Here is a 72089-nt window from a genome sequence, read left to right as displayed (position 1 = left end):
GAGGTATTGATTCACTTGGAGGACTTTGAGACTGCAATCTATTTAATGTGCCTCAGTCACCATTAACAAACACGGAGGATCTTCGTCCGGCTGGCATCGAACCCGTGACATATCGGTTGCGAGTCCGACGCCGTACCGATCACCACGGCATTCTTTGAAAGCATACCTAACCACTCAGCTTTTTCATTATAACGTCTCTTTTGTGCCCCCCCCCCCCCAGTAGAGGGGGTCTAATTTAGAGCTGCTGTGTGTATTTGAATAAAATGCGACATTAGTATTATAACTCACTTATAACATAATTCAAGTAGTTAAGCACAAAGTTTTTAAACAAATCACATCATTCATAAACCGATAATTAACTATCTTGAGACTACAAAAACAAAAGTGGTTATTAGCAAAAGTTAGAAAAAAAAGTTCTTTGTTTCAAAATATCCAAAACAGATTTTCATCAGGAAGTATATTAGTTTAATATTGTACATAAATTAGTCATCTGAGAACATTTTAAAGATATATGCATTTATTTTTAATGAACGCATAAAACCTACAAAAACTGAAAAAAAGTCGCAAAAAAATTAATTAACATTATATACTGACTTATTTCAATTTAAAAAAATGCATTTTCGCTACATTGTAATTAACTAAAAAATGAAAGGTTCTGTAATGTGATTACTTGTTCAAGCTGAGTATTAGAAGAAAGAAAGATAGAAAAATATGCATGATGAAAGTAATTATACTTTCATAAATTTAATTTAATAAAAAAATGTAAACGTTTGGAAATGACAACACTCTATTGTTGCGGTGAAAGAAAAATTAACAACTAAAAAAATTCTGAGAATACATGCAGCGAAACTCTATTTTTAAAAGCATTTTTAAACAGTATGTTGCCAAAAAAAAAGCAATAAACCACAACGATTATTTAGAAAACAGTAAGTTACTGTATTATATATATGTAAGCAGCAGTTTTTGAGCATTAAGGGTTTTTTTTTCTTCTAAAATCAGCGTTTTTTTAAATGAAAAGTCTTTACATAAAGTGCGAGAAAACTATAGTGTATGAAGAGCGTTAAACGAAGTGAATAACTATTACCGGATTCCCTTAGGATTGTATTAAGTCTTTTATTCTGATTTTTTTAATGCATCTGATTAAACCGTTATTTTATTAAAGTCTAGCTATTGTCTAACCGTTAGCATTCAGATGCTAGCTTTCATATCCGAATAAACATTTTGTAACTGCATGATTTAAAAAGTAATAAAAATAAACAAAATCTTGTTTCACATGCAAATGGCAGTTCCTGTTCTTTTATTTATTTTTTTTTTTTTATTATTTTTTTTATTTTTTTAAAGCTTAAAAATATGTGTGTAAATTTACAGTATTTGCCTACAAATTATACCCTACTTGACTTTAAAGAAACATTAAGGTAAATTATATTGAGCTTTATGAGATTTTCGGTCCTTCCTCTGGCATATGTAAAACAAAAACAAATGTTTACACCGTAAAAATGATTCAGAAACGTTCCTGGAAAATAATGGGCAGCTTGAATGCCTAATATCATATCCGTATAGATACATTTCATATCCGTATCGACACATTTTCTAACTGCTTGATTAAAAAAGTAATAAAAATAAATAAAATCTTGTTTCACATGTGCAAATGGCAGTTCCTGGTTTTTTTTTTTTTTTTTTTTTTTTTTTTTTTTTTTTTTTGAGCTTAAAAATATGTGTGTAAATTTACAGTATTTGCCTACAAATTATGCCTTACTTGACTTTTAAGAAACATTAAGATAAACTATACAGAGCTTTATGAGATTTTCGGTCCTTTCTTTGGCATATGTAAGACAAAAAAAATGTTTATACTGTAAAAACGATTCATAAACGTTCCTGGAAAATAATGAGCAGCTGACATGCCTACTATCTGCCAGTAACGTATCTTTCAAAAACCAGTAACGTTTTCCTCTTAATATCAGTAACCTTCCTGAAATTATCCTTGCATCTTTCTGAAGAATACGGAGATCTCACCTGTTAAAGCCAGTCTGGAGCCTTCAGGGGATAATTCAATAGGTTTAATACAATTTAATAGAGCCTTCCAGAGTTACTAAGAAAGCTCCAGACGCATCAATGCAACAATGGCGCATGTGCCAGGGCAGAATTGCAAGTAATATTCAATTGTCTAAGATCCCACTAGGCTTGACCTACCCTCATCGAGTTTCCAGAAAATGTTACCTTAGATGAAGAGTAAAAGCTGTAAATAAAACGCGAAAGTAAGAATTTCTACCTCTTTCACGTGAAATAATCAGGGTTGTCAGGTGAACCTAAAAATGAGCAGTTTACCCTCATCGAGTTTCTGAATTTTTTTTTCTCATAAATGAAGAGTAAAAGATAGAAATAAAACGCTTAAGTAAGGTCGCCTACCTTTTTCGGGTCCGTAATGAGGGTTGTCAAGGAAAAAAAGGTTTTCAAAGAGGGATATAATTTACCCCTCATCGAGTTTCCGGAAATTGTAGTCATGAATGAAGAGTAAAAGCTGTAAGGTTGTCATAATTTTTCCAGTCAATAAGCAGGGTTACCAGAGGCTAAAAGGGCCCAAAATGAGTAATTTACCCTGATCGAGTGTCCAAAAATTGTTGTTATAAATAAAGAGTAAAAGATGTAAAGAAAATGTTAAAATAAGGTTGCCTCTACCTGCTGCGTGTGGACACATCAGAGTTGCAAGGTGGCTAAAAGGAGCCCAAAAATGATTTACCCTGATCGAGTTTCCAAAAATTGCTGTCATAAATGAAGAGTGAAAGCTTTAAAGAAAACGTTAAAATAAGGTTGCCTACCTGTTGCGTGTAAACTAATCAGAGTTGCCAGAGGCTAAAAAGAGCACAAAAATAAGTAATTTACCCTCATAGAGTTTCCAAAAATTGTTGTCATAAAGAGTAAAAGCTTTAAAAAAACGGTAAAGAAAAGTTACCTACCTGTTGCGCGTGAACTATACAGTGTTTCTAGGGTCAAAAAAATTTATGTTTTTGATTTTCTTTTACTGCAACCGCAACATATGCGTCGATTATAAGTATCACAATTTCAAGCCTAAACCGTCAAACAACCACATCTGGAATTTTCATTGGGTTGGCCCAGCGAATAGCCTATAAACACAACATAAAAACGGAAACTCTCAGAAATATTGGGCTTACAGTTTCAATGTACTCCGTATGAACTTAGTGGTAATTTGTTAGTGTTGGGCGCTATACCCGGAACCTTTTGATTCCGAGCCCAATGCCTTTTTATAAAACGCTCCAAAAACCCCATGTCTTTTCCTATATAATGGATTGAAACTAATTTTAGATGTAGTACATGAATTGTTACTAACTCAATGTAGGAATATACTTGATCTCTCTATTTGTACTGTATTTTCATAGACTAACTTTAAAATGAATTTTTTTAGTGAAATTGGGGCTATCATTATGTTAATGTATACACATCTGAACATTATGGGGTGATAATTCACAACAACATAAATAAAAATGTTTTTGAAAATTCGACCGCAAATGCCATAATTAAGGTAATCTTTGTTGTAAAAAATAATAAGCTCTCTAACATCAAAAAACAAATTTATGTAATTATTCTCATAAGAGGATAAAACTTTGTCTATCATCAAATAGTTTGTGGAAATAAAAATTGTGCAAACATGAAGTAGATTGCATCAAAAAATATACAATGACTTGTTAACTAGAAATCGATCCTTAAGTCTCAAAGTTTTTAAAGTTGTTACGTAATCCCCATTTTGAATATTTATTCTTAATTATTAACTGATTCCTAACCCTTAATCCTAAAAACCAACCGAAAATAATGATGCAGAAGTAAAATACTCACTCGGTAGTTTTATAAGTTTGCAAACAATGTATGTTTTAATTACATTAAGTTACATTGTTTTAACAAGAACTTTTAAACTTCTGCAATCTTCTTCTCAGAGATAATTGCGTCGGTAAAATAAAAGAGTTAGTTAGGCCAAAAAGCTTTCATTTTCGAAAAACATTTTCCTCATTAAATCCAATTTTCAATTTCATTAAACTGACTTTTAATACGGTGCAAAGAATAATTAAATTTAAAGACAAAGCTTGTTCGCACTTGAGTCCTTGAAGATGCTATGCATTAAGAATTAAAACTTTTTTAATCAAAATATTTTTATGTCGTTGAAGATTGAATACAAATTTCATTAGTTATTCTTCTCAAACTATTAGTTCACAAAGTTTATACTATACTGAAATCTTCTCAGTAAGTAAGGAGTCAATAGTCATTTTTTTTTTATTATTTTGCTTATTCCAAGGCATTTTGAAGGATTAATCGAATATGAAGAAATAGACCGTGGTGCAAATCATTTCAATGAAAAAATGAGGCGATATTTTTGTTTTAGAATCTGAATATGGTAGTGGACGCAAAAGCGGATAATGTTCTTAAGGTAGATCCCCTCCCCAACGAAAAAAATAGTTTTTTTTTTTTTTTTCAAGAAAATGATCGTACTTTATTGCAAAGTATGTATCTGTTGTGAAAAATGGCGGAATTTGAAGATATTAGCTCGATCAGTCGCCATTGTACTACACAAATTTAGTAGTGGAACAGTTCAAATTTCCAGGTGAGAATACATTTTAATTAATATGTCATTCAATTCTTAGAAGTTTGGGGACGAGATTTATAAAAAAAATACTGTAAAAGAGACTGACAAAATGTAACGCAGAAACTTCAATAGTCATTCTCAAATAGACGCCGCTTTAACATGCAGTGGTAGACAAAAAAAAACTGCATTACTTGCAAAAATTCACATTTTGAAGAATTTCTAGAGACATAAAAGAACAATTGCTCAGTAACTTTCATCACACAAAAGGTGCGCTTCAGTGGACATGTTTCAATTAAAATTTAATCACCCATTACTTTAAGGGACCAGCACCAGATTGCAAAAATGAAACGTTTTTTGAGCATCCTTAATCCTAAGTAGCTGGGAATAAGCTGTAAATTTCAGCAATAGTTTTAGTTATTTTTTGCATCATTTTTACCAATTTTTGTGCAAGTATCACTTATGCTCTCGATTATAAGAGCATTTCTTTCAAAAATATCAATTTTGATGCCTTGTTTTTGGCTCATAACGCTCTGAGTTTTCCGTCCTGGTTTTTTAAACTTTAATAAGTTTGACTGTATACAAAAGATTCATTATACTAAAACTTTAAATAAGCATTTCAAAAATTTAATTAAATATGAATATTTAGATCAAGTATTGGAAAATAATTGTGACTCTGCTTCACTTCCATCTATCACATTTGATTCGTAGGCTTGAGTGGGAAATATAAAGTACGATTTTGCAGACGGCATCGATAACTAAGCTCCTGGCCATACAAGACAGAATGGGTGTAAATGCCGAAGATTTTTTACTCGTCGGCAAGGGCTGACCTTCAGATATCGAAGGCGCATCTCGTTGGTTTTGACCTCATTGAGAACCAAAAGCGTGGTCCCTGCCGTGTATATGAGTGTCTCTTTTGGTCCCAATATGCTGTCATGGGTTCTAGGATCTATGGGGAACCTCGCGTAGTGATCATTAACGCTATGTTGAACACATATATATTTTCACACACATGAGGAAGCAGACAGTGAGACAGAGGGCATATGGATAAACTAACTGTTGGAGCTGTCGTGGTATGATGTGTGTCAGAAGCTACTGAGATTGCGGTTCTTGCCCAATTATTGTCTCAAGAGTTGGCCCTTGAAGCGATTGTATGGAAAGTATATTGAGATCTGTCATGTCGCTAAGGGATCATAACGCAAGTTTCTACAGTCGGTCAGCATGAATTTGTATGTGTTTGGTATGATATGTTTCCCACGGATACGATTCATCACAGAACTGCCGTACATGTGTTTTGAGGTGCCTAGACTCTTTTTGTATTGAAAGATGCTCTAAAAGTCTTGTTACATCAGCGAAACTTGTATAGCAGCTGTTGTACTTGCATAGTTTGTCTGTTAAATGATTTAGAAAGAGACTGCAAATTAGGCAGGTAAGAGAGGGCTCTGTTAAAACCATCAGCACGAAACTTGTGTGGCTTTTAAAAAGTGTGAGTCCTGATGTGGTGTTGCAGATGAAACGGTTGGCTGTGTAAAGTTCCTATGTCAGATCTCTCTTGATACCCATTTGAATACGCACATGCTGAGAGTACGAGGAGTTGACGAACGCCTTCGAGCGTTGGAAGCACTTGTACGGTTTGGCCTCACGCATGTGGTTTTTATGTGTAACTGCAAGTCTTTGCCTTGGACCCAGAGATCAGAGTGCTCATTTTGCTGGGGTACTTTCTCCCAGTGCTATTGGTAGGCAACCCTGATGATTATCTAGAAGAACTAATGGGAATTAATTATCATTCTCTTGTCAATGTTTTTTCCAGCACTCCATTTTTTCATGATATTTGGAAGTAATTTCTATAATAGCCTTTTCGGTTTCTTCGTTGTCTCTCACTCTTTTTTGTCTCCTGACTTCTAATTGGTTGTCTGTCCCCCTTGCTCTGTGCCCGGGGTTGACGTATTCTGATTGGTTGTTTGTTGTCTTGCGTAATGAATTCCAGAATTCCTATTGGTTGCGCCTCTTTGGTAGAAAGACCGGTGTCCACGTTGGTTTTGTCAGTTCTCTCGCGACTTTCGGTTGGGTTAGTGAGCTTTTTGCACTGATGAAGAGGCTCCATTGTAGCCTTGAAATAGCTACATGCTGTATTTACTTTAAAGTTTGTGCTTTATTTCCTTTGGTTTTTCATTTTAATCATGCGAACTAATGGTTTGGCGTACCACAAAAATTGATTCGCTGGAGCTGGGGTTTGGTACAGTTGAGCTACAAATACTGGTGTTGTTCGCTCTGTTACCATTGTCAACCTCTGAGAGGCTGAACCTGGCCCCAAGGCAACACAGGTGACAGATGTAAAGTAGATGAGATTCTGGTGACCGCCTCTTACATATTTCTCAAAACTTTTGACAGCATACAGGAAAACATAATATTGAAATTTGAAATTAAAATATTGAACAGGTGATGAAATATGAACGTTTAATTAAATTTTCACTACGCTTACTAGAAAGCTATCCGTTTATAACCTTCATAACAAAAACCCCCAAGTAGATATCTCATTTCATTATCAAATTCCACTTCAATATCTTATAAATTCAAGATATCTGCGATTTTATGAGCCGATTGCTAGGAGTTGTTCACAAATTGGAAACTCTCTCCTAAGAAATCGCGCAGTGTAATGCAAGATAAAAACCGATTATTTGTTAACCTTCCGTTACGATTCGTCGCCTATCAAAGAATTATTGAAACTCGGCTAATTAGATTGCTAATATCTTTCTAACTTTTAAGATATTAAAATAGAATTTTATTATGAGTGGTGGGATTTACTTGGGCTTTAAAGTATGAAGGTTATAAATTGCTGTCTTTCGCGCATGCAATGTAAAAAATTCCAAAACGTTTTCCCCGTAAAATCAAGTATCTTTGCAAAAAAAGTTCCCGAAATGCTACAAGTTGCACGATTGCAGACTTTTCACTACTGTAAAAAATATGTTTAACTACCAAAGTAAAAATTGGCTGAGTGTGTTTTTCAAGTGTATCGGCTCCAGCTCGACTACGACCCGGCAAGATCGACTGCCTGAACATCCAATGAGAACGAGTAAATCACTGGATAGCTGCAGCTATACAAGGTAAGAGTTGTGGATGAGGGATTTCATTGGTTCTTACTTGCACTTCCGTCTTAGCTTTGGCCATAGTTCCTTCGATGCTTTTGGAGCTTTCTTTGTAAATCGGGAAAGTTCTAATCAATTTCAATAAATCTAAAGTTCTCTCGAAAGTTCCAGAGACATGACTGGCTATATTAAGGGGATTTCCCGATTTTTCAGAAAGTTTCAAGGATAATTTCAGAAAGGTTACTGACTTTTAGTGTATAACATTCCTGTTTTTCGCAAGATGCGTTAATGGCAGAAATTCGGCATATCAGATGCCTATTATTTTCCTACAACGTTTCTGAATCGTGTTTACTGTGTGCGCAGTAAAATTTAAATTGATTTGATTGTTTTATGATATTTCATCAAATTTGTACTATTTTAATTTTTAACAGTGGTAATATACCTCTCTTGTATGCTGTCAAGTGTTCCGGAAATTTTTTAAGGTTTAATGGAAAACTCTGCATAATATGAGCCAAAAACCTACCAGCGAAATTGGTATTTTAAAAAGAAATGCTTGCATCTTCATGAATATAATTGATGCTTTCACATAAATATTAAAACAAATTCTACATAGTTTGTTAATTTATTTCTGAAATTCATATATCATTTCCATCTATTTAACATTATTATAAAGGATGAACAAAAACCTTTTGTTGTTTTCATAATGTGTTGCTTGTCCCCTAAATGCACAATGGTTTACATTTTACTAAAAATTACCACTAGAGCAAACCTTTTACGTGCTTGTTGTATTTGATTTTAAATGCAGAAAAAAACTATAAAAACTTATTCCACGCGTTCTTTTTTCGAGGGTATTTCTAAGATGCAGTTAAAGTAGTAAAATAAAAATGAGCGATAAATTTGTTTTTCTTCAAGTATATACTTGTAAAGCTTTATTAGATTTAGTACTAGTTTCAGACTAAATCCGTCTTTAGGTGCGTCAATTTTCTTTGGTCTTAGTTTTGACTTATATAATCAAACCCGAACGCAGCCAAGTACCAGAACGCTCTAACTTCTCAAAGGCACAAGCATAAAACCTCTTCCATCGAATAAATTGCTGTCAAATCAAACAGATGCTGATAGGGCGGTTCTACATTACTCGAAGCATTGTTAATGCAAGACACTCTCATTCCATCAACACTGCTTTCCCTGATTTGATAACCGTGAAAGCCATGGATAACAGTGAAATATATTAACGGGTTTGATGTAATGTTTGGTTAGAAAGTGAATTACGCACTTGTAGGAGCAATATTCCTTATGGTGATTACGCAAATGGCACAGTGTCTTGAACTCAGTCTGATACTGGACTTGGAATAGTTTGTATATTTATTAGACATTAGCAAACGAGCTTGATTGACAATTTATATGCAGTGATTAGTAATATAACATTTAAACTGTCATTATAACATCAAATATAGGAGAGAGTATAATTATACTAACGAGAGATGATAGCGTATTTTAGAGTTGGATAATTGATATTAAAGCAGGGTTTGGGAATACAATTTTACTTTTTCAAAACACAATGAAACCCATTTTATAGTCAGAATTTCATTAATCAGAGTAATACTGATAGATGTACTGTAGATACAGATCTAAAGTTTTAGCATCAAGTAGGTGACATTCTTCACTGTCCGTGCACTGAATGAACCGATTTCGGGAGTTTTTCTAACCAGCAGGTATGTGGCAATTTTTTCCCGCATTGCGACTTTCAGGTTTTGTTGGGTCCTTAAAATCATCTTCGTAAACGAGGGATTTGAAAAAAAAATAACAAGAATCGCGAGGGGCCAAATCAGGAGATCAAGTTGAGCACTCCAAATTATTCCTTAATGAGTTAAATATTTCAAGGAATTGTTTTTCAAAACTGCCATTTATGTTTCTGAAATTTGAATCGTACTTCGTCCTGTTGGAGTTAATTCATTCATCGATTCGTAGTAAAAAAAGGGCTTTTTCAGAGTTTCTGTCGTGGGGGGGGGGGGTGCACCTCCTTTCTGATATGACTTTCAAAGCTGAAGAAGACAAAATTACTGCAGGGGAACGTGGAGCAAAGTGAAGTAGCGGGGCAAAATGAAATAGTGAAATATTTACTCTACTTTGAGCGCCAAATATCTGGTAATATTTTTACTATGTAGTAACACGTGTAGTCTATTTCAATGAGGAAGTAATTACCTCTGAAGATCAGAGCATATCAAATCACAAGCAATTTTCAAAAAAATGATACTCAAATTGTAATATTTTGTTGTAAGTTAAAAATTGTTTTTGGCGATATCAAATGATAAAGTGCTTGTTGATAACATTTTAAACATCAATTCAGATCTACTAATATTCGGTGCAATATTTATTTAGTTATTATTCTTTATTTGTATTTTTCATACTTTGTACAGTTAATCAAGAGCATGTGGGGCAACGTGATTTACAGTAGATCTTCGTTTTATGCGGGGGTTATGTTCTACGGAAATGCCACGTAAATCGAAACCGCGTAAATTGAGACCTAATACTAGTGTTAAAATAGGGGATTGGTTCCTTAGATAACGAAATACTTCATTCTAGTGATGACTAATTGTCTAATAAGTTTAATGTACTTATATCGACTTTTACGCACAACATGCATAAAGAAAACATATATTAATTTTGTGTCCTGTTTATAGAGAAGAGCTGGCTATGATGGTCTTTTGGCAGTTATTAAGAATTTTTTTCTGTAATTTTTTACAGATCATTAACGCATTCATGGTCACTTGCGACATTTCCAAGATAGAATCTTCCTTCACAAACAAATCAGAAAGATCATTTCGATTGGCTAGGGATGGCTCAAAATTTTCAGTGTGAACGCTTTTGGTTGTGCGTCACCAAGGTTGGTATCCTCGTTGGTTTTGGCCTCTTTTGTCACTCCTAAAAGCTTCTCTTCCTGTGAGTTCTGAATTGCATGAGTTTAATAACTTAACTTCTGGAAAGAGCTGTGGAACCAATCACATAAAATGTCTCCAGTAGCCCATGCTCGATTATTAGCACGCCAAAAGGCAGTTGATTACGCGTAATCTACATTCTTTAGGAGTTTAGATTTTGAAAGAGGGGAAATTTTATCTGTTTGCATTGCCGCATCCGCATGAAACTGAAACTCATCCGCGTAAAATAAAATAAAGGTGTCAAATCTTAAACCGCATATAATCGAAACCGCGAAAAGTAACCCGCGTAAAATGAGGGTCTACTGTATAGTTAATTTATTTTACTTATTCAGTCATTTACTAAATTAACTACGCGCATGTGTTTATTATTTAATTTATTTACATTCCGTCCATTAATAATTGACTTATTTATTCATTTATTCACTAAATTTCCTATTCATTAACATTTTTATTTTTACCTCATATTCTTATTTATTGATTGATTTATTCATTTGATTTATTGTTTCATTATCTCTTCATTCATTCATTCATCTTTTCATGTACTCATTTATTTGATCAAAATTATTTTTTACAATCGAATAGAAAAGACTTCATTGGAAAAATATTTCATTTTTCACATTGGCCCATGAAAAAAAAAGGAACATTTTTTTCCCTTTTTTTTTAAAAAAAAGTAATGTTTCAACGCAAGTTTTATTATAAAATAAGGTGTTCTTTCTTTAAGTACCGTAATTTTTAAAATAAAATTCCAATTTGTTCATTAATCTCGCAACTTCTGGTTGTGTTGGTGAGCTTTTTGCACTGAAGAAGAGGCTCCATTGTAGCCTTGAAATAGCTATATGCTTTATTTTCTTCACAATTTGTGCTTTATTTACGTTGCTTTTTCACTTTAATCATTTTGTAGCACAAAGCTTATATGATAATTTTTCATTTTACATATCAAGTAGTAAATGTGAAGGCAAACAATAAAAAATGATTTACTAGTTTTCGAATTATTGTAAGGTTTTGGTCTGACGGAACGGGACAAGCAAGTGACGGAAAGGGACAAGTCCGAAATGATAAGCCTTTCAGAAAACACCAAATTTTAAGTAAATATATCACTATATAAGTGCATTGAAGTTATTTGCTTATTTTAAACTGTTTACAAATCCAAGATAAAATAAATTATCAGGAAGATATGAAATAACTTTTGAAAAAGAAATGTCTTTCAAGAAAGTGAATGAAAGCAGTATTCGTTATCATTTCATATCTTTTCACACTAAGCATCAATTGTTGTGTCCTGTCATGCTACTTCTTATTTCCAATAAAATATTTAAAAAATAGGCTTCTCTGTCCCCTGATCATTTTGCTCGCCGATTCCCTTTTGCTCCTTGCGGTGTCTCAATGCCACCTGAGGCAGGCGATAATTGATAATTTTAACGATTTCCCGTGTATCAGGACATCCTCAAGACTGGATCCCTAGCCTCTTAAAGTCTAGAGGAGGGGTTCTCCAACGGTGGGTCGTGACCCCAAGGGAGGTCGTGGAATGTGTCCATAGGGGTCACAAGATGTTGAAGAAAAGTTTGGAGAAAATTAATTTAGTGCTATGTTTTTCATACTGCGTGCAATTATAGAACTGGAAGGAGCGCAAGGTCAATAACTGTCCTAATACTACTGCAAAAATCAGTACGGTCTACTGCTGTCTCTTGTTATAAAATTATTCAACAGTCAAAAATTCATGTTTATTTTACCAGATACTTGTGTTTCTAAGGATAAAACTTAACCATTTGTGTAGTTTTTAGTTATTGTTTTAGGGTTTAGACAGAGTCAAAACTTTCGGGGGGGTTGCCGAAATACTTAGTCTAAAAAGGGTGTCGCAATGTCTAAAAGTTTGAAAACCCCTGGTCTACGTATAGAGGATGAGACAGGGCGAAAGCGCTCCCACAGGATGTTCTGTATAGAAGGTACCAGTATTGACCTGATAGACATTGCTAGTCCGGAGGAGATAGGGTTGCAAACGAACAAACACGCACAGGCTTTAAAAAACTGCTAAAAATACATGTTAAATTGGAAATATAATTATTATATGCAAGAATTTTGAAAGTGCCGAAATATAAGTTAAAATTTCCTCTATCTTTTTTTCTGATTTCTACAGTCACGATGACTCTGCGGATGCTTTAATCATCCAAAAGAGATTGCGACGTTCAAAAGGTTGAAAAACACTGCTTTACAATTTAAATTTTCAAAAAAATGCTTGAATGGATGAATTTCGTTAGATCCATTCTTATATTTATGCATTTTTATTTTCATACATATAAGTTCTGGTAATTTTGAGCTATTTATTCAATCTTTACATCAATATAAATAAACGTAAAACTTTATGAGATATGTGCTCTTTTTGAAAATGTAATCATATTTCATTGTCACTGAGCAAACATGGACGTAGATTGCTGTTTGACTTTATTGAATTAGTGTTGTTAAATTTATTTCTTTTAATTTGGCTGTGTGAAATCAGCAGTAGAAAATTCAATCACAAACGCGACTGTTAAGCGGATTCTGTGTCAAATAACCCATAATATTTAAAGTAATTTCTAGTAATGGACTGAAGCAGATTAATTCATTATGCACAGTGTAAGATGCAGAGAAAAAATTGTTATTTACTCGCTCTTTTAATTATAACAGAAACGACACTTCGTGTTCTCGCTTTCATTCAAGTACGTTATACCAGATTCTCTATTTCAATAAGTCAGTTTATTTAAATCATAGTTGGAGGTAGGAAAACTTTGTGTGCAAAAAGATTGGAGGAAAAAATCATCCAATTTTCGAAATTACGTTTAACCATATTCCACTCCTTAATTTGTTGCTTTTGGGCTTTGCCTCAAAATTTCAAAGCGTGCAATTCCTATGTTAACAAGCTCTAATAATAATAAGTACTATTAATTTTACTATTATTATTCATACTTCTGTTATTATTATTGTTATTATTATTGTTATTATGATCATTATTATCATTATTATTATATTTATTACTATTACTATTATTATTATATTATTATTATCATTATTATTATTATTATTACTAATAGTATTATTACTATTATTACTACTGTTGTTTTAAACTAGTTAATGATTTTCATCTGGTTAGGAAAATACATATATATATATATATATATTTTTTTTTTAACTTCTTTTGCGACGGAAAACGTCAGAAGATGTTCATATTGTAGCCTTTAGTACAAAAGTTTTTTTTGTATTTTTACATAAGTTATACGTATTAATTTGTTTTTGATATTTTGATGTTGCTTAAAGCTTAGAAACAGATAGATTATGTGGTTCTTACTATACACTTTGAAAAATCAATTTCTGAATTATCGATTTTTCAATTCACTTTGCATTTGTGGGGAACTCGAGTCATACAAAATTAAATTTCATGCATTCAGTTACAGAAAGTAACGTAATACAATTAGCTGTTGATAAATTAGAAACATAATAAAAGCTTTTTGGAAACAAATTAAAACAATACATTAATGAAACTATTAGCTACAAAAGAAAATGGAAATAATGATATAGTTGTATTCTGTAAAAAGGTACTAAACTTATACGGAAATACGGAAATACACCGACGTGTACTTCCCCGAATTATAGAAGCGTTTTACCTGTCGGAGCATTACATCCCGACTTACTCTATATACTTGACGAAGTGCAACAACATCCACACGGTTTAAATAGATAATTTCGATATTGCTCTTGCATTTGATAAAGTTTTTTATTTATTTATTTTTTTTAAAGATGCATGTTTTTTGCCCAGAACTGTTTAAATGGTAAAAAAGTATTTTTCTGGAAAAAAATTGCAGCAGCCAAAGACAATGGAGAAAGATATTTAGCTAATGTTTGAAAACGAATGTTGGAGCACGGTAAAGTGGGTTCGTTTAGTTCAAGTGAAATCTTCTTGCTAAAACTTCTACCTTGTTCACATTCTCTTATTTTTAAAGTTCCTTGATTTCTTTTTCCTCCCTTTTCTTTATGCTGTCCTCCTGATTGACTTTAGTACGATTCTTTTGTCATTTTGTTTCTGACTAATACACGAGCTATGTTGGGTTAAAATTAAGTAAAAATAATTAAGCAGTCAACTTCAGTTAATGAAACTTGTCTCTCAACGTTTTGGAAAAGTAATTGGTTTTAAATTAGTTTTTATAAGCCTGTATTCCATTCCCATTTCGCATATTGAATTTAATGTTTTGCAACGTGTCTAGCCATTTTTAAGAATAACCAATTAAAAGTAAACTGATCAATGTTTTTTGAATTCACTTATTTTCTCCATACAGCTTCAGAACTCCAATTCAAAACATAGTCAAAAACATAACAACTAGTACAAGCGAATCATAGTTACTAAAACTATGAATATTTCTCCACCGCATTTTTTACTTCTGTTTTTCATTAAATTAATTAATGCTTAGTAACCAAGCATTACTTCATTGAATTATATGAATTAATCTCAGCGGAAATAGCAGCTCTTCCGAAAATTGGAATAGTTTTGTTTTCAGGAGAAAAGAAAGATAATTACTAATTACATCTACATTTTAACAAAATTATTAGTTTTACTAATTCTTCCAGCGATCAATACATAAAATCAATATCGAACCAAAGTCCATTAGATACAAGAAGAGAAAGTATTTCATCAGGTAAAAATTATCTTAACCAAGTAGCAAAGATAGTAAATGATTCTTTTCTTTTTTTGTGTGTGTGTTTATGTGTGTGTGTGCGTGTGTGTGTGTGTGTGTCTGTGTGTGAAAGTAGCAACGAGAGAAAAAGTTCTAAACAAAAGGACACAATTTCATGACAAAAATTACGGCTGAAGGTCATCCAGTAAAAATATATGAAAAATGGCATGTATTTCCATGTACAAGCATCGATCGGCATAAGTTTTATATATTTCTATCTCTACTCACTTACTTTCCAAATTACTTCAAATAGATTTATTTTTAATTGCTAAAATTATAATTTGTACACAAGAGTCAGTTATTTCATTAAAAAAGGGCCTTTTGAAAATGGAAAAGGAATAAAGTTATATCTCTACTATATGCACTCAGTAGAAATAATAGGCAAAAAAAAAAAAAAAAGACATGACAACACACAAAAATGCAGACTATTGAAGACACGTGTTTCGGCATTACAAAGAACTAATTTTTCAAGGCAAAACAAGTGAGCATTGCGAAGAAAGGACATCATACAGAAGCTTTTCCTTTTGTCGAATGTACTTTTTACAAGCCGATTTTTTCAGTTGGAAGTATGTAAAAATGGTTGCGAAAATAGAAGTCTTGCAAGGGAGGCGGGTTGCAAACAGGGACACGCTCAAAGTAAAAACAGTTTTAAAACGTTCGTGAAAAAAATGGACACCTAATGTGCCCAATTTCTGCAAGTAAAATATCTTGCAAAAAACAGGAATGTTTTACACTAAAATTCAGTAACCTTCCTGAAAATATCCAATATTTTTTCTGAAGAATTCAGAAACATCCCCGTTTAAACCCAGTCATGTCTCTGAAACCATTAGAAACAAAACTAAGGTAGGTTTTATACAATAGTTTACCAAGAAACTACAAAAGCATTATTACAAACATAGCCGAAGTTAAGCCAGAACTAATAGTAATACCAATAATCTAACTTGCGTGCAAATGAAGCAAAGCTGCTGAATCCATAGACGTATTCACCCTCATTGGAAGCAGACTTTTTCACTTTCATTGGAAGCATAGTCAATCTGGGTAGGCCGCGATCAACCTGAAGCTGATATACTTAATAAATACTCTTAGTCTTTAAACTGGTAGCTTAAAATATTTCTCACTCATTTTACAGTGCTGCACATACATACGCATATACATACATACTGCTTGTACTGAAACAGATTGACTGTTTTCAAAAATTTATGTCAGGAAAATGGTGAATGACAAAAATTAAATTCTTGAAAAAATTCATGAGATGGGCCATAATTTTTTCCCAAACGGAGTTCCAAATTTTAGTTCAAAAAGGAAATCAATAGATGGATATTACTGCAGATAGTAAGCCTGTAAGTAAAAAACGAAGAATTGAAATTCAGCGATTTTTCCTTCGATTGCGATATGTAATTGCAGTCAACGGTCGAGATTTTGAAAAAAAAATTGCTTTGGAATTTTGTTCATTAAAAACTTTTTCAAAAAATTATAATGTGATGTTCAAGCTTTCTTTGATTCACGGGCTTACTACGTGCCGCGCCATCTAATGGGAAATTTTTGAACTAAAATTTACTACTTTGGAGAAGGAAAATTTACAACCCGTCAGATGAATTTTCTGCAAGAAGTATTTAAATCTAATTAGAAGAATTTTATCTTTTTCTGTTTTTCTGTAATAAATTTTTCAAAACAGTCAGTCTTTTTCAGGACACCCAGTATATATATGTAAACTGAAAAACCCAAGAATATTTTTAACTTGAACTTGTTGCATTTTAGAAAATCATGAATAAGGCACTGAAAAGCATCTCTGGACTTATTATCGATATATTCAGACTTCTTGACCGTAAAATTTACTTTAGAACGTAACTAGGTTGTTATGCTTGCATTAATGTCCGTAACTAAAGTGATTCTCCTGTTTCGACTGCATGCGGAGGTTTAAGATAATTAGGTTATGTTTGCAGTTTTCGCGCGTTAATGTATTTATAATGTGCTAAGTAAAGCAACAAAAATATCAGATAAAGATTTATTCTTGATATGACTTTATAAATGCATATGTGCCTGCAAGAAAAAAAAATTAAACCGATGAAAATGTAAAATATTAAACTTCAGATAAATTTTTTTCCAAAAGCGCAGTAGATAAAATTTCCCATTTACAACTAACGAATCACAAGTGATCATACGTTTCAGAAAAGGTAGTTATGATGAGAATTCGAAACAATAATATATTTGAGGGATCCTTATTTATGTGTCAAAAAAAATTTGAAATTAAACAAGCGACGCCCCCTAGTTTTCTGACACTATAATAAAAAGTAACGTGTTTGCAAAATGTGAACTTATTCGGGCAATAAAAACAAGTGCCACAAGGACGTTGAAATTCAACCACTTTTGAGAATTTTTGCACAAGTTTTCAAATTTTTACTTTATAACGATATATTTTATCCTAGGTTTGAAGTTATTTTCACTGTAAGGTAAAACTAAAATCAAACTTCTTAGCTACTTTATATCAACAAAAGATTTTACATTGAATAAAAACTAACTAATAACTTTACCATAATCTTATGCTTTTCTCAATTTATTTAGATCGTGTTACATTTCTTTCGATAGTCTTGGACTATCTGAAAAATGAATTGTTTTTGTGGCTCTTCTTTGGTAATTTGGTGGTTAAACTATTGAGGTTTTTTTTTTTTTTTTGACACATAAATAAGGACTACCCTAATATATTATTTTTTCGAATTCTCATTATAACTTCCTTTTCTAAAACGTCCGATTATTTGGGATTCGGTAGTTGTAAATGAGACCAACTTTATGCACTGCTCTTTTTGAAACATTTTAATCTGAATGTTTTTCAATTCAACTAGGGAGCTATTGAGATAATACTCCTCTCCTTTAGTACTAATTACGGACAAAAAATCAGTATGTCTCTAATTTCTTCCAACAGAAAACTTTTATTGACTGGTGTAAGAAGAAATCTTCTAGTGCGTTAGCAAGTTGGTGCCTGCCGTCTTATCGTGGTTCTATGCTTAAAGTCAATTGTATAATTCTATATGTATATATCTTTGGAAACCTTAGTATCTGCTCTAAAAACTACGCTGCCTATTTTCTTCAAATAATGAATATCAGACGTGGGAATCCCCCAAGATTAAATCAACAAAAACGAAAAATGAAGAAAAATGACGTAATTGCTCAAATTACAAAAAAAGTAATTATGTAAAAAAATTCAAAGGTAGTTTCTCATTTATCATGTTATAAGGATTAAAAATATGTTAAATTCAAAAGATTTTAATAACATTTAACAGAGATATAGGCGTTTGTTTAAAAACCTATATTTTTCTACTTGGGGGGGGGGCTATCTCAAGGGGGAGAGTCGGGGACTTAGGGGAAAATACTCCCCTCCTGGGGTACTAATAGCAGCCAAAAATTCAGCTTGTCCTTAATTTGTTCCGACAGATATCCTTTATTGACTGGGGTATAATTACTATCATAAAAAATTACGTTTTAAAGTTATAATTATCATATCAAAATAGAAAACTTAAGCCAGCATTAGTGTAAAGAAATTATAAATAAATATATGATTAAATCTTATACCCACTTTGCCCTACCTGCCCCTTTGCACGAAGGCACGTTTTTTATTTTAATAATTTTAACTTTAAATTTAAAAAAGAAAAACAAAATGACCATCGTAGTTTGTGGGTAGATGGTGTCAGAATAACATAATATTATTCACAATTGAAAAAATAAACTGGTCTTCGACTAATCACAAGTTACATACCATTCGTTTTTTAAGATATGTATCATTTTTCTTATTTCAAGCCTGGTTACGCCATTCCGCTTCAATGCTGCTTCGCTGTGACTGATTGAAACTCGATAGTGTTCTGGTAAACACGACATAAGCATACATCGCAGGTTGCACACCATGCTGCGGCATACAAATGCCTACCCGTTTTGGACGACCTACCCGCTTTGGGCCACCTTCCCTATATCCTCCCCACCTTTCCAATGACATACGACGTTAGGGGTGGATGGATATTTTTACCTCCTAATACGGCAAAATAAATGCAATAACTGAAAACAAACTTAAAATTTAACTTAAAAAAATAATTTGAAAAACACTATTCGAAACTTAGAATTTAGGCTTCGATGTGCAGACTCAAGGTGTACGTTCGTACGTTGAGCCAAATTTCAGGGTTACAAACCAGGTACAAAGAAAGAAAGAAACAAACATGCAAAGAAACATCGTCACGTTTATAAAAAGGGTAAAATATATAAAAGGTGCTTCAGCTCTGAGAAATTTAACACATTCATTTACTTCGTAACAAGAACAAAGAAAAAGAATATTAGCTATCCGTAAACGCATAAAGTTTTTTCCAATGTAAATTGTAAATGACCTTTTTTTTTTAAATCTCAGAAAGACCACATGCGACTTTAAAGACTCAAATTCTCTATCCCTTGACCAGATTGTTTCATGATCATTAATTTAGCTATGAAATAGTTTCCTTTTTCTCGTATGACTGAACGATAAATTCGCTGAATTCTCCTTCATTTGAAGAAGCAAAAATAAAATTAATCGCTTTATTAAAGCATAAAATGTCGAAAACAGCTGCATGTCTTCTTGAAAAATGTTACACAATTTTTCTTCATTTCATCAATTTACTGTATTGATTTTTATTTTCAATATTTCTAAATGATTCCGTAAAACAATATATTTATTAAATTTTCTACTACACGCACATTTTCAAGCATTATTCACGATTTAGTTGTTAAACTTTAACTTAACTGTTACGTAAAAAATATTTTTAATCATATTATGTTATTAGTCACAGTTGTTACATATTCTAACTTTTTTTCTAAGTATTGTTTAAAATTTTAATCAAGTATTAACATTTTAAAAACTCTGAAGTATACGGTTTATTGATTAAAATATATTTCATCAGTACTTTTGAAGCATATTTTATTAGGACGTTAGTTTTAGTAAAGACTTTTTGTCAACTTATCATCGTATGCATCTCATTTTCATATTTTTCCATTCCTAACGAAGATTTGGATTATTTATTTTTCATTTATACACCTTCTGCCCAAAGTTGTAGTAATAAAACTGCATTGCACTATTTTCAGACACATTTCAATTCAGAGAAAGCGTAATTTTATTAATTAATTTATTTATTTATTTCTTTTTTCATTTTCTTAAATTAAAGGAAACCAGGGATCGATGGAAACAAGTTAACCCCCGCCTCTTTTAATCAAATAAAAAATAAATATTTGTTCATTTTAAAAAAGTTCAGCCATTTTAACTATTTTACTTTGCCCACATTCACCTACTGAATGGTTGTTTTTAAAATATAAGATTTTGCTGTTTTCAAATTTCTAAAAAACAGTTGCTCAGTTATATAGTCCATGGATAATTTTAGTAGTTTGTTCTGCTGGTACAGTCATAGAAAAAAAAACAAAGCACTTTCAATTATTCGGCCATTATACATGTTAGAAAAAAAATGAAAGGTGCCATCCAATATGGTTTAAAGTCTTCTTTAAAACTAGATAGGTAAAACTTTGATAAGGGACCATATACAAAGTAAAATTAGCACGAAGTCTTGATTTTCGAATGGGAACCCATATTTTTTGCCACATAATTATGTTGGGACAGCAAAATGCAGCCTGGGTACGAAATTTCATTGCATTCCGTCCAGTAGAACAAAAGTTATAGACGAAAAACGATTTAGGGACCGTCACCACATTGAAAATGCTACTTTCAAGGTCACAGTTTATCAAGTAACGGAATGTAAGCAAAGAAAAGATAGAGGTTATCTAGTTCAATTCATGATTTTTCTCCTTTTTTTCTTCGCAATTCGATACTTTTCGGCCGATAATGTTACATCACAAAGCGATTTAGGGTCGAAAACCTTTTTTTTTAGAAACCAGTTCAAATATTCGCTGATTTTTGTCTATCTGGTTTAACTTTAGAAAGACCGACGGGTCTGGCTGGTTCTTCACATAGATCGTTGTTTAATAAATCGAGTAATGGAACTTTTGACTTTTCACAATATTAACCTATTGGAGTGCTTACTTCTGCTATTAGATTAATAATGTAAATATTGAGCCTTATTCCTAGGAAAATGATATAAATGTGTTTGATAAATGTATTGCACCGATGTTACTGGTTTATTTTGGAATGAATAGAAATTCTTATGATTGAAAAATGGAATTCGCGTTTTTAATTTCGCCGACATCGGAAGAAGTTTTGGACATCGCATACAAAAATATAAGAAATATACTGCACCACCGCACAACGTATCGTATTATCAATCTGAAAAATAAAAGAGTCAGGAAAATATAAATACCCGTATATGATAAAACCCTTCATACTCGAACTTTATTTGGGAACAGTGAATTAACTTAGTGGACATACACAGGAGTTATTCTAGCGACTTTTTTGCTATCAAAAAACGAGAATTGGTTTCTAAGCTAAATTTGATGCGAACGATCAAAATTCGTTTTGTTATTGACAAAGCAAAACACAATCGGCGGTTTTAATTAAACATATAATGGCTCTTAAAAGCAATTTAGGCAAGTAATTCCGCAATGCTGTTTCCAGCAACGATATTCGAGATGGATCAAACTCGTAAATTAAAAAGACAAGAGTTACTTCATCTTAAAACAAGGTTAACTGAAATTAGACTTTTTGTAATTTCTCGAATTTTGTATATTTGCACTTTCTAACAAATCATAACGCTAATTGAGTTTGTTATGCGCAAGCGATCAAAACGTGCAAGCGAACGTTTTCTTGAGTAGCATGCAGTAGCTTGGGGGGCACTTACGGTTTAAGTACACTCTACATACCGACAGCCGAATTAGTATTTGCAGAGACTATACTTTCAACCTTGCAATGACCACCTCAGCAGTCTGGATTAAGAATTGATCGAGCTGGCGGCAGAAGTCAAGTCATTGAAGCTGAGAGGGCGAACAAACTGGTAGGTAAAGTGAATTTATCTGCTGTATGTTTACGGCCTCTCGCTGGTGAGATAATTTTTCTTTATCTACCAGTTTGTTGGCACTCTTAGCTTCAATGACTTGACATCTGCTTCGATTCGCGTTTGATCACAGCTCTGTACTGTTACTCCCTTTGTTGTAATGTAACAGAACAGGTTTCGGCTGGGATATCTGGAACCATGGTCTATCACAGTAGTTACACGGGCCGCGAAGCTGGTCCGTCTGGCCCGTGTCTTGCTTAAATTAAAAGAACAGAAATCACAACAAGTTTCAATGTCATGCAGCTGGAGCCGAGTATTCAGAAATTGGTTTATGATCAACTCGCATTTAATGAAATAAGCATCCATTAGTTAACAACAATTTTTTATTATAACTTTCTTTTTTTTTTTACAATATTTTCCATATTATTTAGAACAGAGGAAAATATTTTGAAATTTTATCTTTGGCTTGCTAGAGTGATTTTTGTGTGAAGTGTAGGGGTAATAACAGAAAAAGTAAATAGTAAAATAGTTTTTAATTAATAATTAAAAATAGACAAAAACTCCACTTAATCTTACATCCAAATTAATTTTATGTTAAATCTTTGACGACGTAAAAAAAAAAGTTCACAATTAGCCACAACAACTACTTTCTTCGCGTCCAAAATTCGGGATCAAAGCATGCAACCCACCACTGCCACTCTGGCGGCTGACATATCCTCTCTTAAATCTAAACATACTGAAAAGAATTCAAACACTTTACAAAAAAAAAATAATAATAATAATAATTCGTAGAAATCCGCTAACTGATCTAAGTGAAATTATTATTTACTGACCCATATGGATACTGTTAAAGGAGAAATTTCACGCTGTTGGCCATTTTTCGAGTGCTTTTACCCGATTTAGACAGGGCAATAATTTTTTCCTTTTAGCAAATTATCACTGAGACTAGCCATTCTACACTACCTATTGCAACATGACAAGAAAGAAAATGCGATTTTATTGTATGTTCGCGTAAAACAGTTGGGTATGTTATTTTTTTTTTTAGAATTATTGTTCTACAAAAGGAATATACTGCAACGGCTAAACGCAGGGGGGGGGGGGGAAGAAGTATTTTAAGGGTAGCTTTCAATTTAAAATGTTCTGTAAACAAATTATTTTATTGGACAATGGAATGAATAGTGTTCCGCATTATTTACATATTGACGTTTAAACGAGATGCACATAAAACTGACGACTGCAATATTATGCTGTTCTTCTGCAGTAACAGCGAATAAGTTTATACATTTAAAAATTCATAGACGTAACTCTAATGTAGAAAAACCACGTTACAGTTGGTTTGCTTATTTTGTCGAACAGTTTTGTTCTTTTTTTACGAAGAAACCATCTATCAGAATTTCAGTTTTAAAAAGGAATACGGTCCCCTAAAATGGGAAAAATTGAATTTTTAAGCATAGCGCAAAAACTACTGAATATTTTGAGCTCAAATTTTGGATTCCCTCATAAAAACTCGTCTAGATTGTTTTTCTGTTAAAATTTAATATGGTTTCAGATCATATTTTTTTCAAAAAAATTTATCATAATTCATAAAAAAAATATATTTACAGTTTCGCTGTTGTAAATGATGTTTTTATTATTGGGTCGTTTCATATTTTTATATAAAAAAACAATCTTGGAAGTACCCAATCTAGTTTTTGTGTTAAGTGAAAAAATATCAAAATACATTTTAACATTACGACAGGGAGTTTTCAAAACTCAATTCTGAAGTAACGGCTGGATCAAATTAAACAAAATTTTGCATGCCAAGTTAAAAAAGGATGGTGATTACAAATTTGTGAAAAAAAAGGGGGTTCTCATTGAAAATTTCAAAGTTGATGCTCGATTTACTACGAAGACGACCCCTTAACATCATTTTATTAATATAATTATGTAGAACACATTATACCTAAAAAAATAACATCTTACACGTGGCTCTAGTGTCAATAGTCTTCGAATACGAACAAGTGTTTCGTTTATTTTTTCTATGACTGTACATGGAGAGGCATAATGGTCAACCTCAACATAGGGTAAGTGAAGAACTTTTTCTTGTGTCTGAAATTGCAAACTAGATATATGAGCTTATAAATTTTTGTTAAATTTACACATACCGTTATGATATAAAATACTAATGTCGTAATATTACAAAAAACAATTTGAAGAGGACTGTCCTGCCAAACAAAAGGAATCTGAGAGCATTTAAAATAATCTTTTAATACTTAGATCGTTAAAAATATTACCATTAAAGTTGGCAACTATGCACTTGTAAAGTTTTACAGGAAAACAGAACATAGTTTACACTGTAAAGAAATTCCGAAACGTTACTGGTTATTTCCGTGGAACGTTTCGGCATTTCAGAGGTTTTCACCTATTTCCCCGCAAAATCAAGTACTTTTGCAGAAAAGTTTCCTGAATTGCTAAAAGATGCACGAATGCAGACTTTTCACTGGTGTGAAAAATGTTTTTTGCTACCAGTTTAAAGGTTGACTGAGCGTGTTTATTAAGTGTATCGGCTTCAGATTAATTATGGCCCATCCGGATTACCTAAGCTCCCAATGGGAGCAAATAAGTCACTGGGGAGCTGCAGCTTAGCGAGGCACGACTTGTAGGCAAGGAATATGTTTGGCTCTTGTTTGCAATTATTCGCATAGCTTTGGCCATGGTTGCGCTAATGCTTCTGGTAAGGCTCCTATATAAGGGGAGCTGACTTATCCGACATTTTGGTTCCAAAATTATCGGGCGAAAAAAATAAACATTTGTACAAAAGCCTCATTGCAGAAAACTGGTGTCCAAACTTTAGGTGTGTTGCCCGATTGATGTTTGATTATTTTATTCTGTGGATGAATACAATTTAATTAATACAAATTAAAAACAAATAAGGTATGAAAATGAGGTTTATTACCGTAAACATTTCCCGATACATTTTAGCTAAATTTGTAAACGAAGTTATCTTTCAAAATTTACCTAAAGTGACATTTTACTCAACTTATCATCAATTATTTTACGACTTAGCAACCAGCGAATATTATGACGTATTTATAAATACTAGAAACGAGGTTGGATCCAATTCTGTCTTGAAACCAAAATGTCGGATAAGTCAGCCTGTCTTTTTCAGGGGGCTCTAGCTTCTGGAGCTTTCTTGGTAAAACAGGAAGGTTCTGATCAAATACGTTAAACCTATTCAATTTTTGTAGAAGGTTCACGACCGGCTTTTACTGGGGAGATTTCCCAGTATTTCAGGAAAGTTACTCACTTTTATCGGAAAACGTTCCTGGTTTTTTCAAGATATGTTACTGGTTGAAATTGGGCACATCAGCTGCCTATTATTTTCTAGGAACGTTTCTGAATCGTTTTTACAGTGTATAATATAGGATTAATCTTTCGAAAAGCTTTTTAGGAGTATGTTTGTGGAAGATTTAAGCGAGAAAATCAGGAAGTGTGTGTGTGTGTGTTAACTTTCATTTAAGAAATCCTAAATAAATATGTTACTGATGTTAAAAGTATTCTCATGATCTTACCATGTCCAAATGTGAGTGCAAGAAGCTCCGGAACGAATCTTACTAATATGTCGTTCAATGTTTTATTTGCAAATTTTAATATTCACTGGTTAGTTTTTACTTATACATTTCAGTTAAATTTTGCCAATTTTACATCTGAAAATGTTGTTATTATGTTCTTTAGACATAGAACGAAACAAAACAGTAATTTATATTAAGTTAAGACGAACAATAAAGGTTGGCACCCTCGATGGAGCTATTATCAAAATGTTTCCAATCGAATGGGTGCCGGGTGGTGCGTATTTCTAAGTGATAATTGAAAGTAAATCGATAATATTTTTAATGATCTCCAACGTACAGATTTTTAACGATATATAATATTGTATTTAAGTTTTTCATAAACTATTTTCAGTAGATTTTCGCTTGTTCGTGGAGAAGGTGAATCAAGTTCCACTAAGCATTGGCGTGAATCTAGTAACCACACTGTAGGAACGATTCAGAAACGCTCCTGGAAAATAATAGGCATCTGATGTGCCCAATTTCTTCCAGTAACTTATCCTCGTAAACTAAGGAACGTTTTCCGCTAAAATTTAGTAACCTTCATAAAATTATCCTGAGAGCCTCCTGAAATATTCAGAAATCTTCCCGTTTAAAGCCAGACGTGTCTCTGGAACTTTAGAGTAAACTTAGGTAGGCATAATTTAATGGCTTGGCACCTTGCGCTTCCAGGTGAGCTCTAAAAGCAGTATTGCAAACATGACCAAAGCTAAGGCAGAACTGCAAATAAGTATCAAGAATGTTACTCGCCTCCAATTGTATTTAGTCCATAGCCTTATTCACTCCCATTGGAAGCTAAATCAGGCTGGGAGGGCCGTAATCGAAAGGAAGCCAATACAGTTTTTAAACTGGGAGCTAAAAATATTTTTCACAACAGATTCATGCAATTTAAGCAATTCAGGAAACTTTTTTGACGGTATTACTTAATATTTCCAGGAAGTGCATAGAAACCATTAAAATCCCGAAATGTTACACGGAAATACTCCGTAACGTTTCGGAATAATTGTACAGTGCAAGTTGTACACGGCAATTCCATTTCGTGGCTATCAAATGCAAAGACGTTGATAACAGCATATAGAATGATTGCTTTCAAATCATCATTGATGTACATTTCTCATGGAAATCAACTAATAGTTAACGAAATTTAACGCATGGATAATGTACCTGAAAAGAAACTTTGGTGGTGATTATCAAAACAGTGTGACTGTTTTGGCATGCATATATATTTAATAAACACCTTGCAAATCATTTCGCTAATACTTAAGTTAACTGTAAAAATATTAAGACTATTTTGCCTCAGTTCATCTATAAATGATCTGCATATAGATAAAATACTAATAGATCAATTCCCTGCCGTCAAACTGCTAGTGACAGTACACTGTAAAAACAGTCGAAACGTTACTGATAATTTCCATGGAATGTTACGGGATTTCACAGGTTTTCACCAATTTCCTGTGAAAATTAAGTATTTTTGTCAAAACGTTTGCTGAATTGCTACGAGTTGCACGAATGCGGGCTTCTCACGGCTGTGAAAAGCATTTTTAGCAACCAGTTTAAAGATTAATTGAGCGTATTTCTTAAGTGTACCGGCTTCAGATCAGTTACCTCTCGTCCAGAGTGACTAAGCTCTCAAGCAGAGCGAATTAGAATCTGGATCTTGTTCTTGCTTGCAAGTCTGTTTTACCGCTGTTCTTAGCAACAACAAAATTTTTTGAATATTCTTGGTAAATCAGGTCTACTAAAGTTTTCTCTGAAGTTTCTGAAAAGACGACTGACGTTAAACTGGAGATTTTTGTATTGTTTAGAAAGATTATTATTACTCAAGATTATTATTTTTGCAAGTTTTGTTGCTGGCTGCAATTGGGCGCATCAGTTGCCCATTATTTTACAGGAACGTTTCTGAATTGATTTTACACTGTACATATTAATGAAAACTCTTATTTTTTATTCACTAAAATGGCTCACAAACCATAATGCACGGATGTCGTTAGAAACGATAATTTGTGGTATAAACCACCACAAAAAAAAAACGTTTAATATTTTCTGTATAGATGAAGTTCGTGCAATTTTTTTCAGAAGCAACTCATTTTAATTTTTGGAGTGTAACGAAGCAGGAATATAACATATTCGAAGTCTTATTTTACCAATTTTGTTTCCGTTGAACGATTGTAGACCAGTCAAAAAGCTAACGATACAAACAATATAAAGTAACAATTTTAATAATCACACAAATACCATGCGATTTATACTTCAACTCTTAAAATCATTATTTCAATGAAACAGAAATTGATTTGAATACAGCGAGATAATATTATAATGAACCATTTTCACGATTCATTGCTAATCGAATTTATTCCAATATCGATTTTTCCCAATGATGTGTAAAACAAATGGAAAAGCTACAGTAATTTATTCAAACTGTAATTATAATTACTAATTGGAATATTTTTATTTCAGACGGCAAACTATAATTAAATCTGCTGACCGACTTCATATTTCTATCAACAACCACAGACAGAAGTGCAGAACCTAATAAGTGGTTATTATGAAATACTTTATTATTGTGAGTAGCATGAAAGCGATGTTGGAAAGGATTATTTCATTATTTGTTAATTATCTCTCACTTTAATCAGTAATTATGTCTCTAATTATTTGTTTCAGGAGGTCTGAAGGAGTACGTTTCAAACAGAGCTTTTTTAAGTATGAAGGTTTTATTGCGTTGAATTGTATTTTAAGTGAAAATGAGAAAATCACATCTAGCTTAAGGGAACGAAAATAACTAGGCATTGTATTCTACAATATATATATATATATATATATATATATATATATATATATATATATATATATATATATATATATATATATATATATATATATATATATATATATATATATATATATATATATATATATATATATATATATATATATATATATATATATATATATATATATATATATATATATATATATATATATTTAATCCTATATGTATGCTTCCAATTGAAAAAAATGCTCAAAATCAGATGCAGAGTTAAGATATTGAAAGATTAATGGTAAAATAAAAATAAGTCAAAAAATACAAAATTTAATTTTTTATACAGGCTCCATGTCCCCTAACTTATATTTAGGGAAATAATCTCCATTGGAAAACACAAAATTCCAACACAAAACGTTTGAAATTAGTACGACCAATATTCACCGAGATATGAAACGCATCGTTTTGTGACTTATGCCACTTTTCACTCGCATTCAATGACGCCTTTTGGGGGAAAATATAGCAGTTAACATGTGTTAATAAAATTATACTTGTGCATAAAGATGCTTGGTTCTTACTTTCGATTCTGTGTTGGCCATGGTTGCATTGATGCTTCTGGAGCTTTCTTAGTAACTCGGAATGGTTCTAATCAATTGTTCTAGACCCACTAAATTTCCCTTGAATGTCCTAGCTCCATATTCTTCTCAAAGAGTGAAGAAAAATATCAAATGGTTATTGATATTTATCGGAAAACTCTTGATTTTTGCAAGATTTGTCAGTGGCACAAATTGGGCACATCAGCTGCCCATTATTTTCCAGGCACGTTTTTACGGTTTAAGGCTCTTCCTTTTGACTTCACTCTAACACCTGTATGTGGTTATAATCTATGGCTGAGGAGGGAAAATGATCGACTAGGTGAGTTTTAAAGACTCCGATTTCGAAAATCTTTTACCCCCAAATCTGTCTGACTGCAACTCTATCTCTGACTCCGCAGCACTAGCAGAATTGCGGGGTCTAAAGGAAAATTACCAGCTCCAATTTCTTCACCTCAAAATAAGTCTGACACTGACTTCAAAACTCCGACACTGACGTCCTGGTCATGAAAGGCTTAAATGATATTGTATCAAAGTAACACGAGAAAGAAAGTACGAGAAAAATAAATAAATTTAATAATGAACGAAAGACTCATCTAAATATAGCATTAATATGTTTTTCGGATGATCTAGAAACAACGAAAAGAATGAAAAATTCATCTGTCTATAAAAAGAAATTCAGTTTAATCCTTTGAGCGATTCTCGGAAAAATGTCCCGTGCGTAACGAGAATTTTTTTTAATTTTTTCCAGCTAACCAAAGCCTTCAAAAATAATGCTGTTAGGGAATAAAACATGCTTTATTATACTATCAAAGCGTATCAGTTAATCCCGTATTTAATTAATAGTTACTTGCAAAAAATTGAAAACTTAGCGTTATGCAAGGGACATTTTTTTGACAAGATTAATTTCTAGAAACTAAGTAATAAAAATGTAAGCACAAGAAAATATTCATTCGTGAGGGACAAAAATTTGTTGTTGTTGTCGTATGCCAGCTAGGCTGACAATTTGGGGTGCGCAGCTTTACTTTTCCAACTGTACTGTAATACAAAAATTAACAACGGACAAAAAAATTTCAAAACCATTTTTTTCCCTTTTGAACATATCTTTTAGTTCAAAACTTTAACCTAAACAAAAGACAAATTAGCTAATGTCGCATGCTATTGATTATGTTAACTTTTTCACAACAACTTAACAAAAATATTTATTACATTTTACGATCATAAACATTAAAACTAAGAGATAACTTAGGTGATAAACGTGCACCAATCAAGTGATGAATAATTTTGAAAAAGCGCACAGCTTTGGTTTTGGAATCTTTCATTGAGTCGGAAATCAAGCATATTTACCAATTTTAAAAACTGTCTTGAATATGACGCGATCTTATGATTTCTTAAAATGTTTTTAAAGTTGTAAGAAGTCTTAAAATGCAAAATTGAAAGCAACTTTCCAATCTATTTCGCACCTAAGTATTAATATTTCTAATATATACATTTAAAAAAATGGTATCAAAAATAATTTTTCCGCTGCGGTTATCATTCAAAAGTGCTGAGTTAGCATTTCCCCGTTTTATATTTTTTCCCTTCTAACCTTTTGATAAAAGTTCAGAGTTAGATCCTTTTCAGACTTGAAGCATCAAATAACTCTAAGCAAAGAAAGTTTTACACTTTTTCTATTCATATCAGTCCAGTTCCATGCACAAAATTTTTTCAATGGTAGCCTACGCATTCAAAACTAGTTTTTTTTTTTTTTTCAACAAAAATTCACATTTATGATCATAGTACTTTTAAAAGCCGTAAGCAAATATATCTTTTTCTATTTGTTCATTTTTTTAAGTGTAAGCATAATAATTTACTTACAGGAACGTAATATACAGTTTTATACATGAAGTTTATATAAATTCTATATTTCGTATCCGTTAAGATTACAATACTGTAAAATAAGAACATTAATTCAATTTAGTATTTCACACATGTATGAAATATGCGCCCTGGAAATAGTAAAATAGGTGCTTAAAGAGTTACAGTACCTCGAAAACTATCAAATTATCAAAAAAAAATTCTTGTTTATTTCAAAACTAAAAATTATTTCAAACACAGGTAAAAAGCTACATGGATTTAGTTCAAATATTTAAAACGTAATGAAATGTTTTAGGTCAAACTCACTATATGTTCTTATACAAAAGAAGTAGCTTTAAAGTAAGAGTTTCTTCAGTCAGGATGATATATTTAGCAAAACTATGCATTCGATAAGCATTTTATAAATTACTCAAATGTTTAGAGCATGTTATACCTTTAAAAACCTTTTTTTTTAATTATAATTTTTTACACAATTAATTACAGAAAATGTTGTAACGAATTCATAAGCAAATGAATGCATAGATTTTTAGTAGATGATTATTGTGATCGTTTAACAAAAACCTTTTTTCCAAAAAGGGAAAAACAAAAAAAACCTTCGGAATTTTTGAAAAATGAAATTTTTCTAAACCTTTTGAATTTTTCAGCCCGCTTTTATTATCTTCACCTGTATGTATGTATGTATGTATGTGATATGCAGAGGTAAATTTCTTATCTTTATTTACTCTTTACATTTTTCATTTTGAATAACCGTATTTAACTAAACAATTGTTTTCGTCAAATGAAGAGGTTTAGAATTGCAGTAGTCCAAACAGAAAAAGACTTTTAACACAGATATTGAGCACAGATTGTCAACTAAGATCTGCCATACTGGAAATATATCAGCTGCTGTTATCTTTGTAGTAGTAATTGTAAATTTAATAAAATTAAGTTTCAAAATTAAATGAATTACTGAAATTGCTTGTAGTCTTCAAAAATTAATCTCTCTGATTTTTCAAAGTTAACCTAAAAACAAACAAATAGGAAATAATTCTTTGGTGCGTTTGAACTGTACTCTGTAAAAGCGATTCAGTAACGTTCCTGTGAAACAATGGGCAACTGATGTGCCCAATTTCTTCCAGTAACCTACCTTACAAAAGCCAGGAACGTTTTCCGCTAAAGTAACCTTCCTGAAAAAATCCTGGAAACCTCATGAAATATTCAGAAATCTTCTTTTTTTAGGTAAACTTAGGTTCCTTTTTTAGGTTAACTTTAGAGTAAACTTAAGTAGGTATTAAGTAATAGCTTGGAACTTTCAGGGAAGCTCCAAAAGCGGTATTGTAAACATGGCCGAAGCTAAGACAGAATTGGGAGCAAATATCAAGAATTTTACTCGCCTGCAATTCTTGCAAAGCCACGTAGTCCATAGACAGATTCGCGCCCTTTGGACGCTTCTCTGGACTGGGAGCTGACTAATCCGACATTTTGGTTCCAAAATTGTCGATGGACAAAATAAATATTTGTACGAAAGCCTCGCTGCAGAAAGCTAGTGTCCAAGCTTCAGACGTGTTGCTTGATTTGTCCTTGATTATTTTCTTTTGTAATCGTAGAAAATTTAATTAATACAAATTAAAAACAAATAAGGTGTGAAAATGAGGTTCATTAGAGTAAACGTTTCTCGATATGTTTTTCTTAATTTGTGACCTAAGTTATCTTTCTAGATTTACCTTAAGTGACATTTTACTCAACTTATCATCAAATGTTTTACGACGTAGCATCTAACGAATATTACAACATAGTTATACATGCTAGAAACAATGTTGAATCCACAACTGTCTTGGAACCAAAATGTCGGAAAGACGGTCTGGCCTTTTCAAGGGGTTCTAGGCTGGGCCTGCTACAATCGAACTGAAACCGATGCACTTTATAAATACGCTTAGTTAATCGTTAAACTGGGGACTAGAGCAGTAAGAAGTTTGAATTCGTGCGACTTGTAGCAATTCAGGAAACGTTTTGACAATGATACTTGATTTTTCCAGGAAGTGTATAAAAACCACTGAAATCCCGGAACGTTACACGGAAACACTTAGTAACGTTTCGGAATTTTTTTAGTGTAAAAACAATTCAGAAACGTTTCTGGAAATTAATGGGCAGCTTATGTGCCTAATTTCTCCCCAGTAACATATCCAGAAAACAGGAACGTTTTCTTCAAAAACTAAGTAACCGTAATGAAATTATCCTTGAATTTTTCTGAAGAATATAGAGACCTTACCGGTTAAAGCTAAAGCCTTCAAGGGAAATTCGTATTAAAGCATACGATTGATTCCTTCCAGATTTACTAAGCAAGCTCCTGAAGCATCATCGGCCTGCAATTCATGCCTAGCAAGAATGTAGGTATCCGGAGATTTATTCGCTCTAACAAATACATTCAGTTAATCTTTAAAGCTTAAACTGGCAGCTAAAATATTTTTATACCAGTGACGAGTCTGTATTCATGCTACTTGAAGCAATTCAAGAAACGTTTTTGCTAAGTTAACGGGGGGAATAGGTGAAAACACATGAAATCCCGCATCGCTCCTCGGAAATAATCAGTAATGTTTCGCAATTTTTTTACAGGGTATGTATCTTGCATCGGAATCTAGCGACTCAAATTTCGCCCACTTTCTGCGATCGGATTCTTTTAAAATTTGGCAGTGACCTCAGACACCATTTCAATGCAATATTTTACAGTCTAATTAATTAACTATTAATTGTTAGTTTACTCCACTTTTAATCTATATATTGGCATGAGTTCAACAATGTGAAGAAGAAAAAATTAAAAGAAAAATATTATGAAATGCTCGCAAGAATTATTTTAAAATATCTATGACAAAATATGATTTTTCTGTATCAGGTAATATTTGTTCCAATGTTTCAAGGTTATACTCATGCTTGTGAAAATTGCATCACCAAGAAGGAATTATGCAAATGAACTGAAATTCACAGGAAATGTATAACAGGATAAGGTATGCAAATGATTATAATTACCGGGACATCGCGCATGCGTGGACCGAGTTACGCCCTCTGAACTGCGGCGTAGACGCTGTATATAAAGCACTGTAAAGGTTTTTTGGAATCATTGTATGATTATCTGCCGATGGTAGATGTTTCTCTAGTACTCAATATGCCTCCATCAAAACGCAGAGCCTCATATGAACGAGTAACGGAGTCCGAATGGAGCTGCATGATCTGCGTGCGTGAGGGTGAACTTGCGTATAGAGAAATCAGTGCCCGCACGTGGCGTAACAACTCAACTGTGATGCGTATTTGTAAAAGATGGACAGAGGACGATGAAATTAGCCGAAGGAATCGAACCAGCCCACGCATATCGTATAGTGTCCTCTCGTATGCTATCACAGCGTTGGAGTATGGCTACAGGTGTCACATTTGCTGCGTCCACAGTTCGTCGACGTCTGTTGCGCCAGGTCCTGCAAGCAAAGATTCCCCCATAGAGGGTGCCCTTCACCCTCAACGATAGTTGCTCACGGCTTCAATGGGCCCACCAACAACCCCAATGGCATGCGGACTAGCTACAGATAGTCTTCTCGGATGAGTCCAGATTAAATCTGCACTATAACAATGGACATGCACGCGTCAGACGTTACACATGAAAATGTCATTTTACAGAGTGTGTAATCCGACGGTATACCGAAATAACGCCAGGCATCATGGTTTGAAACCATTGAGACGGAATACTAATGGAGGGAGCCATAGCAAATGTCTCAGTGAAATAAGCTTGGGACCCAATGTTTCGCAGGTCAGGTGACTTGTTTGGCTGGGAAGTTGTCGCGTTTTGGCACGCAATCGCTCTTTTGGCATTAATATTTTTCAGACGACGCGACGGCGCTTATTATAAAGTCGGGGCTACAAATCAGAGCAACTGTGGCTCCAACTCCTTTACCGCATAATAATAAATAAATAAATAAATAACGGATACAAATACAAGGATATCCCCTCCCTCTCCCCACTTCTTTCCGGATTTTAAAATATAATGTAATTGCATTTTTCATGTATTTTGATGTTTATTCCTTGAAATGACGGGCATGTACAAATAGTTTCAAGTGTTCTGTTATTGACTGAAAATTTATGGATTCATATGTGTTTTAATCAATGTTTTGAAATGATTTCATGCGCAGGCATACTAGTATTTTAAATGGAAGCATAAAAATAGCAAATCTTTATTCTTGCGCATCTGCTGTTCACAGGAGCTTGGCGAGAAGATACTCGCCAACAAAGCAAATGTACACAAAATGCTTAAGAGCCGTGAAAATACTTACTAGTTAAGTAAAAAGTGTTTTTGTGGAACTAAAATGTTATTTGCACTCAAGATATATAATGTTTTATAACTTTTATAGGTAAAATAAGAACAAAAATTTAAAAATTATATAGGCCACTGTGGAATATGTACTCGTTGAATGCATATAAATGTTTTTTTTTCCTTTATTCAGAAGTAAAAAACATTCGTACATGCCAGGGAAAAGTTACTGGACCTCCTGGTGTCTCTTTTTCCTCACAGTTTACAATGCTAGAATACTGCACTATTACTATAAATCTAATTTTTCCCTTCTACAGTTAAAGGTTGTTATCATGCGCGGCTTCAGCTAATGAAAACTTCTTCAGTTACGGTCAACTCGAAATTGCTCCCCAGGTCACATGGTACTGCTCCCGTATCGGGATAGTAGGGTTGCACTCTCTCCATCTATTCCTTCTCAATGTTTGAAACGCTATTGAATATCAAGGGCAATCCCATCTTCTCTGAATTACGGGAAACCTGAATAGCAAGCGTCACTTCAGTAACGCTGTGGCGCTGGAGGTACTACACTTTCTTCAGAGCATTCCTGTTGCAGTGTTTCAGCAGGAAAATGCACGTCCACATGTCGCCTGTAACGTTCAAGTGTTCTTCGATGCGCGACAGGTTATGCTACTTCCTTGGCATGTCCGTTCTCGGATATGACGCCCATTGAGTATGTCTCAGATTGCGTTGGTCGGGAATCGCCCATGTGTCTCGTTCGGCAGTGGGTACGGATGAATTTTGGCTTCAGATTAAAGCCCAATCGTGACATTCAGCAGTAGGATTTGATGCCAAAACGTGTACAGGCTCTCGTAGCTAAGCGGGGTAGGTACATTCGATATTAATTTAAGTCTGTTATTTTCATTTCATTGATCTGTAATTTTTATCGTTTATTTGTAGCACTATGAGTAATATGTGTAATAAATTTTATTCATTTCCAATGAGTCCTTCATGCTGTTGCAATTTTCACAAACATGAGTCTAGAACATGAGTTACAATTGATTTTAATTAATTTCATACTAACATTTAGGTGAGCCTTCAATCGGCAATTCTTTGTTGATCAGGGCATTGTTAAACAATACTTTTATTAAAATTTATCTCAAATTTTCAAAGTAATATAAATATGATTTCCGCACACGTACATCGATGACTGAGACGGATTAGCTGGATTAGACAATTAGTCGACATGAAATTTATCGGCGCAGTTGAATATTTTTAGAGCTCGGCTATCACACTTTAAGGAGTATAATATTTTTTTTTTTTTTTTTTTGAAGTTCGGGAGGTCGCTTTTCGAATTCTGTCCGAGACCTTTAGTCGGTTTTTTTTTTTTTTTTTTGGAAAATTTCATGAATGTGAAAGATTTTGAATTAGGTTAAATAGGGGGTAAATATTAGGTTAAGAAGGAGGGAATGAATGCTTTTTCGTAAAACAAGTTAAACTAAACAGAAAAAAGAAAAAAAGAAAAACAAAATAATAGTTTTAAAACTACAAAAAAGCACGCTTTTGTAGCAAAATGAAATAAAAAGTTAAAATTAATCTTTGAATGATAAGTTTTTAAAGTAATTGACCAAACACTTTATTTTAATGAAATACAAAAAGGCGTGTGGGGATTCATTTCAGTTGTCTTGATTTTTTTCCATTTATTGTCCATGCAAAAATGTAAATAGACAGCAATCCCCAGTTTATTTTATTATATCAAAATTAAGTGTTTTTTCGATTACTTTATATACTCATCATCTAAAGATTATTTTTTTACTTTTTAGTTAATTTACCTCTAAAAACGTGTTTTTTTTTTTTTTTTTAATTTTTTAAATTATTATTTTGAAAATAAATAATTTATTGCGAAATAAGTATGCATTTTTGGGATTCAAAGAAATACAAAATTTATTTAAATTTTTAAAACATTGAAGGTAATGTGACCCGTTAAGGATTTGTGTCACGACTTTTTCTCATCTCTTATTTTTGGAATAAGTCTAATATAAAAAAAATAATCTCAATTGAGCCTTTTTAAATAAGAAACATTTCTTTGTTGACACATAAAAACATTTTCAAACTTATTGCTTAAAAAAATTTAAAAAAAAAACCGCAAGGAAAACTAATCTATAGAAATGAAGATATATTTTGAAACCAGATAATGTGCTACGAAAAAACATCTTTAGATTCCGTTTACACTTAGAGATAACTAAAGGAAAAGCCATGCTGTTTTGGACAATCAAGCATTACTTTTTGACCTTTAAGGGGGGAAAACCAGTTTAGACCAGTCAAAAAATCCACTTTTTTCAATGTCATAAATATTAGTAAAACTGTTCAAGAATATGTTGCTAAAATTTGAGTGAGAAGTTCCAGTTTTTTCCGATGTTATAAGCACTTAAAGTGACTGTAGAGGTTCGAAAACGTTCACAACCTTTTTTTTTTTTCAAACGCGTATTTCTCGAAACATTTTTTTTTTTTTTTTTTTGCCAACTGGTGTGCATTCTAGATCAAAGAGTTTTTGACCAATCGTTTTGAAAACTTGTGGGTGTAAATTACAAGGTGTACTTCAAAATATGAATAAAAGATCCTCCAAGTTTCCTGTTAAAAAAATCACGAAAAACACTAAAATTTCTACCTTCTGAACTGGTTTCATTGTAAAAACGATTCAGAAAGGTTCCTGGAAAATAGTAGGCAGCAGATGTGCCCCAATTTCTGCCAGTAACAAATCTTGAAAAGAACAGGAATGTTTTCCCCTAAAATTCAGTAACGTTCCTGAAATTATCCTGAAAAATTCAGAAATCTTCCCGTTTAAAGCCAGTCGTGTCTCTGGAAAATTAACGCAAACTTAGGAAGGTATAATATAGTAGCTTGACAAGTTCAGGATTTATCAAAGAAGTTCCAGAAGCAGAATTGTAAACGTGGCCAAAGTGAAGACAGTATTGCGAGTAAGTATCGAGAATTTTGCTCGCTTGTAATTCTTTCAAAGCACGTAGTCCATAGCCACATTTGCTCCCTTTGGGAGCTTAATTAGTCTGTGAGCCTTAGTCGAACTGAAGCCGATACACTTTATAAATACGTTCAGTTAATACGTTCAGTTTAACTGAGAGTTAAAAATATTTCTTGGAAAAGTGAAAAGTCTGCATTTGTGAGACTTGTAGCAATTTAGGAAACCTTTTGACAATAATACTTGATTTTTCCAGCCATTAGACAAAAACCATTGAAATCCTGAAACATAATATGAAAGTACTCAGCAACGTTTCGTTTTTTTTTTTTTTTTTTTTTTTTGTTCCCCTATTAAAATATTTGCAACAAATGAGGGAAGTGTTGATAGTGGAAAAGTTTTATAAATATAGAAAACTAAATATCATACCGACAACTTTAGTATTTTGCAGGAAAAAATAATGGTTTAATTTCAGAGCAGACAATCAATGAACATTTATAAGCAACACAATTCACTTTCTTGTTCTAAATGGCTTCATTTTATACAGTGCGAATAAAACAGGAAAAAAAATTAACTTTTCTAGTTTTACGTTTCAAATATTAATTTTATAACACTTGTATTTCAGTTCTTTAATGAAGAATTCTTGGTAGATATAAACCAAAAATTGCGATATTCAATTACAATAATTTAGAAACCCTAAACAGAAAAAACGGAGTTCACTTGCTTTAATTTGATAATAAGTAATATACATACTTTGTGTGTGTGGTAACAATTCTTTCAAGTTTTCTTAATAACTGGTTTATTTTTTTTAACCTTAAAAAAAGCCTAGGTATTTTCACGGGTTCCAAAGCTACTGAAAACAAAATCTTACGAAGATCTAAATGAAACTATATTCGTATGAGGAACATATATAATTTTCGATTCTTTTGATACGTATGGAATAGAACCCCTTAATAGAACCTCTTAAAAGGGACAGGTTGACTTATCCGACAATTTGGTTCCAAGACAGCAATGTATCCAACCTCGTTTCTGGTATTTATAATGAGTTATAATAATCGCTGGTTACTATGTCGTGAAACATTTGATGATAAGTTGAGTAAAATGTTACCTAAGGTGAATCTAGAAAGATAACTTAGTTCACAATTCAACAAAAATGTATCGGGAAATGTTTACTGTAATGAACCTCTTTTTCACACCTTATTTGTTCTCAAGTAAATCGTTTTCATTTACAGAATGAAATAATCAAACATCAATCGCACAACACATCAAAAGCTTGGGAACCAGTTTTCTGCAACGAGGCTTTTCTACAAATCCTAATTTTGTCGCCGGACAAATTTGAAACCAAAATGTCGGATATATCAGAACAAATATAGTGGATAGTACAATAAATGAAAATATAATTTCATCCAAAGAAGACATTTTTAAAGCATCAGTAGCGGCGTAAAGGAACAAAGTTACATGCTAGTTAAGTTTGCTCGTTCTCAGAACTAAAGAAAACGCATCGTTTATTCCTTTACGAAGACAATGTTGTTGTTGTTGTCAGCTACGCTAGCAATTTGGGGTGCGCTGTTGCACTTTTCCAACTGTACCGTAATTTCGAGGGACGTTTGACTTCCATAGTAAACAACTGCCATAAGGACCCGTTTATAAGGTAGGCAACCATTCACATCACAACACTACTGCACAAAAAAGGGAAGGACAGCTGATAAGAAAATTAAATAAATAAATGCAAAAAGCAGATCCACTGAAAAGACCGTGAAGGGACACTAAAGGCGACCCACATAAAACTTTCAGGCTAGTTACACAATACCCATTTCACCAGTTAATGATTGACGCCTTTTCAAAACACAATACTTACCTGTTTTCAATTACATTACTTAAATTACATAAAAAACATACCACCAAATATGCACAATAATTTACAAGATATACTCAATAAACATAATATCATACCATCACAAACGTCATATATATAATTGCTTACCTAATGAATATATATTAAACCAGTACGTTTGAGTGCTTCAGTGGATATCAGCTGCAACATGGTTTGTATAATCACTGTAGAGTGGTATTCGTCTGGAGTTGCATAATTTAGTACGTAGACAAACTTTATCTCAAGGCTGGTCATATGCTCCTGTGTAACTCAAAGCTTTCACGGTTATCGAATCAGGGAAAGCAGTGCTGATGGAATGAGAATGATTACTCTGTGGCTGGCTACATATTAAGTTGATTTGGTGAATCAGCATCCATTAGATTTGAGAATGAACGGCATAGTGACGTACTAACAGGAGAGATTGAGTCATCTGAAGGTGTATCTATAACGTTTAACCTGTTCTTTGTAACATTAAAAATTGGAAAAAACTACAAATAATATTGGAAGTAAAGATTTAAGCTATATTAAATGTTGTATTACTCAAAAAAATCTACATAAATAAAACAAAGAATATATATATACAGTAGGCTCTCTGTTTAACGACGCTCTATTTAACGACTTTCTCTATTTAAAGACGATTTTTTTGTGGTCCTTTTAAAGTCGTTAAACAGAGAGCCAACTGTATATATACTAGAGGCCCGTTCAGAACTTGTTTGGGGTGAAAAATTATTTGTTTTAAATAAATATATTGCAGATTTTTTTTGTTTTAAAATATCATAGTATACAACTTTTGTGTTCCGTTTTTATGAGGTTTTAAAAGAAACTGATTCAATTCAATTCCTAATTAAGAGAGACCATCCCTTTTTTTTCCCGGGAACAATTTAATCTTCTTAAATGTAACGTCATACTCCGCCGGTTTTTATGATGGTGATGACATAAGAAATTTTCATCGGAAATTCCAATTACTTGTATTGGAAATGTGCAAGGACCATGGGAATTCGAGGAATATGAGCTGACTGACCTGCTTCTGGTTCCCAGGAAGAATAATATTTTAAATCATATTAGTCCATATTGATTCTACTTGCGGGTCCATTTCCATTGTATGCATATAACAAATTAAAGTTTCGCAACGAATTTATTGGAATACCGCCTTTAATTTTAATAAAATAAATATGGACTTTTAAAAGTGGTTCTTAAGATACAGAGATCCTACATAGTTCTTAAAAGGAGATTACTTAAACAGGCTTGAAGTATATCTGCTAGCGTTCATTCTGGGAACCAATGGAATAGTTTGATTAAAGTCACCGGCAAATGCGACGATGACACTTCTCATACGTTGTCTTAAACTTTTAATTCTTTCAGAGTTCCATCCACGGCTTCTATATCGAACTGCATTTTTTTTTTTTAAAAAAAAAGAATGCTTAAATGAAAAATATCCGATTAGCAAGTAGGATGAATATGAGATGTTCTATTAAGAGGTGAGTTTTTCTCCGGGATGCCGTTCAACCTCTTGTACTTGTTTTCAAGGAAAAAAAACTTGCATTTTTCACTTCTTTGTTTTTGGTAGCAAAGACAGCTTATTAGTTTTAAAAATTTGTATAAAGACATACAGTCGTGCAAACTGAACTGTGTTCAGAAGTTGAAATACACTTTGTCACAAAAAAAAAAAATGTATGCATCAAGAATAAATTCAGCTGCAACCAACAAACTCGGCAAGAGTATAGCTTGGTTAGAAATAACTTACATTTCGTCGCCAGTGAGGAAACAAAAAGCGCACTATGCGCATACAAGTTGCTCAGGTAGGTACGATTGAAAGTGGGAAAGTTTGTGTCAAAGGGAGCTTCAAACGAATGTGTTTAGTTGTAAAGACGCTATTGTGACTAGAACGACTTTTTAGAGATTTACGGACAATTGCTGGACTTTTTAAAGGGACGTACAGTAGGTCTCAGAGAAGTAGGTTGGTTGTACAAGCGTATCTGCGTCACCTCGGTCGGTGCGATATGGTAGTAGCTTAGTGTCGGCGAAAATAAATGACTCACTCTATTGCGGTCGGTTAAGGCATTCTCGAAACAGATATGAGCGCGAAGATTGCAAGTCATAATCGCTGCCACTACCGTACCCACAAGGTCACTGACACTGGTTCCATACCGCTTAACACCTTGCAAGGAACTCCTGGTATCAAGAAAAACAATCCGGAGTAGACTGGAAGACGCTAGTATATCGAATCGGTGTCCATTGCGATTGGATTTTTGCTGCATTAGCTGGGTTATGACAGATAGTAGGTTTCTTATCTTCAACGATGAATCCCAATTTAGTCCCAGTGGTCATAGATAACCTATTTCATTGAATACCACGTCGTGTTTTGTCTTGTATAGCTGCTAGAGGAGTCTAAACCACTTTCGGTTTTGTAACCTTTTCTGTGTCACAACTTCTAAATAAAACTATAAATAATAATATCTTTCGTTCTGAATTTGCAATCTTTTTCATATCTTCAAATGGATTACATGCATTTTAAATTTCACGAAGGTGATTGTTTCCTTCTGGGTGAATGCATTTTTTTTTTTTTTTTTTTTTGTGACAGAGTGTATTTCAGCATCTGAACACAGTTCAGTTTGCGTGACTTAAACACTCTCAATGATTCTGATTTTAAGCTGAAAATTTAAGAACTTTTCAGAAGAAAAAACATTTAATGAGATTTAAAAAGAGCGGTAAAAATAAATTATCGTTGCTCCAAAATCTAAAGCGCCCTTTATCGGCAGTTTTCAAAGTACATCCTCAAAATTTATTTTCAAGAAAATACTGATAAAAAGAATAATTTTAGTGAAAACCGCAAACGAATTGACCAATTTTTCCGTTTTTTTTATGATCATTTGAAATTTTCGACCATAAACTTTAATGGCGCCTATCTTCTTCGGAAGACGTATCAGACCCTTATTTTTACCATTATATTGTTTGTCCTGATGTATACTGTAACAATATTAGTATAGATGAGAAACCCTCAAAGGATTAGCCGAAATGTATGCAAAATTATAACTTTTAGGAACACGGATTAATATCGTCCAACTGCACCACTTGAATTCAAATACTAATTCGCTGGAAGCGAATCTCAGCTAAAATTGATTTAAATAAATTTTGATGCATAAACACTCTGCCACTCTCTGTGATTCGCAATTTTTAAATATAATGGAATGCCTACCTTAACCTTGAATGGATACCTTATCAAGTCATACCTTTACATGTGAATATTTTGGCGGTTCTTATGCTGATATCGTTTTTTTTTTTTTTCTTTTACGTGTTACCATCCCCCAACATTCAGTTCAAAGAGAAAAAAATCGTGATGTCGGCGTAAGAACTGTCAAAATCTTAACATGTGCTTGAGGCTGCAGAGGTTAAGGAATATAGCATTCTATAAGCCTTGAATATAGCTAGCCATTTCGAATCACAAAATATTTGTGCTTCAAAATGTATCTAAACGAATAATAAATGAGATTCGCTTCAGGCAAATTAGTTTCTGAATTCCAAGTAGTGCAGACAGACGATATTAATAAGAATAAGTGTTTCTAAAATAAGTGTTTCGGGCTATCCTTTAGGGTTTTTAATCACACTAAAATCGAAATAAAAATCATCTGCTGGGTGATTCTCGAAAAAAATTTCCCTTGCGTAATGCTAAGTTTTTTTAATTTTATTGAAATAACTATTAATTAAATATGAGATTGATTCTTATCATTTAATATGAAAAAAATTAAAAACTTAGCGTTACGCACGGGACATTTTTTCGAGAATCGCCCTGCTAATAGTTTCACTTAAGAACATTTAGTTTAGAAAATTCTCAACTCAAATAGTAATTGCACATAATTCATAATTATCGTACACTCAAAGTTATGAGCTAAAACAATGACGAACGAAGAGCATTCGATTGGAAGAAATTTGACTAAGAAGAGGAACAAATAAATAAAAGTTATTTTATTAATTTGTTCCTCTTAAAAAACTATTCTTCATGATGACCGGTTTTAAGCATTTAAAAACGATATAATTAAATGATATAGCTCAAAAATATCCCGTCAGAAAAATTTCCAAAAGAAAAAAAAATAGAGGCATGGGTTTTCCGAACAAAACAAATACAAGAGCCAATCGAAACTTTGTCACTTAAGAATGAATTAAGAACCCTTTTTATGGCCCAACATTTTTCCAAAGGTTTTTGAATGCCAAAGACCCTGTCTACGTATCAAGCAACATGTATAGAATTCAGTCTTATAGATAAAGACAAACCTCGGAAATTAACCTTTTTTTATACATGTAACTTTCTGATTCTGCCCCGAAGCTCATAGTTGTTTAACTCTACCCTAACTCTTATAACAACTGTTAGATCCTATTGTTTTATAGCAAACATTTCAAAAAGATCTCTGTGACGACATCTTGCGAAGAGAACGTCTGCAGAAATAGTATGATTGTTGTGCAATGTCAAACCAAATAAACCACCAAAGTCTTATTTAAATAAAAAGCAAAATTTGTCAATGAAGCGGAAACTCAATAGGGAACATTTGTTTACTACTGCCGTAGAAAATCAAAGAAAACAATTATATTAATACTAGATTGGTACAAAAAAACCAGGAACGCGAAATAATGTTTATCAGCACACCCGATGGAACTGGAAAAAAAAAACAATAAGTTCAACACTATTCCAGAATCGATCAAGCTTTAAAGATGTTTTTTTTTTTAACGATGTCCCGGGACTTTACTTAAAGGTGGAAAAACTGACCATTCCACATTTAAGCTACTTTTAATATTTTCTGCAAGACTCTGGATGTTCCACATAAAAAAGAGGCAGTGGGAAGAACATATTTAATGGGGTATCTCATAACGTAGGACAAATGTTCGATGAGTCTCCGTTCGACTATAGAAGGCATATACGAGGAGGGACCCAAAAGAAACCGGACTAATGGTGCGATGCCAATCCTAGATGCACTGTAAAAAAATTCCGAAGCGTTACTGGTTATTTCCGTGGAATATTTCGGGATTTTAGATTTTTCACCTATTTCCCCGCAAAACCAAGTATCTTCGCAAAAAAGTTTCCTGAATTGCTAAAAGATGCTCGAATGCAGATTTTTCACTGGTGTGAAAAATGTTTTTTCTACCAGTTTAAAGGTTGACTGGGCGTGTTTATTAAGTGTATCGGCTTTGGGTAAATTACGACCCGTCTGTATTGACTAAACTCCCAATGGGAGCAAATGAGGTACTGGATAGCTGCAGCTTTGCGAGGCAGGGAATTGCAGCCAATGAATATGTTGGGTTCTTGCTTGCAGTTATTCGCTTAGCTTTGGCCATGGTTACGCAATGCTTCTGGAGCTTTCTTGGTAAACCAGGAAGGTTCTAATCAAATACATTAAACCTATTCAATTTTTGTAGAAGGTTCACGGCTGGTTTTAACAGGGGAGATTTCCCAGTATTTCAGGAAGGGTTCTCACTTTTATCGGAAAACGTTCCTGGTGTTTGTAAGGTACGTTACTGGTTGAAATTGGGCACACACATCAGCTGCCTATTATTTTCCAGGAACGTTTCTGAATCGTTTTTACAGTGTGTAGTAGAGTGTTCTCCAGTTAGATGGCTCAAGTAGAGACCTTCACAAAACAGCTGTGCAAGTAGTGTCAGTTTAATTGATAATGTCTGATTGTAGTGTTGGTTTTCTCAGGTGTTGTTGCTTTCCGCCTGCGAACTCGTTATGAAAGATTTGAAAGAACAAACTGTAAACTTGAAATTTTGCTTCCTGCTTGAAAAGTCGGCAACGGAATAGCTTACCAAATGTTTCAACAAGCTTTCAAGAACGATGCTGTGGGCCGTACGTAATTTTTGGAGTGGTTTGGGCGCTTTAAACGTGTGATGAATGTTGAAGATCATGCTCGTTCTGAGCGCCCTTCAACGTCTCGAAATGATGAAAACGTTGAAAAAATCAAAGAGAGTCGTCGTTTTACGATTGACGAAACTTTGGAAGAAACAAGAATGAGTTGGTGCTCGCGCGGGCGATCAGAAGAATAGTTCCTTCACCATGATAACGCTCCCGTACACTTAGCCTTCACTATTAACCGCTACTTGGCCTCTCAGGGGTGGCCAGTCGTTCCTCGACCCCCGTATTCGACTGACCTAGCCCCCTGTGATCTTTTTCTGTTCCCGAGGATGAAAAAAATTCTGAAATCGAAGCGTTTTGATGATGTAGAGGCTGTAAAAACTGGTTCGCAACAGGCACTGAACATGGTCAAAGCTAAAGAGTTCCAGGGGATCTTCTAACAGTGGAAAAAAAGAATTAACAAGTGTATTTCATCTAAGGGTGAACACTTTGAAAGATACATAAGAAATTTTGTGAATAAACTAATATACAAGTATTTTAGAACAAAAATCCGGTTACTTTTGGGTCCCCCCTCGTATAGAACCCTAAAAGGTCAAAAAGGTTTAAACAAAATTATGAGAGGTGTCACCTTCGTATTTGTCGGCAACTTTTATCAAACTGTGGTACCCTAAAAGAACGCGTGCAGCTAGACTTCAAGCCAGATGAAATTCGTCTCTTTTTAGGAGTTTTATACGATCTCTGTATCAAAAGAACAATTTTAAGGGCCCATCTAGAAGAGGGTGGTAAGCATTTCGCGAGTCTTTTATAGCAAGTAAGTAGCGGAAAAATGATATCTTCTTTACTAATAATAAAGCAGTAAGTCTCTCTGTCCGGAGGATGTCTGTAGGATGTCTGTAGGATGTCCGTAGGATGTCTGTGACGCGCATAGCGCTTAAACCGTTCGGCCGATTTTCATGAAATCTTTACTAATAATAAAGCAGTAAGTCTCTCTGTCCGGAGGATGTCTGTAGGATGTCTGTAGGATGTCCGTAGGATGTCTGTGACGCGCATAGCGCTTAAACCGTTCGGCCGATTTTCATGAAATTTGGCACAAAGTTAGTATGTAGCATGGGGGTGTGCACCTCGAAGCGATTTTTCGAAAATTCGATGTGGTTCTTTTTTTATTCAAATTTTAAGAAAAAAAAAACTATCCTAAATTACGAAATTATCATAACGTGGAATCGTAACATGGGCACAAGCCAATTGGCGAGATACGAAATTATCATAACGTGGAACTGTAACGTCGGTACAAGCCAATTGGCGAGAAAATTCACAATACATCATTTGTAAATATACAAGCGAACCAAAAGACCTTTAATTTTTCTATTACGGGCGAAGCCGTGCGGGTGCCACTAGTATCAGAATAAATGAAGTGGGAAATTCTGTCTAGTTGATATATTCCTCAGTGTTTATCCTTAAACCAAGAATCCTTTTCAAAACAATTACACGTAGATGGGCGAGACGGCTATAGCGGGACCGCCGCGAATCTTGGAGAGGAGGGGGAATTTCCCTTCTCTCTAAGATTCGCGGGGCTCCCGGCTACATTTTTTGCCAACAACGCTGTGCATCATTCACATGAATTCCTTAATCCCCTTAACTCTTCAGGACTTCGCTTCATGCTTTTCAAATTAAAGACGATATTCCAATAACGTTATTACACAACTTTAATTTGCCTAATCCATGCAATGGAATTAAACAAACAATTAAAATCAATATGGAATAATAATATTTAGAGTGTTGTTCTTACAGCATCAGCAGCAGGTCAGTTGGTTCATATTCCTTGCACCCTATTGCCCCTGTATATTTCCTTTTCCAACTTAAGTGATTACAATATCAAAGGAAAATTCTTATGCCATCACCATCATTGAAGTTGAAACGTACAACTATACGCTACGTAGTACAACGTTATATACGGAAAGATTTTATTGTTCATTGGGTAGATGTTAGTCTCTCTTGATCAGGAAATGAGGTAAATCAATTTGTTTCAAAAGTCATAAAAAAGAAAATTTTGCTTACTAACAAACTTATTTATTCAGGATAGATAGTTTTTTAACCTGAACAACATGTGTACATATATATATATCCTTATATATTATTTCTGTAGCCTGTTTTTGGTTTCTACGCCAGATTTTCCTCAATTCTTGATCGATTTCTTTGATTTACGCCTTATTTCAAAGCTTATGGTGCTGGCTACTGACGAAAAATAGACCCACGGTCTAAAAATTGTTTTTTTCAGCCGAAAAACCTGTTTTAAAGAACCAGAATGAGGTTTTCAGTTAAACTTATAACTTTAATTTGCGCTATGACCGATCGAGCTGAATAGCTTGATCGGCAGAGCGTTCTCTTCGTAACCAGGAGAATGCGTGTTCGGGCCCCCGTCCGGACAATCTGCAACAAAAAATTAGAGAAATATCGCGCATTACATGAACACTTAATTAAGTGAATAACAACTATGAAGAAATAGAATAAATGAGTTGGAAACGCTCCTTGCTGATATGAAAACTTGAAGTGATTTTGTGTTAAATTACTTCGGAATTGCACGTTTTTTTTTTCTTTTTAAGCTTTGGCTCTGGTAAGAAAATTAAAGCATAATGCAAGCGAAAATATAAGTAACAGGTTTAAGATTTCAGACTACAATAGAATTGTTTTTTGTTCAGAAAAAAATAATAAATCGTATATTGAAATATATATTCTTCAAATGAGTTTTTGACTCTTTGTACAAATAAAAAAATTACTACCTCAATTTGAAGGGTAAAATGTATATTTTTTCTTCTTTTTGCAAAAAAACAAAACAAATAGCTTATCACATTTTTACTACATTCGAAAAGCTGCGCTTAAAAAATAGCATAGTTCAATTTATTTTGTATTTTCACCGTGCTGTTAAATGATGAACACGTGCTGCCATCTAAGTCATAACGGTTCAAGCAGCCTGCGGTAACAAATTGCCAAAATTTTCAAAAATAAAAACATTTCTCTTCAATATCTTACCTTATATATTATTCCCCTCTCATTTTAAAATTTATCAGGCTGGCTAACGACGAAAAATAGATTTACGGTCGAAAAATCAAGTTTTCGTAAACTCCCCTTGCTGTTTCAAAACCTTGATGCAGCCTGTAGTTCTTATGCATTTTTTAAAAGCAAAGTTCAAATGCAGTTTTCCAATTTTTTACATCGCTTTCGGTAAAAAAAAAAAAAGCCTGTGTGTGTGTGTTTATATTTTAATAAAGCTTAAAAGCACTGGACTTAGTTGTTCAGTTAAATTGATAAGTTTTTTCGGTAGAGCGTTCGGCTATAAACTATCTGAACTTTGGGGCAAGCTTATGCTGTCCGACATAATATCAAATTTATATTAGTATTACGCGTTACATGTACTCATAACATACACACGTAATAAAATAAATACAGTGGGAATGCTACTTGGTGTTTCGATTCCTTTATGCAGGCTACAGTTATCATTCGGATAAGTTGACTGTTAATCGAAGAGTGTTGTTCCTTTTTTTAAGCTTTGACTCCGGTCCAGAAAACTAAACATAATGTAAGCATAAAAAAGTATTAGATTTACCTCAAAGGAATGCTTTTTGTGCAGAAAAACAATTTGTACGCTGAAATGTAGATTTTTCTAATGGCAGTGTTCGACCTTTTATACAAATAAAAAAAATTCTACGCCAAATTAAAACTCGGAGTTTCACCCAAAAAATACATTTTGTCTACGTCCGAAAAATTACACTTAAAAAACGGACTCAGTTCAACTGGTTTTGGTTTTGAAATTTAAGTGTTCGATTAAAAGAGAAACATGTGCGTACATTTAAGCCGTAACGGTTAAAGCAACCTTCTATGTGAAATAGTTCAATATTCAAAGATAAAAACACTTATTTTCAATCTAATTTATTACTTCTCTAGAATTTTTATTTCTATCGCTACGTGAGATATTCGTCATTCTTTAATCAAATTCCATGCTTTACGAATAATTTTAAATCGTATCATGCTGGTTAATGACAAGATATAGAAGCATGATCTTATTATTATTATATTTTTTTTTGGCAAAACGCTTTTTTGCTGTTTCTTACTACGCATTCCTTCAATGAATAGCTTTCGAAAAAGAAGGCGCAATTGCTAGGTTTGTTGGGGTGTCGGGCTGTTAATCAGAATGGCGCCAATTCGAATCCGTGCCAATAAATATCTCTTTAATGTTTCTTTTTTTACTGTCAGATGCTCACTTGAATAGGACTGTATTTGCCACAACCTGTTTTATTCACATGCACAATTATTGCTTTTTCACGAGTCATTACTCAGCCACTTTTAATGATATTTATGTTTGCATTGAAAATGTGTACGACCAAAAGGTGAGCGATGATCAAATTATCACAACGTTGTATTTAATGAGGTTTTGTTACTGATGTCTTTACATTACATGCCTTCTCTTCTGCGCTTACTTTTTTTCGGTTTTTCTTCATAATGGTCTTTCTTTGAAATTTTTAAAGAGCGAAATGCCTTATGAAACGATTCGAAGCTCAGTGCGGAGTTCCGCACGGGTCGACTAGTATATATATATATATATATATATATTTATATATATATATATATATATATATATATATTGAAATTAAATGTTGATCACGGTCATAGTTAACAATGTTTTTGTTGAAATTTGTAGCGTGAGGAAAGTCATTAGAAGAAAAAGCTGTTGCCATTTTTTTCCCAAATATGAACTAATAAAGCTGTGGCTTTCCTTTTGAGGCTTTTCGTGTAATCGGGGGGTTTAAAATTTTTCCACTATCTGTCGGATAATTTTACATTTTTTGTTTTGTTTAATCATGATTGTTGAAGACGCGTCACTTGACATAACTTTTATTTTCGAGATACATCGTGCAAAGCCTGGTAACGCAGCTTGTTTTTCAATAAAAAGACCAACCCTCCACTAACCTAAGAACAAATATATTCCTCCTTTTTTTTTTTTTCAAAAAATATTTAATGCAAAAAAGCATGTCTGCACATGCATATTTCACAATCACATTTAGCTGATGCTCATCTAAACAATGTGAAAATGCAGTTCAATTTAAAATTACTCCCTTTCGAAAGAGCATATTGATGCATTATTGAAAAGTTTAAACCTAACTAATAGAAGTAGGAAATGTGTAGGCGTTAGTGCATCGAACCAAATTTTAAAATCTCAAGAACAATTTTATTCAATTTTGAATCTATAAACTAAAAAAAAAAAAACATTGGTATATGTTTCCGTGAAAACAAATTAAAATGCTAATGAATTTCCATTTATCTATCTAAAACATGAGTACATAATTTAGAAAGCGTTTCAAATGCCCTTTGGCTGTCTTTCACAATTTCTAATGAACAGGAAGAAAGTCCAAATAGATACGTCTTAAATAAAACAACCTGTTAATGAGTAGTCACTGAAAATTAAAGTATTAACGTATTCACATGCGTATAAAATAAACAAATTTAAAGTTACGGAGTACATTATCGTTAATTAAGAAAGCAAGCTTTAACGGTTTTAAATAATATTGTATACTACAGCTATTAAGTAAATATTTCTAAAAATTTATTTAACTACATTTGTTGATTTTGCAATTAACTTAACTAATTCGCTTATAATTTAAAATAATGTTAATCACTTCATTAACTGCAACTAATAGCATTTATAAATAAAAAGCAGACTCCCCCCCCCCCTCCCCGACTAATTTTTGTATCAATAACACTTAATTGTGGGTAAATATAAAAGTTTTCACATAATTTCGAAGTTATATTCAATACAGAGATTTCGAAGATTTGTAAAGATATAATTAAGCGTTTTTCAAATGACTTCACAGCACAATTTCAACATGCCCTATGATAACAAAACTTTATTTCAATTGTATGTTTATATTTGATTAGAAGACGTAAAAAATTAAAAACATCCAACAATCAAGGAAAAGTAACAATTGAAGATCTTACAGTTAAGTCAATGTGTGTATATGTTTATTTCTCAAATGCAGTTTACGAGTACATCGGATCATTAATACATTTGGCACATAAATACTTGGAGACGCTGAGAAAATTTTAGGGGTTTTTCTTTTCATACTTTTTTTTTTCTTTTTCAAAACTTGAAAGAGTTTTAAACCGACCGAATCAAAATTTTGATCCTTAAATGCGCTTTTTTTTAGCATTTCAAAATATGTTCTTCCTCTAAACTTCTGTTCAGATCGTTCTAGAATTAAAAGAAGAAGTTATTTTCAAGTGTAACATATTTTTCAACGCAAAGTTAAACGTAAACAGAGACGTAAAAAAGCATAATATCTGTTGGAGTCAACAAACAGCAGATAGCTTTTGGACAACTGGATTATTATTTTATTTCTGAAACTGTTGAAAGAAAACTACGCATAATGGTACAAGTAATGATAAGTAATGGATATTCTTTGTTATTTTCAGTTTAAAAATATAGGATTTTTTTTATTATTTATTAATTTATTTTTAGTAGAAACTTTTTAATTAGCAATCGTTATTATCTGAAGTATCTTTATTCAGTATTTTACACTGAAGTGCAATTGTGAATATTAGTCCTAGTTATTAACATAAGTAAAAGTCCCAGTTCTTAAGGTTTTGTTTTTTTTTTTTTTTTCAGGAGAAACTTTTTTTAAATCAACAATCGTTTTCAACTACAGACTCTTTATTCAGTATTTTCAACATTTCAAAGTCCCAGTAGCGAAACAAAAGTTTATATCTATTGTTTTTTCAATATTAGATTTTTGGCTCGAGATTAAAACTTTAAAAATTTTCTCAGCATCAATACTCATTGTAAAAAAAATCCGAAACGTTCCTGAGTATTTCCGTGTAATGTCTCGTGATTTTAATGGTTTTTATCCACTTCTTGGAAATATCAAGTATAATTGTCAAAAAGTTTCCTGAATTGCTACAAGTTGCATGAATGCAGACGTCTCACTGTTATAAAAAAAATATTTTTAACTCCCAGTAAAAAGATTAACTGACAGTATTTATACCGTGTATCAGCTTTAATTCGATCGCGGCTCGACCAGACTAATTTAAGCTCCCAAGGGGAGCGAATAAGTCTTGGGACTACGTAGCTTGCTAGGCTAGAGTTGCAATGAAGTAAGATGCTTGATACTTACTTGCAAATCTGGCTTAGCGTTGGCCATGTTTTCAATACAGCTTTTGGAGCTGTTGTATTATTCCTACCTAAGGTTACTCTGAAATTCCAGAGACACGACTAGCTTTATACGGGGAGATTTCTGGATTTTTCAGGATAATCTGAGGAAGATTACTGAATTTTAACAGAAAACGTTCCTGGTTTTTGCGATTTATGTTACTGGCAGAAATTGGGCACATCAGCTGCCTATTATTTTCCAGGAACGTTTCTGAATCATTTTTACAGTGTTGCCTTATGTATATTGTATACTTTACAGATAGAAGAAAGTGTAAAACACATATCATTGCTAAACCAACGTTTTAAAAGTTCTTTTAAAATAAAATATAATATAAATCCTCTAACTACAGACAGCAGAGGTACTTCGAAGAAAATTTAATCATTTATTACTAATTTAATCAAACTCAGCTGCATAGACTCCAACGTAAATGAGCAGTTTATACAAATGCAGGTTTTACTTGATCGTTTCGTTCTCTTTAGAGCATTACGACTTGGGCAAATGAAATTGCATTAAGATAAAATATCTCATGTGCCGAAAGCTTTTGGTTTTGTGAAGCTAAAAGAGTCTTCTTCACGTGAGTTAATTTCAGGAAGACGTATTTCCTATAGCAGAAAGACACTGTGTGAATAAAATGTTAGATTTAGGTAATAAGAAAATACGTAAAGAGTGACATCGGATTTAACGTAAAGAATAGACTAAAAAAGGGAATGAACAATTAAACGCAATTTCTTCAAACTTTCATAATAGCGTTAAAAACTAGCATTTGAAATAGCCAGTAAAAATATTTAAATCGATGCTCGCAACGGGGTTGCGAAGCATCGGGGGTAAGCAACGGGTTCATCTTGTCAAAAGTACTACTTTTAGTGACTGTAGTTGATAGAGGGAGCAAAAAAAAATAACATGAAGCGAGGAAAACCTTTTTTTTAAAGCGTTTAATTTTCAATTAATTTTATTAAATGTCTGATTTTTCAAAAAATCCATGGCCTTAATGACGTCACAAGTGATAGGCGCGCTACACCACTGGCTAGCTGAATGCTTGCGCTTGCTGTCTATCGCGTTTCCAGATTATGATAATTAAGAAGCAAACTAAATATTGCGCTCTACGCTTGCTATCAACCATATCGTTGCCAGTACATGTGAGTAAAGAAGCAAATTAAATAATGCGCTCTGCGCTTAAGACATCAGTAAAGGGTATTTCATCACTTGTGATGTCATGCGCAGAAGCGTAAAAAATGAATTTGAATCTGCGCACCGATTAAAATAATCGTCAAAAAATATTAAACTTTGTGAAATTGTTTTTAAAATGTTCAAATCCTATGTTTTTAAGAATGCTCTTTCGGAAACGACTCCATTGTTTTCAAAGCATTGTTAGAACTTTTACTCTTATGCGTCACTTTTTTTTTTTTTTTTTTCGGGCCGGGGTGGGAATGTAAAACGTACAGTAACCCAGTGATTGAACACCATTAACAAGTGGACGAACACAATATTTTCCCAGTTGTTTTTCGTTTTAGAATTGTATTGAAGATTACTTATATACTGCCAATAGAAGTAGTGAGAAACAAAACAATGTAAGAAGGCTTCTTAAAGTTTTGAAGAAAAAGCGCGTTTAAAGTTCAGATCCTAGGTTTAAAAATATATAAATCATGCTGCATAGCAGCACCTATCACAGATACTATTACCATTTCTTGCCCCAATATAGAGGACAGGATCTCCAACTTTTTGTACAGGTTATATCTTTTTTTAAAATATTGACACTTACATCACTTTGCTTCATACCACATCAATTCACCTAAGAAAAAACATCCTTTAAAAAAAATACAAACTAGTTATTCATTGAATGGTCCATCCTCTCAAAAATTTAAAAAAAAAACTTGAATTATTCAACCTTCAGACTTTTATGAAGCATTCAACACTTCAGATTTAATGAATTATTCAGTAACGCGTTCAAATCTATGAGTAGCATGTAATAAGAGGAATTTTATCAGCCACTAGTGCTTTATTTATTCATTTACACACCGGATCTTACATCAAATAAATCCGTTGATACACTGTAAAATAATTGCGGAATGTTATTGAGTATTTCCGTGTTACATTTCGGGATTTCAATGGTTTTCATCCACTTCTTGGAAAATTCAAGTATCATTGTCAAAACGTTTCATGAATTGTTACTAGTTGCACGAATCCAGATTTTTCACTGTTGTGAAAAATATTTTTAGCTCCCAGTTTAAAGATTACTGAGCATGTTTAAAAGGTATTGGCTTTAGTTCGATAGCGGTCTGTCAGACTCTTTAAGTTCCCAAAGGGAGTGAACAAGTCCACGGACGATGTAGCTCTGGAAAGTTTGCAGACGAGTAAAATTCTTGATACTTGCTTGCAATTCTGTCTTAGTTTCGGCCATGTATGCAATACTACTTTTGGAACTTCCTTGATGAATCGAGAAGGTGCCAAGCTATCATATTATACAATGCGAAGTTATTCTAATTTTCCAAAGACACGACTGGCTTTAAACGGGAATATTTCAGGAGGCTTCCTGTATAATTATAGGAAGGTTACTGAAGTTTAGGGGAAAACTGTTATATGAACTATGTTACTGGAAGAAATTGGGCACATCAGCTGCCCATTATTTTCCAGGAACGTTTCTGAATCGTTTTTACAGTGTATGTTTGACTGATATGCCTTTTTTGGGTTTTAAAGTATTGCTTAATCCCATTGCCTGAGTTTGGCATTTTTACGCATACATGTGCTTTTGATTCCAAGAATTTTAAAATTTGGCTTTTAACTCGAATATATTCGAATATGAAGAACCATAATCTATAAGCCTATACCTAACCATAAATCTATAATATTTATATAAAAATACAAATGTGACGACCAGCAACAAGCTTTTGACCCAGCTAGACTGGTCCAAGTCAATTTATTATAACCCAAGGACGATCAATGGCCCTCTTGAAGCTATGCACCCCCTTGCTCATTACCACCTCTTCCGGTAAGCTGTTCCAAGTGCCCACAACCCTACTAAAGTAGTAGTTTTTCCTTATTTCCAGGTTAGCCTGAGATTTGAGCATCTTAAAACAATTACCCCTCGTCCTTTAATCTATTAACTTCATCATTTTAATAAATTTAAACAACTGAATCATGTCCCCTCTGATCCTGTTTTGCTCCAGGCTATATATATTAAGCCTGGTATCATAATGTAATCTGAAAGTCCCCTTATCTTTAAACCCTTCAAAAAACACAAATATCTTTGCTCACATGAGGCGACCAAAACTGCACAGCATACTCCAAATGGGGGTGAGTTATTGAGTATCAGATTTCTTAAAAAAACGGACTTGAAAAATAATGATTTGTACGTGTTGCAACCGTAACCCTACGGTCACGCCTGCAACATGTACAAATCATTATTTTTCAAGTTCAAAAAACCATTTTAGAAAGTCGTACTTTTTATTATGTTGCATAAGGGAATTTCATATTCGAATAAGATTATAAATTTTTAGTTTAGAGTGCGCATTTACTTATTTGTTTATTTTTTCATAAGACAATAATTTTAATTTTAGTTATGAAATTTGTAAAATGTAAGAGCTACTACTTGATACTTAATTCCAACCCTACCATTGGTTCAAAATTCTAGCCTCACAAGTGGTTTCCGTCTCTGCAGTTACCCAAAAAGAAGATTTACGCGTATTTTTTTTTTTTTCTGGTATATTTGTATTTTATTGCTCAGCAATTATGTGTCGAAGAATAAATCCTTTTTAACGGAAAAAAAATCAAGACGGAAACTATTCTCTTGCTTATAGATCACTCCCAACGGAGGAGGGCAAATATTTCAAGTGTCTCCAAATCAGGTACTAACAAAATATAACTATTAACTCGGAAAATAAATTTCAAAATTTCTGACAGGAAAAGCATTACAACACCAAGTTTTGACAAGATAATTGAAAATATTTGTTTACAAAATGGGAAAAGATGTGCCACAAGACTAATCTAAATCGTTAAAAATTATTTGATTTGCTATTTTGAAAAGAGCCATCCAAAGACTGTTGGCAAAAGAAAAATCATCATGACACATTTCTGTTTAAAAACAAAAATGTCACTGACTATTAAGAATTAATGTCTTGCCTATGCTTTAAAACATTAGAGCATGATGTTTAAGGACTGAAATAAAAACAGTGACTTATGTGCATTCATATTCATTTTTGACTCGTTTTTAAGCATAAAAAGTATACTTCCATAATTTCAAGTATGCTTCGCAGAAGAATCCACATTTGAAATTCAGGCAGACAAAAGCAGTTTTGTGGGGCGGCGCTACAAGGAAAGTATCATTTTGATTGTATTTGAGAAGGGGTAAAGCATCGTGTTAAAGCAGTATTATGATCTGTAATTAAGTCTCTACTCTGAATACAAGTGTGTATCCACACACACACAAAAACAAATACCTGGAACTTAGTCAAAATTGATACTACGATTGCCTTTTAGTTTGGGCACACATATGCACTTGCAGGTGCACCGAATGACTACTGTTTGACCACGAATTGCATATAATTTGGCAATCGGCCAATTAAGACGATTCAATCTGAATGAATCTAGCAGGGGCGATGGAAAAATAACGATGGGATTTTGATGCTCGCGTTTTATAATTTCACTAGGGCCTTATTTATTTATTGTCTTCATTGAGGTGAAAATGAGTGTAAACAACAAAAAGAAAATGAAATGCTTTTATTTCGTTCGGAAATTTAAAAGCAAAATCGTAAGCTCAAAACTATGTTTTTAAACAAAATAAATCAAATAATTTTTGAGTGAGAATATCGGTCGAATGCATAGTTTTAATATTTAAAAATTATTGCAGTTAATAAATTGTGTATTTAAAAAAAAAACTGAATAGAAATAATTAAGGGGTAAACGCGCACTTCTGTATCATAAAAACTACTATCCCTGAAAGGTAATAAACACGTCCATTTACGACTGTAAACCGGATATTAGCCTTTCCATATAACCCGAGTTCAGACTGTAAAACTGTAAAAACAATTCAGAAACGTTCTAGAAAATAATGGACAGCTGATGTGCCCAATTTCTGCCAGTAACATGTCTCGCAAAAACCTGGAACGTTTTCCACTAACATTCAGTAACCTTCCTCAAAATATCCTGGAGGCTTCCTAAAACATTCGGAAATCTTCCTATTTAAAGCCAGTAGGGTCTCTGGAACCTAAGTGTAAAATTTTATAGGTTGAATATAGCAGCTAGGCACCTTCCTGATTTATCAAGGAAGTTTCCCTTGGACTTATTCGCTCCCTTCGGCCCCTTAACCATTCTGCACGGGCCGTAATTCAGCTGAATCCGATGCACCTAATAAATACGCTCAGTTATTCTTTAAACTGGGAGCTAAAAATATTTTTCACACCAGTGAGAAGTTTGTATTCGTGCGACTTGTAGCAACTCAGGAAACGTTTTGACAATGACACTTGATTTTTCCTGGAAGTGGATAAAAACCGTTAAAATCCCGAGAGGAAAATATTCAGCAACGTTTCGGAATTTTTTTACAGTGTCGTCATATTTAATACAGTTGTAGTTAGAATGGAAATTCGGTTTAAAATAAAGTATGAACATTTTCGTGACTACAATACTTCCGTTACTTCGTACAAGGAAGTAAAAATCGTCACTCATTTAAACACATTCTGACAGAATTTTCTAATTACCAACAACTTATAATCGCATTTCTAAGGGTAACTCCCTCTTAGTATGCACTCATAATTATTCTTCATCAAGCGCTGTGCTCTAAGTCAAATGAGTTAGTAATTATTTATTTTGTCAAACTCAATGACAGTAGTATCACTAACAAGCTGTTGACAAATATTTCATTCCATAATTATCTTTCTTTTTGCTTATTAATTCTATCTTTAATGTGTTACAGTAGGAGTTTGCAGTCAGAAATGGAATCAAGAATTCTCGCTAGCGGGCTAAAAGGCGGAAATAGCGTTATAATTATACTTTTAAATTTCTGAGTAAAAATAATGCAATTACGTGTGGATGGCTTGAGGAAGATTCGATGAGAGCTCGAAATGTTTCTCTTAGGTGAAAAAAAAATATGAAAGTGATGCAGGTGGAACGATCTAAATAGGAACCTTTTAAGGAACAAAACGATAAGAATTGGTACATCTATGCTTAAAACTGCCGAAAAATGTAAAAATCACTTAAATAAAGTACACAACTTATTTTTTACAAAACATAAATATGAATTTCCGCTGTTATAATTGCAAAACACTGCATTGTTGTGCATTACGTGTGTTACCCAGTGCATGTAAGCATAAACATCTGATCCCCAAAAGGAATAGCTTAACACCTCATTTAAAATTTTGTTTCACAAAGAATTTATTTTGTTTTTATGAATTTTGCAGAAATGTTTTACTATTTTTAATGCAAATTCAAGAATAAAAATTCAACAGTTTTTTTAAGCGGCATTTATATATCGTGAGTTATAAAATTTTTATTACATATGTGTGCTACATATATTTGGACGTGTTTCCATAAGGTTATCAATATTAACTCAAGGATAGGGGTTCAAAATATACGATTCGCAAAAATAAACAAGGACACAATTTAGATTTTAAGACATGAATTTTGAAAGGAATATAATCATGAAAGAAATAAATCATGCTTTAACACACTTGTGCATTAGGGTGGGTCGAAACACAACTTTTTTTTTTGTTGTTGTTGTTGTTTTGAAGATGGGTAGTGCGGAAAAAGTGCCATTGGTGGAGCAAAGGTTACAAAGGTTTTTCTGACAATTTCTTGATCAACCGCTATCGGGTTGAAGTTTCAAAAATAAAAATGCTGTTTTTTTTTCTTTTCTTTTCGTGTTTTCAGCCAAAATTAGTAAAAACAGTTTGTTTCTATTTTCGATGATGAGTTTGGCGGAAAAGTTGCCATTGGTGGCACTAAACTCCCATAAAACTATTGGGGTGTGTGGTTCAGCTCTTTCCTTTGGCACAAATAAGTAGAAGTTTCGGCAATTTTCAGCTTTTTAACGTTTCCAATAAATTTTCGGAAACAGTAAAAAATTTGTTTTTACCATATTTCTCTGTCAGAATTATATAATTTTATCACATGCGATGCATTTTTAGATGCGTGGTGTGTCATAAATTAACTACTTATTGCGCATAAAATTTTAAATTTGAAATGTGCTGTTCGAAAACTTTGCAGCTACGTTCAAAATTAAGGTTAAACGGCACAACACATAACAAAGAACTTGTACTTTCAACAGAGAGTTTTTATCTACTCTGTTTTAGGTAATAACAGCTTCTTTCGTGTTGAATTTTAGCATCTTAGCAGTTTTACTTCTGTTACAGTATTGCTACAATGAAAGCATCGTAGCAATTCACAGCTTCGTGGCCATCTGCAAATTCCGCTATAGGCGCTATTTTAGTAGTATTTCTATTTACTACACACAACTGGTGTAGGACTTCAGGTTCTAAAATTGTTTCGGATTCTATGTTTATTCCAGTTTCTTGTGACGAAATATGTTACATTCCGTGATTCGAGGTTGGCTGATTTTTTTGAGAACCAAACCGAGCATCTCGTCGTATTCAGTTAACCTGAATTTTAATTTTGGAACCCTAAACCTTAAACACTTGAACTTCTTGATCCTTGTTTCTTCTTTTAATTGCTATCAATTTATTCAATTTATATTCATCACAATGTTTTCATAACTCGATTTTTGTCAGTTTCCATTGCTGTGGTAGCATTGTTGTGAATTCTTAGGAAGACCATGTTATTTACTTTTTTAAATCCCTTTTGCGAACCCCGGTCGTTTCTATAGGCGAATCATATGGGCAAATTAATTCATATTACAAACAGTGTGAGACATCGTAAGACATCTTTTGGTTTCGCTATAAAGAGTTCTGTAGGCAGCTGTGAGCCACCTAGACTACGCAATAGTTCCTGGTTGGCTGTCTAACTCTGTATGATTGAAACAGTTGCACAACTATCAATTATGTGTCTTTGGTCTGTGCTTAAATTTTCAGTATTTTCCTTTTCTTTTCTCAATGCAGAAATATATGACAGAGGTAGCCTTGAATGATAGCATAGGTAAGTTTTTGCATGCCGTCAGCTTGGGTTTGATTCGACCAAAAAGTTCTTAGGTTCAATACTTTCTCTATTTTATTTATCGGGTGTCAGACCGGGAGCTCGTTCGTATGAAAAATGTACACCCAATGTTACAGTTCTTTATTTGTTTCTTTTTTTTTTTTAACACTTGCAATGACACCGTTGTTTTTTGTTTTTCTTTCCGTGTTCTTACGGGAGTGCCGTTTCTCGCGACTGGTTTTAGTTAAGACATAATAACTTTGTTCTTATTTTGAAAAATTTACCAGTAATTAAGAACGAATTCTGCTTTACACCCGTTGGTTTTGAACGCTAATCAAACAGAGAGCTGCACTAAGTTTTCTAATAGCATATTTTAAATGTAACAATTTATACGCAATAAGTAGTTAATTTATAAAACACCACCCATCTAAAAATGCATCACACGTGATATAACTATATAATTATGGCAGAGAAATATGGGGAAAACAAATTTTTTACTATTTAAGAATTTTTATTGAAAACGTTAAAAAAATTGAAAATTGCCAAAACTTCTACTCATTTGTGCCAAAGGAAAGACCTATACCACACACCCTAAAATTTTTATGGGAGTTTAGTGCCACCAACGGCATTTTTTCCGCCTAACTGATCATCGAAAATAGAAACATACTGTTTTTACTAATTTTGGCCAGAAACACGAAAAAACAGCAGTTTTTCGAAACTTAAACCCAATTGCGGCAAAGCGAGAAATTGTCAGAAAAAATTCAAATTTTTTATGTACAATTTGCTCCGTCAATGGCACGTTTTCCATACATCGAAATTTAAAAAAAAAAGTTTTTTTTTCGACCCACCGTATTGTGCATTTTATGATATACTGCGCTACATTTCTTATCAATATTTACTCTTCATATCTTTCATTTTTTTAAAGTGGTGTTTAAGCAAACAATTATTAATACATAAAGAGATTTAGAAAATGCATTAGTTTAAGCAAAAAAAAAGTTTAAACTTACCATATTGGAAGTACGGGGTGTCCTGAAATAGACTGATGGTTTCAAAAATTCAAAGCAGTTCTTGCCATAGACTAATAATAAGAGTAGACCGAGCTTTTTCATTCTTGCTGATGAAGAAAATTGGTTCATAGATGTATCACGTGACTAGTGGAAGGGCTTGGCGAAGACTTTGGCAGCATGGTTGCTAGATGGCAGCATTATCTATAGTTTGACACTCGACATGTATTTTAAGAAAATGTGTTTTCATTAAAAAAAAATTTCCCAGTGCAGAGATTGAACAGTTTTTTTTTTTTTTCAGTTATGCATTGTTTTGACACTAGTAACAGTTTTTGGTCACAGTTTTCAGTAACTTTTATTTCATTTGGAACTACTACGTCAGCGTTGGCGTAAACGTAATGGCGTAAACGTTTTGCGTTAACGCAAAAATGTACTAATCAGTATCTTAAATTGAAATTGTAGGTAAAAATCTTACCGTTTGCCGATTCTTTTTGGGCGCTTGAATATTTAATTGCTTAGAGAGTTATTGAAATTGACTAAAGAAAATGCACAATACTTTCTAAACGAAAAACTCACTATATTAACAAAATATTTACAACTTAGAATAACAAATTTACAAATCGGACTGCATAAAAGATCATTCTTCCGTGTTCCATCAATTTTTATTTATTTTATTTCGATCGTCTGCTACGATCAACGCCCGCTGTTGCTAGGATATCCACTAGTCACATGGTTTGGTTTATGAGCAGCAAAAGGGTTGCCATAGCTCGGTCTATACTTATTATTAGTCTATGGTTCTTGCAGTAAAATCATGTGACAGGGCATACATTTTCCGATCAGATGGCGCTGCAGAGAGTAAACTTACAAAACAGAAAGAAAATGTATGAAAATTAAAGAAAATTCAAATTTGTAGTGAATGCAACAATATTACAATTTTTGCAAAACATCCACCGTCGCTGCATTTATATGTTAGTTAACCAAACGACTTTCAAGAATTTATAGCGAGAAACAAAGTTTCAGAAACTAATCATTTTTACGGTTAAGCACCTTTGTGTGATAGTCTTAAATTTTTCGTCTCAAACTTCTCATTTTTATTCAAATGTTTCTCAAGGATGTAGTACATCGACAAAATTCTCTAGCATTGCAGTAACTTAAAGAAATATTCAGTAAAGAATAGGAAATTCCAATGGTAGTTATAATTTATAAAAAATGTTTGCTACTTTCGTCCTCTGGCTACGGTAAGAAACCACAACTGGTTATGGGCGTTTTAAAAATATTGTTATAACAATTTCATTCGTTTACTAAAATTTGGGAAAATTTTGATGTAATATAAAATATATTTCTTTGACTTATGGCTTTAGTACAACTGCAGCGCCATCTATTGAAGCATTTTTGTTCTAAAATCTGGAACTGTGGGTAAAAAATGTATGCCCTGTCATATGAATGTTCTACAAGAATTGTTTTGATAATCTTAACCTTTTTTTGTTATGATTTTTTTAAAAAAAATTAGTCTGCTTCTAGACACCCTGTATATCAGTTGTCTGTTATGTAAATGTAGTAGTCGTAAATTTAATAAAATAAAGTTTTAAAATTAAATGAATTAATCAATTTTCTTGTAGTCTTTAATAATTAATATCTTCTATCTGTTCAAAATTAACCTAAAAGCATACAAATCGTTATACATTCTTCAGTGCGTTTGTTTTGCGTCAAAAAAGGATTTAAAAGACATTCTCAGTTTCTGTTTAAATGGATTAGAAGATTCAAGGGAAGCCTAAAAGTTATTCAAAACAAAAAATCCAAAACACGTCTCTCGGAAAATATTATCAGAGTGAAATAGAAACAGAAAAAGGGTAGGAAAAAAATTAACTCTATCTCACAAGATTCCTTTTAAAGTGTTAATTGTGAATAATTGTTTTGGGGAATATTTTATCATTAGTTTATTCACTGACTGGAAAGCAAAGTCAGAAAGAAATTATCTTTTAGAACAAACTTGCTCACTTCTAAAAACAATACTCAATCCTAATAAAACATACATAAATCATTATTAAGAATAAGCGAAGGAAACAAAAAATTAAAATATATGACATTTTAATTCGGAAACATTTGTTCTTAATTAAGAATTTTATGAAAATAAGCAAATGGCACAAAACATACAAATGACGACGAAATATGCATATTCTTTTTCTGTTTCTATAAAGTAACACACATCTTAAATTAATTTTCGCATTAAAATACTTTCTCTTAAAAGCTGAAACAGAGAGAGGAAAATAAATTCTTTAAGCTCTCGTAATGCTTAAGATGCTCTCCAAAACTTTTTAGGTGTCGAAAATACGAAATTTTACACTCTTCTTTTTAAAGTGTTTTCGAAAACTTAGTTTGGAAGGTATTTTGTTTCAACTCGGCAAAAGATGCATGTTTAACGTTTTTATGATGAAAATCCTGTAATTAACTGGCCTTACTGAGTTTCTTTTTTCATCTGTATCATGGAAATCTTCTCCGGGGGAAGAAAAACTTCATAAAAAATTCATGAAAAACCTTGTCATGAAAAAAGTGCCTCGAAATACACTTTTATTTATTTATTTATTTATTTATTTATTGTGCTTATGTACTTAAAGTTTTCTGCATTTGTTAGTCTATCATGAAATAACTATGATCATATAATTTTAAAATACTACTGGGCAGTTACTTGAAAATTTAAACCGGAGCATTAAAATTTCCATATGGACGAATTTCTAAGTGTTGCTCAGTTATCTTCGCTTAATGTGACCTCGGTTAATGTTATAAATCCTGGGTATTAATGTTGTTGTTTTGTTGTTGACGTCGTGTGCCAACTAATCTGGCAGTTTGGGATGCGCTGCTTCAACAAATATCCTTTAATTAATTCTTCTTCTATAATATGCCATGATTTAAAAAACACGTTTTAAAGTAATATGTTGTTGTTGTTGTTGTCGCATGCCAGCTAGGTTGGCAATTTAGGAGCCGGCAATTTTAAAAGCTCCTTTATAAAGGGTATTAAAATAAAAATCGATTATAATAAAATAAATTCAGAATATGATTCGCTGCTTCACTTTGAAAACTGTACCGTAATTTGATATGAGGCCTGACTTCCACAGTACACACATGTCATAAGGGCCCGTTTATAGGGTAGGAAACCATTCACATCACAACAGCATATTCGCATAAAAAAAGGACAGGCACAGGAAAGACAAAGTTCATCCACGCCCAAACCGGGATTCGAGCCCGGGACCACCCCATCAAAGTCAGAGATATATTCTCAACTGTATATCTATGAGAACTAGGTCCCGAGGACGCCGAAAAATTGGAAAGATGATGTGCGCCACGCCTTAATCCTCGACTTGTCATTCATAATTGGAATGACAAGTCCACAAGGTTGTGTGGGACAATTTTGCAAAACAAGCTAATGGCCTCACTGCAAGGTTCCAGAACACATTTGAAACATTTTAGTACGAGAAAAGTGTTTCAGTTGCCTGAGTGTGCACCAACTCTCAGTCCCACTTTGGATTGTTGGTACATAGTTGTTAAATGTAACCTTGGAAATGCATTTGAGAACAGATTTTGGTAACATTTGAAAAAGATTGGAATCACGTTTGTGCAGAGTTGCGATATCTTTGCTCTTACCAATATCACAAATATCTCATAAATTGTCGCTTCAACAAATATCCTTTTATTAATTCTTCGTTTTTATGAAGAAATGGGTAGGCAGCAAAAATCACTACTTTTCATATGAAATATGCTGGTTATCCAAAACATAAGTTTTTAAAAGGTTGCATGAACTTCTAGATCATCCTTTTTTGACAGTTTTTTTTTTTTTTTTTTTGAATTAATAGCCAAAAAAATCCTTCAATATGATATTACCAGAAATGTATTGCAATGAATCTCTTTGGGCTGGTGTCGCGAAGGCAATCAGAAAATATGTTCTTCCCAGATGAAAAACCATCAATTGCCTGTTATCAGTTGACAGGTGCTTTTTGGAATTTATGTAAAATTAAGAACAGAAACACCTGGTATAATTAAAACAGAGTCCCATAAGTTCTCTAAAAATTGTCCAAAAAAGTATGCTTCAAAGTATTCTAAAAGAAGGGACATATGTCAGTGTTTACAAGATATTTTAAATGTGTCCCAAAAAGTGTTTGGAATGTGTGCTGAATGAAGTAAGTGTTCACAGCAGTATTCTGAAAGTTGTTCCAAAACGTGCGCTATAAAGTGTTCTAAAAAAGGTGACAAGCGTTCGAGCTCAATAAGTGTGCAAAACGTGTTCAATAGGTATCCAAAGATTTACAGAGCACCAAGCGCTGTAAAGCTCAAGAAGAAGAAACGTAAGTTTAGTAAAGGGAAAGGGTTTAGATTTAACGTGTTGCTTATTTGCAATGATACATTTTTTAATCTTAAAGGTCCTTTTTTAAAGTCTTTTTGAAAATTACTTGCTGTGGGCACTTGTATGGTACTTTTTAGGTTATCAAAATCTAGGTTCCAATAATGCATATGAAAACAAAAATTGACTCTATAATATGTATTGCATAATCCGGCAGTTTGGAATTTGTTTCATTGTCAAGACTTTTTCCTTTTCCGCCTAGCTAAAATTATTACCTACTGCACAATGTGGGCTGATGAAGAATATCTTTAGGAGATATCCCTTAGGATGTTTAGGTTTCCAACCATATGTAAGTAGTCAAAAATCATAGACAAAATTCTTTCAAAGGCTGATAAAAATCGAAATGTTGACTGAAATTTCAGTTCGAATTTTTTTCAGCAATCCAATTCTCAAAATGCAACTTAAACAGAACCATTCTTCTGGTTGCATTCTTTTTATATTACAGATTTACTTATTTTAGTAAAATTCTCGCTTAAAAACTAGTTAGTATTTCTGGTATTGCATGCTGACTTTCGTGCATATTTAGGAGTAACAGATTTGCTAATTTAAGTAGTTTATTAAATAAGACTTTTTTTTCTTAAAAAATATTATGCATATGAAGTGTTAAAATAGAGCAGAGTAAGTAGATACCACTCAAAATGCATTTCTTATAATGTATTCAATAATACATTTTGTAATGGAGTTGATATTTTGGCATTTCTATTTGTCCAACGTTACCGCAAAGTAAATATTTTCTAGCAAAATGCTAATGTTTCGTTTTAAAAAAAAATAAAAATAAAAATCAAGTCCTAGTTCAGTAGAAAAAGATTTACGTGATCAGCAGTAAAGATCTGGCAGAATATTGTGTTGATCATGTTGAACGTTCAAAACGATATCTCGATTCCACCTGATTATTTTTAGAATTTTATTATGGTGTTTATTTTCAAATATGGGTGGGAGAAGCGGGATAAAAGTGTACGCTTAAGTCATTCCGAATACCCGAATTTATCTATGCGTTTTGAAGATAGATGAGTCTAGTCGGTGCTGAAACCATGCGACAGTTCCTGGGAACTCGTAAACGTTTTTTGGCAGGCTACATTACTTGATTGTTCTGTTATAAAGTTCAGATTTGTTTCCCGTACATTTTTTTTTACTTTCAGTAATTTAGAGTATGAGAGAGTCGGCTAGTAGTGACATTTTTTAAGCAAATAGTCACAACTTTTTGCATAATTGATTAATTTAAGAAAATATAGGTTTATTTGATTTGGTTATAGTTCAAGTTTTTAAATTTAAAATAAAATTAGGTACCAGCCTATCGGAAAGAGCATTCTGGAAAATAGCAGTGTAACTTTTAACCATGTGCCAGGGATTGGTTGTTACGCCACGGGGGGCAAATTGTTACAGTAAAAATATAACTATCTGAATCGAAGACCTTTTATTGAGAACAAGTAGTATTTTGTGTGCTTAATTTAGACACACATACGCAGTATCTAACTATTTTCAAATTTTGCTGCGCAGTATGATGCTTTTTTTAAACAAAAATTAATAATAATAATTTCTAACCTAAACCGAAATCATGAATTTAAATCAAACAGAATGCTTGGTGTATTCTTTCTTTTAGTCTTTTTCTTACTTAAAGCAAAAAAGGTTTTTTTTCTCTAAATTTTAGGTTAATTTTTATAAGATTAACTCTTTAGCAAAACTTAACACAAAAAAATAAAACATGAACTATGTCTTATCAATAAAATGTAAAACATTTATAACTTTTGGGCCAAGAAATTAGCAATCAAGTAAACTTTGAAACATATCAGTTTAGCCGGAGAGTCAAGCCTAAGTAAGATATATTTCTTACCCCACGTGTGACCGTTTGCTAAAAACAACACATTGCGTATTCATTTCTCAAACATCAGGAAACGGATCCAACCATGACCCCACTAGATGGCGCTGACGCTAAACGGGGCTTGACAATTTATGACTTTTCTGTGTTAAACAGAAGCAGCTAAATGCATCCACTAATCAATATCAACGTTTCAAAATTTGTTTATTATTGATTGGACGTCCGTCGCAAATTTTGACCGCAAGAGGCTCAGAACGGAACACTTTCATCCACGAATCAGTTAAAACGTAATGGAAGCATGGATTCCCTGTAGCGCCCTCTTTATTGCCATGAGTTTCAGCGATTGTCACGGCCTATAAGAATAGTAGGGCCAATGGTTCAACGTACCACACAAAAATAGTTATCTTCTAAGCCTTCTTGAATAGAGTCATGTAACACCTTCTACTTAAAAACTCTCTACCGATTTTTTAGCTGAATTAACTTCTTCCCTTGTATTTTCTTGTTTTGTTTTTTCCTGCCATTTCCTTTCAGTACTTCAAAGACAAATTTCTTCGTAACATAGCTTAAAGACTAATTCACTGGTAACTCAGCATTAGTTGGAAACCTATAAGCAGATTGAAGATCAAAAAAACGCAGACTTTGAATTTACTAAATTAAAATTCTGAGAAAAATTAACTATTTTACGCAATTAACCACAACTTGCTAATTGTAGTACTTTTGAAATTTGAGCTACAAATTTCAGAAATATATGCTGCTCATTAAAGAATTATATTTTTCGAAAGACTCCTTTTGTTGTTTTAATAGCAACAAGTAAAATTTCAACTTTAATTTATAACCCTAAATCCCTTACTGAAACTAGTAAAAGATTTTGTATAAATAATTTTACCATTCGAGAGCTCAACTCAGTTATTACCTCAGGGCCCGGGAAATATTTTGTGAAAGATAAACAAAAGATCTTTTAAATTCTCGTTCAAGCAGAAGATTGCTAGGTAAATTATTTTTACTTCACTCTGTAAGTACAGAAAATACAGTAAAATATTCTTTATTTTAAATTAGCTTTCTGCTACAATCAACAATAAAATTAAACCTAAATACACCGTAACTGCTTTTAATTAATTTGCTAATTAATTAACGTTTTGATATTCATTTTCTTTAAATGAAAGGCATTGAAATCTCTTTTGGATTATAATACTGAAGTTGAGAAAGCTTTTTAGCTTTCTCTATTCAATTAGTAAATGTTTGTTTTTTAAAAGGTTTCAAACTAAAAGCCGTATCAGTTGCAGATAAATTCAATACATTATGTTCTTCACATCAATTTCGCTAAAATGTTTACTTTACCTTTGTGGTAAAATATTGCATATCTTTTGTTCGTTTCAAGCTTTGAAATTTAATACCTTTAAAAAACGTAGCAAAATCCATATCAAATATTTGCGATTCAAAATATATATATCAATTGTTATGATAAAATATTATAACCAACGGTAATATATTTTAAATTAGATAATATATTTTGAATAAAGTAATATATTATATCGTAATATATTATAGTGTAATGTATTATAATAAAGAAATTTTATAAACATCGAAGTAAATGTGTTTACGTAATAATTTAACATGTACAGTGATATTTTTAAATAGTGTAACATTTTTAATAAATCTCCAATTAGCTTTAAATTGTCTTTTCTCAATTTATGTTGCTTACGAAAATGTACTTAGAATTAACTAAATCTATTTGCCTTTAAGTTTATTAGAATTATGTCGAAAACTTTACGTTAAAACCGAGTGTTTGTATTAATTTTTAAGTTAAATAATGTAACTAATTTTTTTTTAACTAAAATATTAATATGCTAAAGCAGAACTAGTAATTAACATTTTTCTATTTCATTATAGGTAATTTCAAATAAATGTCGGAAAGGCATAAATTTATAATTTTTTTAAAACAAAGCTGTCTGGAGCCTAATTGAAGATTTTTTTGATACTAAAGTACTTCACAGAAACTCGTCGCTATTAAAAAGTTTTTTTAACACTAACTGTGATACTGTAGTTACAGACACGAATTTTTATGTGCTCTGATTTTAAAAAAGGTAAGAAAAATGCTATTTAATTGTATAATAAGGTAAGGAATTTTTATTTGCACTAGAAACATTTTAAATTATTTAATCTAATAGGAAACAGTTAAAATATTATATACTAATTGTAATATAGTAGTCTTCGCATTTAAGTTATGTCACATTAAAGTGAATCCCACAAATTCTAGCTACAGGGTGTCCTGAAAAAGACTGACTGTTTTCAAAAATTTATAACAGGAGAACGGTTAATGATAAAAATAAAATTCTTGCAGAAAATTCATGTGGCGGGCTGTAATTTTTTTTTCCCCAGAGTTAGTCCAAATATTTTTCAATAGTTGGCGCTACAAATAGTAAACCCGTAAGTCAAAGAAGGAGGAAATTTACATCACAAAGTTTTAGAATTTTTATCAAATACAATAACTTTACAATATTTTCTTATTGTCTACCATTGGCTGCAATCACACGTCGATTGACAGACAGTTATAAAAAATTTATGACAGGAAAACGCATTCGGTAAAAAAAAATTCTTGAAGTGCCATATGCAAATCACCAAATTGCGCATCTTCAGTTGAGGTTGAAATTTTGACTTAAAAGAAGCTTCACCTGTGACTGTACTAGCAGTAGAGAGCTTGATCAAACAGCATTACAACACTGTAAAAAAAATTCCGAAACGTTACTGGATATTTCCGTGTTACGTTTCGGGTTTATCCACATTCTGGAAAATACAAGTATCATAGTCAAAAAGTTTCCTGAATTGCTACAAGTCGCACGAATGCAGACTTTTCACCGTTGTGAAAATATTTTTAGTTCCTAGTTTAAAGAATAACTGAACGTATTTATAAAGTGCATCGGCTTCAGTTCAGGTACGGCCCGTCCATGCTAACTAAGCTCCCACAGGGAGCGAATAAGTATGGACTACGTTGCTTTGCAAGAATTGCAGGCGAGTAAAATTGTCGTTACTTGCCAGCAATTCTTGCTAAGCTTCGGCCATGTTTGCAATGATGTTCTTGGAACTTCCTTGATGAATCAGGAAGATGCCGAGCTAATATTATACCTTCTTAAGTTTACTCGAATTTTTCAGAGACACGACTGGCTTTTAACGGGAATATTTCTGAATATTTTAGGAAGTTTCCAGGACAATTTCAGGATGGTTACTTAATTTCAACGAAAAACGTTCCTGGATTTTGCAAGATATGTTACTGGCAGAAATTGGGCACATCAGCTGCCCATTATTTCCCAGGAACGTTCCTGAATCGTGTTTACAGTGAAGGAGGGAGTTGAAAATGACTTATTCATTGGAGGAAAGAATTTTGCTTGTGTTGGAATACCACCGGTTGGGGGAGAGCGTTATAGCAACAAGAAGATGCTTTCAGAGCAAATTTCAAGTTGTTAAGGCTCCGCAGTCGAACACAATCAGAACATTCTACGAGAAATTCAAACGAACTGGTAGTGTTGAGGATGAGAAAAGCCGAAGAGTTGAACGATATCGGTCAGCTGTCATAAGTGATTAAACAATTGCTCGCTCGCCTAGAAAATCCGTCCGAAAAACTG

The sequence above is a fragment of the Uloborus diversus genome, chromosome 8 (assembly GCF_026930045.1).
Source record: "Uloborus diversus isolate 005 chromosome 8, Udiv.v.3.1, whole genome shotgun sequence".
Classification (NCBI taxonomy): Eukaryota; Metazoa; Arthropoda; class Arachnida; order Araneae; family Uloboridae; genus Uloborus; species Uloborus diversus.
The sequence above is the reverse complement of the archived record's forward strand: the minus strand, read 5'-3'. Positions refer to the sequence as shown.